Below are 72089 nucleotides of genomic sequence, written 5' to 3' on the forward strand. Positions count from 1 at the left end.
TTGTTTCCCATGAACGAACAATTTTACTTAAAAGAGGAAAGAGAAAATAAAGGAGAATTTCTCAGGGCCACCTAAACCAAACATCAACTAAAAAAAAACAAACAAACAAACAAAAAAAACAAAAACAAAAAAAAAAACCCCTGAGTTTTGACAACACTGCAAGATTTCTTCTGTTAAGGTACAAGATACAAAAATTTCCAGGAAAATAACAAAATCAGATAAACCATGAATTTTCATAATTAGAGTTGTCATTATTATTACACTGTTGACACAAAAATGCCTCACCCACATTCCCAATTAAATTTGCCATGTAACTGGTGGAAAGCAAATGTGATAAATTAAAACTAAAATGTTGCAGATGATGTGTAACAAACAATTTTTTTTTCATTTTGTTTTGTTTTATGGGCTTTTCACTTTAAAGGAATCTAACGGCTTTTATCTCCTTTTAGAAAAGCATGCATGGAGAGACTGCGGCAGTGACTTATACTGTGACATAATGTGTTTTTGACACAAAAAGTACTTGTCACAAATGCAGGATACAAAAGCAACTCTTCTAACTGTTTTAAAGGGAGCAAGGAAAACCCAGCTTTTATCAGTCAATAATACATCCGACATAAATAATGATTGAAAACTGACAGCTACGAGATGTGATTGAGGTGCTTCAAATCCCTGAAAATGAAAAGGTAAGAAACATCAATTTTGGATTTCACTGTAATTGTGCTGTAATGTAATTGAACTACTCATTGCAACAAGTGTTGTAATAATTGTATTAGTAAGTGGTGAGTCATATCCTGAATATCATCTTTAATTGAATACTTGTTTTCATAGTATAGCTACAGTTGTGCCTCAAAATTGAATTCAATTTGGCCATATGGAAAATAGATTTAATCTTTCATCTTCCACCTGTCTTTTATGAATAATTTTATTTTTAAAAATACACAGAAAGAAAAGAAAAATCAGGAAGTTAAGTAATGAGGTAGAGTTTTAACTGGTCATGGTCCTCAAAAACAGTGAAGACTAATTGGGAAGATGAGACTTCCCTGAAACCCTGCAAAATTGCAGTACACTTTCATAAAACTGCAGAGAAATGTCAGTTCTAAATGGCTTCAGGGAAATCATGCCATCACAAAATATTTTCCTCAAAAGACTCATATACTGCTTAGGGACTTCAAACCTTCCCATTTGTACATATTGACTGCTTTATTCTGGTGTAAACTCTGGGCTTTCATACTCCAGGCTCATTTTTACAGGACAGGATAGAGGTAAGGATCAATAGAGATGGCTTCCTCTTTTCACATGACCACTCTGCCCACTCAGCTCCCCAAAATGTCAAGACTTTCTCAGTACCATTATCATAAGTCTCTCATTTTATCCTAAGATTTTATCTTCATTTTAGAAAGAGACTAAATATATCCAAGTCTTTCCAGTTCATGCTATATGGTGGTACCATGAGGCATGATCTCAAATGCCCATGCTTTGTTGTACACTCATATGAACACCTTTGCTTACAAAAGCACATCGCCCTCACTAACAAAGACCAGCTAGATGCTCTCACCAAGTCCATTTATCCTCCTTTCTGAGTTCACAATTTTATTTTATCTCCAGCCTTTCTTGGAGTCAGGAGCTGCCGTGTGACTGAGTTCTAGCCAAAAGAATGTGGAGAAGTAATGAATACAACTTCCAGATTTGGCCCCTAACAAGCTGTCGTGACCAGTCCGCCACTCTTCTTCTATGTCTGCTAGCTGAACGAATGGTCTCCAAGATCACAGAGGAAGACAGAGACAGCGTGCTAGGTTAGGACCTAGTTGTCCCCATAAATGAACAAGTGAAACACTGCCCAAATGCCATGTGCATGAGAAATAAATATTATTATGTTAAATAATTGACATATGGGGGCTTATCTAATTTAGGAGCTAAAATAATCTCAACTAATGCACACCCTTACTCCTAAACTTGGTTGGGTGGTAACCGGGGTAGAGAGAAATAATTTGGATTACTGCTATTTAGAAAACATTCACCACTTCCTCCTGCTGTGGGAAGGATATACTTGTTGCAGTACTGATGTTGCCCTCTGGCCAATGGCATATTAGCAAATGTGATGTGAGTAGAAGCCTTAAATATGCTTGTGTCATGTGGGACTTGGGTACATCACCCTGCTGGACTGCAGTCTGAGAAGACCATGACCTGGATAGCTGCTGCCCTTCAGCCCAAGTCCCACAGCCTGAACCCAACCCAAAGCCTGAGGCAAAGGACATTTGACCCACAGCTGGAGATGGAGTCATCCAGCTGAGCCCTTGGTAGATCAGACAAACCATAGCTGGTTACCCTAAAGATCTCTTGGCAAGAAAAGTATATGCTTATAAGCCACTGAGTAAGCATTAGCTGATGATACACAGGCAGACTTAGTGTACTGTGGTTAAGGATGTGGACTATTGGGCCAAATTCTTTATGTCAAGGGTTGCCTGGGTGACTCAGTCTGTTAGGCATCCGACTCCTGATTTTGCCTCAGGTCATCATCTCAGGTTCATGAGACCGAGCCCCGCATCGGGATCCATGCTGTGTATGCAGCCTGCTTAAGATTCTATCTCCCTCTCCTTGTCCCTCTACCCCACTCCACACTTAATGCTCTCTCTCTCTGTCAAAAAAAAAGTTTTCAAATTCTTTATGTCAAATCTATATAATTCATTAGCTACGTTTCCTTGTGAAAGTTACTTAAACCATGCCTTGGTTTTCTCATTCATGAAATGGAATAATAGTACCCATCTCATAATATACTTAGTAATAATAATAATTGTACTTATCTCATACAGTTAATGCTTAGAAAGTGTTACAGTGCCTGGCACATAGTAGTCATTGCCATAGTGTACATGAGATAAACAGAATAAACCTCATTAACCCATAAATGTATCAGCAAAATAACCCTATTCAAGAACATGACAATTTCTATATTGGTTGCTGCTACCAGAGGATGCTTGAATTCTCCAGAGAGATTCTTCTCTGTAATCAGGAGTCTGTGTTACATAATGTTAAGAGTTCCATCTGTCAAGACTTCCTTCTGATGAGTCAAACAGCCTGGATTTAAATTCTCTTTCCACAATCTAAGATCTTGTTCCCAGTCCAATTCCTTTATCAGTAACTGGAGACCATCACAGTAGTTAGCTCTGTAGAGTTAGCAGTGTTACAGTAGGTGTTCTATGTAACATTGTAACATTGTAACACAATAAACAATGCATTATAATTGCCTAACAAATGTTAGTTACTTTCAATTTAGGCAAACAATTTTAGGAACTGCAAGGTCACTTTCAGCTTGTTAGGAAGTAGATTGTAACTTCAAAGTATTGTTTGCCAAAATTCACCAAAAGGTAACCTCTAATCTATTTGAGGCCGAGTCGATTTTTTTTTTAAAGAATACCTAAAACCAATAAAAATAACATTTCTCTCCTCTACTAACACAAATCTCTTCAGCTTTTATCTTCATTTTGTTCAGATATAATAATATAGTATTAATTGTGCAAATCATAAAAATGATTCCTATTATTATGTCTCTGTTATCTTCTCTTTATTTTTATGTAAATAATGTTGTCTCTACCTTCTATTTACTAACAATATTTCTGGTATTAATCAAAAAGAGCCCTCAGATCACATTCAATTCAACAGCAATTTAATTTAAAGGGTAGGAGATGTGGATTATGTGCAATGCTAAGCCACAATGTGTGTATCTTTTACATGAAAATAACCTTAATTTCTCTACTTGACGAGAAAAGAAATAAAAAGAATGATTTCTATAAATCAGGAAAAATTCACAACTTGCTGGAGGTGTAACAGCTGTTGATTTAAGGTTTGCATCTTTGATAAGACGATGCTGCTGAGAAGATAACATCTTCTTGACAAAGCTGTGAACATAAAAATTACATGGCTTTACTCAACATTTAAATATTTTCTCTGTATCACTTACAGAAAAAAATTTTTCTTTTATTCACTTATACTAAAATGTGTTTGAAGTATACCGTATCTCATCAGCAAGCTTTATAATAAAATTCAGTGTTTTCTGGTTCTGTAGGTATACAGTAGACTTGTCATACCACAAATAAAAATAAATTATCCTCACTTTAGAGAAATGGTCTACTATTATTATATACAAGTAGTTCCTGACATTGGTAATACAAACACAGAATTGCGCATACGCTCAGGATATTATTCATTTCTTGTATTATCAGCTAGAAGTAGGTGATTGAAAAATTAGGTGACAAAACAAAGCAAGTATTGCATTGACTGGGAAAAAATATCTGCAAAGTGGAATCTTGAAAATGCATAGAAGAGAATAACTTTTCCAAGCACTAAGAAACTATAGCAGTGTTTTTATTTATCTAAAGGCTGCGGCGTTATTGTACATGTCCTTGCACTGTTGACTCACAAACGATGCAATTTTGTGCTGAGGTTTTGTGTTTCTTATACATCAGTGAAATGCACGGAGATCATCGAGGAAGAACCAAGAATGACACTAGGACTGACCTTGTCTCCTCACTCCTTAACAAAACTCAGTGTGCTTTCTTTATTGCATGAATGTATGAAGTGCACTTACCTTAGAAAGTCAGATTTGCTTATTATTAAATATATTGTTCTTTAAACGTTCTTTCACCTAATGGTGTCTTTCACTGTCATTGTAATATATAGGTATTCCAGCACTCCAGCCATCAGAGTCACTTTATTTGTTGAATATTCAGATAAAATGATTGGATTGTCCCTGCCACATACCTGGGGAAATCCAACCCTCTCTCTGGCCCTGAGAACTGGAGCAGTTGCCTCCAGTTCTTCTGGATTATCTGTCACTCTTCAGTTTTACCCTGAATTCTTATTCTTGCCTATTTCTTGATCCCGACCCATGGTTTCTCCTCCTGGAGCTACCATTTTCTCCCTGTACACTTTCATCCCCAGTTGGACACTATTCCCAGTTCATTGTCCAAAGTACCATTACCCAAGATTGTGTATCCAACAGGGTGTTATTGGAGGTTTCAGGGAAACAGAAAGCAGCTTTCATTGAATGTTGAATATCACTGCCCATTCATTAACTCATTCATTCAACTAATATTCATTAAGTACCTACTACATACGGGCAGTGTTCAAGATAATGGAGCTGCAGCCGTAAATAAAATATTTTTTAAAATCTGCTTTTATAGAGTTTGCATTCTAGTTATCGGAAAGAGTTAATAATAAACAATAAAATGTATCTTACAGAGTGGTGTGATCAAGAAGAATAAAGCAGGGAAGGCAGAGGGACTGTTGAGAAGGGTACAACTTTATGTAGAGTGGTCAGGGAAAGATTTACTCTGTGTTATTTAGGTCAAGATGTGAAGGAAATAAGGGAGGAAGCCACAGAGAGAAGTTTGGAAAGAGAGCTTAGGTAAAGGGAATAGCCAATGCAAAGGCCTTGTGGTAGAAGTTTCCTTAGTATGTTAAAATAACAGCTAAGATGATACTGGGGTTTAATTCTGAAACTTTTTACTATCCAAACTCTTCTCATTCCAGAGTCCCATATTAACTATATTTCTTTATTTTCTATATTCTTAAAGCTCTGGTGTCTGGGACCTCACATCTGGGGAGAGACTGCCCCTCCAGAACCAGTCAGTTCCTAGAGATAGCAAATTACTGTCCAGGAGGATCATCTCTCACATGCAAATTAGCCAGCTCAGAAACCAAACTCAGAACTATCTCTGCTGTCTGGCTTTTACACACCAAGAGTCAATATTCCTCTGCCCTAATCATCCTAGGACCAGGTACTAGAGAACTAGAGACTGCCCCAAAGCCCAGAGTCCACCAAGTTATTCACACTAACCCTTGACACTAACCTGCTTAGCTGCTTATCCTGCCTCACTCATTCCTTCCTTGAAAACCCACAATAAAGACTTTTGTCCATGCTTCTCCCTCCCCTGCTTCTTCCTTCTTATTGGCTTTGGTGTTTGCCCATATGGCTTTGCTCAGCATGGCATCTCATCTCCTTTTGGGAACTGTAACAAACTATCCTTTCAAGAGATGGTAATCATCTCTTGATCTGTTGGCCTCACCATACCTGAATAAAAACAAAATCCCAGGTACATGTTAAGAGAAGTCAGTACCAGGTAGCCAGCGACAGCTTACAGATTCTTTTTATTCCTCAGTAAAAGAACAGAGGCTCTTTCTTTCCAGTAATGGCTCCTACTCAGGCCAGGTCTTGAGGTCTACCTTGGCACAACTAACAAACACATCAATTAGCTTACCTACACAAAATAAAGATCTTCTATGGCACTAAAATTCAACTCCACTTCTGATTACATGACCATAAATTCCTGCCATCACTCCATAGCCTCATTCCAATTTCCATACCATTTAATTCTTTAATATAAGGGGTGCATCCCAGGTCACATGTAATCCACCACCTTCATTTTGAGCAGTGTGTTAACTAAGGAAGTGACCAAACCTAAACTAAACATATCTTAAAAAAAAAAAAAAATTTAAATTTATTTGAGAGAGAGAAAGAGAGAAGGGGAGGAAATCTGAAGAGACTCCTCACTGAACACAGAACCCAACATAGGGTTAGAACTCACAACCACAAGATCATGACCTGAGCCTAACCAAGAGTCAGATCCTCAAGGGACTGAGCCCCCAGGTGCCTCTAAGCTAAACATATCCTACACACAAGGTCTTATGGCCTACGAAGGCTTACAGTTTTTTCAGAAGTATCCATCTACAGACCTTAACAAGTTGGTTTCCCTAGAGACTCTACGTTCTGCCTTTTCCGGACTTTAAGAAAACCACCCATCTGGTTTGATAACACAAAAGCCTCTAAGGCAGGAATGGTATGATGGGCCACCCTTGATGGCCCAACCCTCTAGCTGGGAATGTGCGTTGGGTTTCCCAGACTGTTGTATACAACAGAACTCTCCTCATACTTGATATTCTTCCAAAAGGGAGGTTTTCTTTTGGGGGGGGGATGGGGAGGAAGTAAGAGAGAGATAGAGAGAGAGGCGGGTCGAGGGGGTGGAGTCAGAGAGAGAGGGAGAGAGAATCTTGAGCAAGTTCCAGGCCCAGTGCAGAGCACAACTCTGGGCTCAGTCTCAGGACCCTGAGATTATGACCTGAGCTGAAACCAAGAGTTGGACACTAAACCCATGGAGCCAACCAAGAGCCCCAGGGAGGCTTTCCTTGAGCAAGTAAATTTTGTAAATACTGAATAATATATTCCACCTCTATGACCTTGGAAGTTGACTATGCACATTAGGCAGTTACAAGTGTCTGGTTTGAGTGGGGGAAAAAAGTAGATAAATATTAAAGCCATTAAAAACCTTATCTCACAGATTGTGGGCATCTCAATAACATAATGAAACAGGAAACATTTTGTTTTATTTTGCCTTGTGTTTTCATGTTTTTATTCTTAATTGTTATGTTTGTCCTTAGTTGTCAAATAGATATATACATATATTTTTATGGACTTTTAATTTTTTTCTCAAAAAACAGTTATAACTTTTAATCTGCTAAAATGCTGCCTTGTATGTGAATTAATTCTTTGGGAACAACAGAGTTCTGACTTCTAAGTGTTGATAAATGTCCAAATTCCAAAAGTGACAATATCATTTCTGTTACTCACTTTCCTTTCACAATTTATGTTAATTCTTAGTCCTAAAATAACCCCAGTGTGTTATTTTTCAATTACATTTCTATAGAGAGATGAAAACAGAATCATGATTCATAGTAACAGTATGTTTGCCTTAAAAAGAATTTTGTGCTACTGGAGGGGAAAGACTACATATCTGTTTAACACATTACCATATTTTCTGGTTTATAAGCTTTGACAGTTTATAAAGCACAGCCAACTTTTATAAGCATATGTTGGGTATTGGGGGGGGTGGATTTTATAGCAAAAAGAGTAGAAGGAAAATGTATCTCCCTGCCCAGACAAGGTCAGTGGGTCTTTCCGCTAGGGTGCTCTGAGAGCTTTTGCAATCAGACACTCTAGGGAAAAGCTTAGGGCTCTGAGTGGGGAGCTCCGGAATTTGTTTGAATGTCGGTATACTACAGTGTCACAGGATTTCACCATCTAGTGGCAGTTACTGAAAATTATAGCCAGTTACCCTGAATGACACACATTTGGGGTGTGTTGTTAAACAATTTACTTCTATACACAATTTTTATGTGACAGTGTGAATTTCCATATTCTGAATTGGATATGATGTGATTGATAAATTGCAAAACATGTTTTGCAAAACAGAGATTATCTGTTATAGCAGGATCATGTCTGGGTACCAACGCATTCATAGAAGAAGAAAAAATCGAAGCAACTGTTATAACAGCTGCTTTCTTTATCATAATAGGGGTAATAAGGATGATATGAATGTATGGGAGCACTGTGCTAATGGTAGGGTTAATGATGATGAGAACACAAAGACCATTATTAATGACTAAAACCTAGATGGGCTCTAAGGCAATATTTATTAAACCTTCTAGAGGAAATAGGATTTTATTATTGCAGTTTTCAGACTCTTTAGGACCTAAGGTGGTGGCAGGCCAGAGGATCCTCTTGCTAGCACAGCTACAAACTGACAGAATATCATTTCTTATGTGTAGAAATACCCATTTTTTCCAGATCCCACAAAATAAACACTGACTTATACCATCTGAGATGTCCATTCCGTTCTATAACACCATTTTAGCCTCTCACCTCTCTGCTCTTTTAATGGTTCTCGCTGTCTTTGGGGACTAATTGTTCCTCTAGTGCCCATTCTGGAGCTTTTCCATTTCCCTCTTTCTCAACTCAGATGGCTGTTAAATCTGATCTCTCTTTTTTTATTTATGAGTTTATTTTAGACAATGTATCATTGTAACTAGTTAAGCTAATTTTAATTAAAATTTTAAGCAGGCTTTCAAAAGGCATAAAGCAAATGATTTAGTGAAGTCCAGATATATTATATCTACTGAGTTCCCTTCATCCACTTGGTAATTTGATCAAAGGGATGAAATTGAATATGTCCGCTATAATGGGTTCTGTATAAGCCTATGCTGTTTATCTCCCAGGCTTCTACTACTCTCTTCATACATATGTAATATTTTTTTTCTTAATATCCACTGTTATTCTACTAAGAATTTAAGATAGTAATAGCCAGAAGGCTTCCTTTTTTCTCTTTCTTTCCTTCTGAAGTATTTTTAACTTGCTTATTGTTCCTATTGTTTTTGAAATGCTTTGGTTGCCTCGATCCCAAGAAATATTTCCCAATGGAAACATAAACACAGTGGGTAATTTTCCTGGCAAGTAAGGGTGCTTTATTTAAACCAACTGTGCTTAATTGCTGTGTTCCATGTGTTCATTTTTAGCCTATTGAGTTCAAATAGCTTATTGATGTTACCATTAATCTTGGGCACCAAGCTCATCCTTTTAGCTAATTATTCCCTGATAAAATCATAAGAAAAATCTGTAGTTTCTGAATCATGTGCCAATTCAATCAGAGGTTATGTTTGTCATCCATTTTAGAGTACTTTTAAATAGCTTATACACATTCCATGACATACTCAATTATGCCAGCCTCAGCATAGTTAAATGATAATTCTATTTGTCACTTGGGTACATTCTTTACAACAGTAAGTCAAACAATTACTAGTTGGTTCCTGGAAATTCACAAATCAGCAATGAGGTTTACAGTCTATTTATTTTACATGATAAGTTAAAGATCATAACTTGAATTTCTACTAATTAGAAGTAGTTTCTATTTTATTAATACAATGTTTATTAACATAACTGTCAATTCAAATACACTGCAGTTAAAAGTCGGTTAGACCTATTTTAAAGGGTTTCCACAAAATAAAGAACTGTTTTCTACAATTTTGTATGTACAGGAGTTTAAAGAAAATCAAGATCTGAACAGCAAGGAATAACCCTAATCCCTTTAGAAACCCTTTGCCATGAACAGGGCAAAGTGTGCATGCTAATATAACCAAAAGGTCTCATTCCCAAAGTGCAAGGAAATGTCACCTTTGCTTATTATGTCAAATCAAGTCTACCTCTGGACCCCCAATTGCTATGGCCAGAAATGTAGGTCATTTTAAATGGCTCCCTTTCCTCCCTTAGGAGGATTGCAGAATCCCAAGCTCCCCTGAGTCTATGGAATCCCATGGAAATTAAGGAGAGGTTTTGGTCATGGTTGAGAAGCTGATCACACCCACCCACATGCAAAGGTGGACCATTCTGCAGGTCGCATCCATGTCATCACCGCCCACTTCAGCTGTGGTCCCCCGTATGACAACCCTTAGGGCATAGACCTCCCTGACACCCATCCAGATGTCATTTATGAGCTATGGCCCCTTCTAGGCTCTGCTTTCTGGTGAGACCTCGTGTCCACCACCCCAAAAGGGCAGTCAGCCTTTGACCCCTTCTTCTCTGAGGAAGTTAAGCTTTCATTTCTCTGCCCCAAACAAAACAATACAAAACAGCAGATACAGAACACAATACAGAATATAATACAGAAAAAACAACAATAACAACAATGACAACAACGACACAGCCTTTCTTTCTCTGGTCCTTTCTTTGTGGCACATCACGAAGTACTGGACAATCAGACAGCCAACCACAAAAAGAACCTATTCATGTTCCTGATCTCTCTAGGGAGACAATAACTTATCTTCCACCCACCCAGGAGGAATGGCATGCTTCCTATCAACAGAAGAAACAATAGAGTTGTGTTTTCAAATATCACCACACTAAGTGCTTAATCACTCACCCTTCATACAAGGAAACCAACACAACACTTCCTTCAGACCAGGACAAAAATCTTTGGAATGAAATTCAATGCCTATATTTGAAGCTAATGTGTCCTTCATCCCATCACCCATTTCTGTTTCCCAGCTTTCTTCTATCTCTCCACTGGCTCTTCCCTAACTCCCAAGACAGTTGGAGACAAATTAACATTATGCAGAAAGCAGTTGGCATCAGGCTTTTACTAAACAACAGGTTATTATAAATAATAGGAATAAGTATTATTTAAGCAATTCACTTGGTTAGAGGGTATGATGCTTATGAGGCTAAAGTCACACATTCATTCCTACCTGAGCCAATTAAGTTCATAGAGAGAAAATTCTTTCGGCAACAAGACTGCATCCCTAACTGCAGCCAGCAGAGTAATTCAGCCTGATCACTACAAAAGGTTTCAGAGAACATTTCCTGACAGTTGGTCAATTGCATCATTTTAGTATATGACAGACTGCATACTATTATATTATTATTCGCTGGGAAGAGGTGTATTTCTCTGCAGAACTTCTTGCAGAATAGGACTTACCAATGCTTAAAGAAATAGGAGAGTTGACTTAAGCTCAGTGCAAATTATTCATTCCAAAGTAAACCTAAAATTACTTAGACTCAGTGTTAATAAATAAAATAGTTAGAATAAACATTAAAATTAAATGATGAAATGCTGAGTTTGCTAATAAGGATTTTAAAAAGAAGAGGGAGGAGAATGATTAAAATGTAACCATGATATGTAGTTGCATTAGTGGAGAGATATGACTAATAATCACACCATTGAGATTCTTTATAACCCATTTTAATATTTTAAGGTGGCTTATAGGATACGTATGCTGCAAAATACTCATTAGTATGAAGCTGTATGCTAGCAGTTAATTTTGTTGTTACTGAAGTGTAGCTTATTGATTGCTATCTTTGTCTGAGCAGCTCATAATGGCAATTCAGGGGAACCATCAATGTGATGAAAACCTAAGGGAATGCCACTGTTCCCTTAGAACACAGATCTTATTACCACATCTAACCAGTAATCTTTGCACAACCCTCCATTGGGGAACCATGTGACCCTGATGCTTCAATACCAAGTTCCAAGCAAAAATAATATTTTGCATTCACCAAGTCCAATTAGTGACGTGGAGCAAATTGGTATGGAATATGAGATGATACTGAGATTTTGAAAGATACTGAGCAGTTGTCCTTCCTATGGTACTATGCCTATTATCCTGGGCTCTAGACCCTATGGTGCTTTCTTGGGTAGATACAACCTACAAAAGCTCCAGGCTTTTTAATGTCTTTCTCCCCTCATAAGTCCTGGTCCACCACAGGAACACTTCTTATTTGCAGCCACAGTTATGAACAGTATATGGTTTTATATATTGATGCAAGGGTTTGGTGCAAGGAAGAAGAGATTAGGACATGTTTTTAGCCTGCACTCTTAAAACTGGAAGTTTTGAGTTATTTTGTCCCAACAGGGAAAAAAATATTTTTAAAGAGATAAACACGTGAAATGACAAAAGCAAAATGGGGAAGGGGGCAGAAAATAAAATAGAAATCAAGAATGAAGCTAGTATAAACAAGGCATTCTATGCCATTCTGTCAACTTGCCGGACACAGGTCAGAAATCTAAGCTTTCATTTGTGCAACACAAAGAAACATGGTGAGATCCGTGACTCAAGGTGTACAGTACTCAGGAGAAGCTGAAGTATCCCAGTATTGGATCAGAAATAAATATATCCCATTAGTAAACAAGATCCCCAACACTACATTTGTAGAAAATACAGTGTTGAGTTTCAGAGTAGACCAGCGACATCATGTGAAAGCTTAATGTGGCAAAAAAAAAAAAAAAAAGAGAGAGAGAGAGAGAAAGAAATCTGTTCATACTGGGATGCACCAAAGAAATGGTCTGGCTTAATGTTTTAAAAGATATGTTTTTAAACCTTTTCCTACAAGGGAGGAATCATCCTCTAGGGAGCATTGGAATTTTGCTTTTTTTTTTTTGTTTTGTAACTGCTGTTTGTGGGGCACTACAGGCATTTAATGGGGAAGAGCCAGGGGTGCCAGACATGTTTAACGCCCAGGAGAATCCCACCCAATGAAGATTTGTTTCACACCTTCATATCTTTCACATGACGAGCTAGACATTATACTACTGAATATATGTTTGCACAGGGGGTGGCATTTCAAGTCCGGAAGTATGTTTTCTGTGTTATTTGATCATCTGCTGATTCCTAATTTTCTCCATTTTCACAGACTGTAATTTGCTAGGGCATTGATATTCCTACCTTGGTTAAGGTTCTTTCCTTTTTTCCTTATCATTTACATATAGCCAGGTTATTATTACTTATCATTCCACTAGTTTTAATTAGGGTCCTTCTGCTCTCTGCCCTTTAATTTTCTTTCCTATGTGCAGAATGACTTCTGGCTCCTTTATCTTAAACCCAAGTATTCATCATAAGTAACTGCAAGCATCTGACTACTTCATTATGTTTTCCAGTGCAATCATGACTTAGCACTCATATTATCTATTATTTTATTATAAATTAAACTCTTTTATTTTATAGTTTTAAATTATTCTTCTTCTTAAATTATATTCTTTTAAAAGTGAAAATATTTTCTTTTATGATATTTTATTTTCTCTGAATTTTATTTCATGATTTTAAAAAAGAGGATATACAAAGTATTTATTACCAAAGGGAGCTTTGAGTATAATAGAGATGAAAGTCACTTGTAAGGATGGGAAGTCCTTGCAAAAAAAAAAAATAGACTACCATCTCAATTCTTGATTGGATATCCACTGATGTAACATATGAAGTTGCCCAGGTGGACAGGGGGAAGGAACTGGAGTAAAAATAAAGTAAAATAGTGTGAAACTGGGGAGAATAGTTAGTGGGCTAGCCTGTACATTTCCATTTAAAGTGGCAAGGATTTAAGAAATCTTGAGTTTGGGGTGGGAGGAAACACCACAGAAGATAACTAAAGGGATGTCTGACAAGTATGAGATCCCAGGCAATGGGAGGCTGTAGGTAGTACCACTGGGATCCAAGGCTGATGGGACTTGGAAGAAGTCTTGCAGGAGCCCATTTCCCATGTCAAGGATGATGCAGTGGGGACTCTCCCAGGGGGCCCCTGAAGAACAAACATGTACATCTTATAGAAGCCAGGTTTGGGTTCCTGTTATACAGAAGTCATCAAATATAAAAGGACCATAGTAGTATTATTGAGTAGTGCTATTTAATATCATCTCTCATTTTTCTTGCCAGATCTAAACACCTTAAAGGATACACAATAGCTCCAAAACAGAGGGGAAAGCAAAGGATAGGCTCCTCCCATTCCCTAGCAAGCCTCCCTCCCTGGTCAAGAGTGAGTTAGAAGACTGGTAGTGGTTTGAGCTAGCTGTGAGATAGAACCTTTAAACTGAGCTTTGTAAACCAACAAAGGAATAGAAAACAATAGAACTTGTCTAATTGTAGGTAAGGGATGAAAAAGCCCATTCAACTGAATATGTTTGAATTCAACTATTGGAGAAAATGTAAGATATTTTACATCTATATTGCACTGAGTTCATATGGCTGAATATAGTAATTAAAAAGGCAGAGTTATTAAACTAATACACCTATAATTCGAGGCTAAAAACTTTTCATCCTTTGAGAAAAAAAGAAGTTGAACAACTTTTTATCTACAGACTATGACCTAGATTAATAAAGACAAGGATCAGAGCCCAACATTTAAAGTTGTCCTTGAACAGTATTGGGGAAGGATGCTCCTCTCTGCCAGCTTTATTTGCTTTGAGCATTTAAGTCAACTGTGAATAAGTTTCACCAGCCAGAGTATCCCAGTTTCCACAAAATTCAGAGTTGTTAAACTTGGGTTGCAAAACCAGGAAAAATAACCCTCCAGATGTCCTCTGAATGCTGAATTTCCATGACATCATCACCAAATTCAGGAGACTACATTGTATAATCTGGCCTCTTTTCTGATTTTACAGCTAAACTCAGATCCTCCCACCTGGACTAATTATATTGGAAATTGTTATGCCACCAAAGATTATAAGAATATTTCAAGGGTACCTGAGTGGCTCAGTCAGTGAAGCATCTGACTCTTGATTCCAACTCAGGTTATGATCTCAGGGCGGTGAGCTTGAGGCCCGCATCAGGCTCCATACTTAGTGGGGAGTCTGCCTGAGATCCTCTCTCCCTCTCCCTCTGCCCCTCCTTTCTGTGATCATGTTCTTTTTCTCTCTCTCTCTCCCTCTAAAATAAATAAATAAATAAATCTTTAAATTAAAAAAAAAAGACTTCAATTTTATGAGATCCCACACTGTTTCTTCCAATTTGTTTCTCAGGTAACTACACTAACTAGGTGAGGGTTTGGGACAGTCCAGAAACCCCTGTCATCCAAGACCCATCGAAGGTGAGTTGCCCTTCACTGTATGGACAGAACTTGTCATAGGTTATCAGCAGCTTCTTGAAGGAAAGCAGCTTTCCAATTGGCACCTGAGGCAGAATTTGGTGGGGACTTTTTGGTCAAAAAGTAACAAATCCTCTTCTGTGGTCTTCTCTCCCACCAAAAACTCAAGTATCCATCACTTCACATAGACATCACACTTAGCAGGAAGATGACATGACCAAAGCAACCTTCAAGACGAGTAACTTGATGACAACTCTCAGGACTGAAAAAAGGAAAATCTGGAGGCTGCAGAGACCTTTAAGTGGCTTGCAAAAAGATGCCACCCAAGTCATGCAAACCTTCTACTCACAAGCCTCTGGCCACATTTTGCACTCTCCCCACCACACACCCTTTTCCTAGCCACCCTAAATTCATCTGCAGACATGTGGTGCCCTTTGAAACACCCATGCCTTTTTACATGCCATTTATTATCTAAGCCTGGAAGGCCCACTCATACTTCTCCTTTCCTTAGCGAATCTCAACCTATTCTAGGGTTGGTTAGTTATTTCTTCATTGCTGCAAATGGCACTTTCCCATACCCCTTTGAGGGTAGTTATATTTTAATTAAATGTTTAAAGTTATTCTTGCTCACAAGTTATTTATGAGAAGGGTCTGTGCACTCTTTTATCTTTATTCCCCCAATATCAACATAACATCTCAACAGGTTGCCAGTGAATAAATGCACAAAATCAACACCAAGATGAATAAAAGGACCAGAGACCATCGGTAAAGACCTGAGACTGAATGCCCTGAATTTGTAGTTCCCAAAAACAGTTTTGTGATTTCCTCTAGCAATGCTCAGTGTCCAAGTATCAGAACGTCACAAATATCTTTTGATTTTGTTTATACAGGTTTTATTCCTAATTGTTAGCAATAAGCCTATCATGTGGACCTCAGTGCTGGGCATGTGACCCAAGCTGGGTTGATCAGAGTAGCTTGCTCACAGTCACAGTGGTTGGTTCAACAATGGGCAAAGCACAACCCAAGCTGATCCCATTGGGATCCTTCTCTGAAAATGACTTTCACTGTAGCTGATTGGAATGATTCTTACCCTTTGGTGGCCAGGTTAAAAAATGTAAGTCATTGCAATGTGAGCTTCAAGAGAACATGGACATTTAATGTCTTTTTTATAGCTGGACATGAATAGGTACAAAACAAATACTCAAAAAATGTATGTTGGATGAATGAGTCCAGAGCACCCAACAGCCATATTTTCAGACATAGTTGGAGTTTGGGCTACTGGAAAGTAAGAGTCCTAATAGAAAAATCAGATTAGGAGCTTTATTACATTAGCATGGTTTTTACCAAAATGTGCTTGCTCCCTTCCCTCAAAGAACTTCCATTTATTATTATTATCTATTATTATCGTCACATTTGAATAAGCAGAAACTAGGAAGGAGTAATCTTAGAACAAAAGATCTTATCTATATTTAATTCATTTGACTTTATGAAGAATTAACTTCATTACCATTGATTCTCTTATTTCTTTGCCATCTGGGAAACTTAGGTCAGACTTACCATGGAACTAGGGCACTAGGGAGAGTGTAGGTTGAACAGGGGTTCTCAAAAAAGATGTATGTCCAAGTCCTAGCCCCTAGTACAAGTGACTGTGACCTTATTTGGGAAAACGGTCTTTGCAGATATAATTACATTACAGATCTCAGGATGAGGTCATCCTAGACCATAAATCCAACGATGAGAGTCCATATAAAAAAAATGCAGAGGGGGATTTGAGAACCACAGCAGCTATAGATCAGAGTTCTGCAGTCATAGACCAAGAAACACCAAGGATTGCCAGCAGCTACCTGAAGTTAGGAGAGAAAGATAGAATGGGTTCTCCCTCAAGGAGCAGAAATCTCTGGCAGACTTCTGGCTTCCAGAACTGTGAGAGAATAAATCTTGGTTATCTTGAACCACCCAGTTAGTGGTAATGTTATAGCAGCCCTAGGAAGCTAATACAGGGAGTTATTCTATTGGAGACTGGCAAACAAGGCATTATGAGAATGTAAGAAAAAGGAGGAATCTGTAATCTGAGACAGGCCATTGTGTTTAGTATTTTATGTTAGAAGAAGAGTATCAAGTGATAGCACTCCCAACTTTGCATTTCCTTTGTCTCAGAACTGATAAGTATACATAGCTATAAAAGCCCAATTTTAATCAAACTTGTTTGACCAAATTTATTATACCCAATTCAGAAACCACAGTGTAAAATTTTCCATTATTTGCTTTTATATAAAATCTCACTGACATAAAATCAGGATCATGCAGAAAGTAACTTCACATTTTTTTCCTATACCTATATTGCCTATAGCTTACCTTGGAATCTTTATTTGAATAGATATGTAATATCATTTCATTACTTATCAATGAAGGAAATTAAAAATCAGGGTTACTGATGTAGGTAGGCTACTTTTTTTTGCCATTGCTAAATCATGAACTGAACTACATCATAACTCATAATCATATACACATTCTTTGTTGTAGACAAAGGAAATTAAAATTTAAACCTGATTTTAAATTTTATTTTAATAATATACAGAAACAAATGAGGAATGAGTATATCTGATCCTGGGTCTATGCAAGACCCAATATTTTGTTCTAACCTTTTCCCATCAAACATAGTAAAAAAAGTTGAGTTGCTGTTGTTCTGCAATCTGACATTTAGGCTGATGTTTTTAAAATTTTTATGTTTCTCATGTTTCTGATTCATTATATTGTGCAACGAAAGCATCTCTCTTTCACTTAGCATTCTGTTGAATCTGCAGAGATCTTGCTACTTTAAATGTATATGCACTGAGCTTCTAGCATAAAAATCAGCCATTAAGTTGGAATGATGGAACAGCAATTTCTGGTTTTCATAGTGATTAACAAGGCTTACTTTCTCCTACAGAGATCATCTAACTGACATGTTGTATGTACATTGATGACCAAATAAGAGATTGACAGATGCAAGTAACTCTCGTGCCCTGTCAGACATCCATTGGATTTTTCCAAATGCAGTAAATGATCTTTGGCTTTTCAAGTAGCTGTTGAAGAATGCTGCCATCCATTAATTACTAAAGGCACTAGGGAAAGTCCTTAACCAAGATGTGGATGGATAGTTATTTAGGAAACCAAAGGCTAGAAAGAGAGCTATTTAGTATTAATGAGATTATAGAGTAATTTGATTCATTATGGCTACTAGCTAAAATTGAACGGGAACAATCAAAGTTCATTACCAAGCCTGATTTCCTGAGCAGGGAAATAGTAGAAATACTGCATATATGACTACTTCTCTACACCTTCATTTGAACTTTTTTTTTTTTAATTATTTCTTATCAGTAAAAATTATCCCTCTTCCTATTTTCTTCACTTAGGGTAACAGTACACACCAACAGACATTCCAAAAGAAATCATTTATGGTATGTGTAATAAAATCAGAAAACTGTGATTGCTCACCTGAACAATTCCCTTAATATACTCTTACTTTAAAAAAAAAAAAAAGAGAAAAACTGACATTACCTTAAAATCTTTTCAATGACGAAAAGAAAAAAAAAATGAAACAAACAAAAAAATCAAGTTAGGTTGCTGTTTACTTTCCATGGCCAATACCATTAAAATGAAATGCCAAGAATTCAATTTATGTAAATTTTTTCAGTTAAATTATTTATAATAGGAAATTCTCTCACCTTTCTGAAGTGAAATAAATGCAAATTTAATTCATTAGATGACTAGACTGGTATAAAACCTTAGAGGAAATGCAAATGGTAATTGAAAATATAGAAATGATACTTGTTTTGGTGACACAACAAATCAATCAGCATAAATGGTCAAGCTTAGAAAAATATCACTAAAATATATTTTCTGTTGCCCATTAGAAGGCATGTTTTTCTATTTAAGACACGTTTCAGAGGGGAATGAGAGAAGTAGGCACTGTGGGTTCAAGTGGATCTGAATGTCATAAACCTTGCAGCACAACCATGTCCTCACCTCTCAGGACAGACCCCTAATGAAGTCTCGGATGAAGAAAGACCTGGCTTTTATCCTACCGTCTCTCCCTGACAATTCTCTGATTTTTCCTAAGTTGTGGGACCTCTCTGAGCATCAGTCCCCTCACCTGTATTAAATGGAGTTTAAATAGTAGATACATAAATAGCTAGTCACGCCCCTACCATGAAGTTCTTATAAGAATCAAGTGAAATAATGAAAGAATGCTTGATACATGATAAAACACCTCAGAGCCGGAATGCGTTCGCAGCTACACCTGAGTCCTAAGCTGCCAGCCCCGAAGTCTCATAGAATCAAGCAGTCTTCATTCTGCAATTTCACTATTCCCACTGGAACAGGATTCATTGCATTTCTGGGAAGTATGAGGCCAACTGACATTTGTTGAGTGCCTACCACCTACTCCCTTTCATAACCTAATTTCATCCCCACAACAATCCAGAGAGTTCAGCTTTGCTATCCGCATTTTACAAATGAGGCAGGAGACCCCATGGAGGAACTCGCCTCATTTCATTTGGAAATAACACCAGAGATGAGATGCAAACTCAGCTGTCTTTTGCAGCAATGCCCAAACTATTTTCCCTACCTGAATCTGTAACCCCTCCGAATTTCTCCTTCTGGCTACAGTGCAATTCGAGGGGGAGAGTCACACGTCAACCATAAGCACAACCATGATCCTCCTCTGTGTTCAAACGTAGCTGCTTAGCTTCCAGATTGTCCATGTCCAACCATCCTTGAGGCCCCCAGGGAACTCAGGTGTTGCCGCTGCCATCCAAATGGATTCCAGGGCACTGCGGGGCCACCTGTCCTTTTTAAACTCCTGGTGAAGACACAAAACAAAGCTGCCTCATGAGCTGACATTAATCTAAATCTTCATGGGCCCTGAGAATTTAGCTGCGGGATCCCAGACACTGCGATCACCATGACAATCTGAGGAGGACAGCTGAAGACAGGCGAAGAGTTGTCGACTAGGGCAGCAGAAAGGGACACAATGAATTTAGGGACCAAAGCTGGCTCCAATGCTTCCCTTCAGTAGCTCGTGACCTTGGCAGTTATCAGACCTCTGTGAGCCTCATTTTTCACATATAAAGATGAAAACAGCACCTCAAAGTGTTGAGAGATAAGTGAGGTCACATAGGAGAGGCTCCTAACACAAAGAAGGCTCTCAATGAGAGTTTGGTGGGATTAAGAAGTGAAAATATACCCCTCTTCCTGCCACAATGCCTACAAAGATTTTAGAGATTCAGGACAATCCCTGCCACGAATTAGCAAGACAGGAGAATGTGCATGAAGAAAGAAAAAGAGAGTTTGGTCCTTTGACCAGGGATAGGATGAAAGAAATTATGTGAGGGGAGGAAAAGTATAATGAAGCACAATTTCAATCACAATTTAAAATTTGTCTTGTAAGGTCTTTTTTTTTTTTAATTTCAACAAAATGACAGCTCATTCAAGAAAAATAGGTAAATGTTATTTGCCATCAATTTTTTTTTTTTGTTTCTTGGTATTGTTTTATATTGTAGTCATGGGATTGTTTTGTTTAAAATGTTTTCTAACAACCCAGTTCAAATGTAAAACACTGAACATGTTATTATAAAGTCACAGAAACCGTATCATTAGCTTTGCTTGTTACTCAGCAATTGAGTGAGGCAGCACTTTAAAACATCTGAAACATCTAGAAAACCAAATTCATGACCTCAGAAAAAGCAATAGTTGTTTGGCAAATTAAAATCCTTTTCCCCACTCCAGTCAGTAACTTAATCTTTGAATGTAAATTCGGTATGCACTGTGAGTAACCTGAAGGAGGAATCACACATCATTTTGCCTTAGTGCCAGCAAAATATCTCCAGTTGACAGTTATTAATTTCTAGTCAAATTATCCGGGAATAGGGTCAAAGAGAACTAATGGTTTTATTTTACATTCCAGGAAGTGTTGTGTTTCAGTATTCAGAATGCAGTGCTCTGTAGATAGAGCTGCCGCAGAAAGCAGGAGACCTGAGTGACCTCTCCAAAGAAAGTATTAGTGAGATTATTAAGTGTATTAACCCTTCCCCATGTCTCAGACACTTTCCCACAAACCATATTAAAAGTATCAAAGCTGTTTATTTATTCTTGGTCTGCAGTGAGCGAAATGTACAAAGTTTTAACTTACTTAAAAATATGTCTAGTTATGTACGAGTGACCAAGGATTAAGAGCGCGGTTACTGTTTTCGTTCACTTTTCAATTTGTCATTGATTTTGAAATTTTAGTATAGTAAGTATGCATATAAAAGTAAAGGAGATCTGGAGGGCCTGGGTGGCTCGGTCAGTTGAGCATCTGACTCTTGATTTCCATCCAGTTCATGGCCTCAGCATCCTGGGATCCAGTCCAGCATCTGACTCTGCACTCAGCAGGGAGCCTGCTTGAGATTCTGTCTCTTCCTTTCCCTCTGCACCTCCCCCTGCTCGCTCGCTCACTCTCTCCCACTCTGCCTCTAAATAATTAAATAAATAAAATATTTTTAAAAAAGTAAAGGAGATCTAAAGACTATTACTTACATATTTTTTTTTCTCCTCAGTTCCTAGCTAGGTGATCTCTGTAATGTGGGCAGTATCATGACAAAACTATTTTATTCAACTCAAATATAATCCTTTCAACTGGCTTGCAGAGGCTTAAACGAATTCCGTGTTAGAGTGTCACATGCAAATAATTCCAAACAATGCTATTTTGGGCTTTACAAAATTGTGGTGCCCATCCAGGTACACCTTTCAGGCAACTACAAAACTCATATTGAAATTTGAAAGTTGCAGGTGTACTATAACCAGTAGCACGGTAAACAGAAAGAACAGGAGACTTAGATTCAGAAGATCTACTATCTGTGTCCCAGCCCTGGTAATATGGTCTTGTGCAAGTCACTCTCTTTGAATTTCAGTTCCCTTTCTTCAAAAACTCATTGAAAAGAATGCCTCAAAAATTACTAAGAAATAGCAACAAAGGTTACTGCAATGTTTAAGAGAAATGTCTGGGAAGGTATCTTCGCTACCTGTATGCACTCTAAAGATACAGTACTTTTTAAAGTTTGATTGAGATATAATTCACATACCATATAATTGTACACATTTCAAGTGTACAATACAATGCTTTTTTTTACTAAATTCACAAGATTGCACAATCATCTAATTTTAAAGCCTCTTTGCCTTCCCAAAAGTAACCCTATACCCATTAACAGTCATCCCCAATGTTCCCTGCTCCTTCTGTCACCATCTCCAGGCAACCACAAGTCTATCTGCTACCTCTATAGGTTTCCTGTTCTGTTCATTTCATATAAAAGGACTCCTATAAATACATAATCTTTTGTGACTGGCTTTTTTCACTTGGCCGTCTTTACAAGATCCATCCATAGTGTACATATTATCAGTACTTCCTTCCTTTTTATTGCCAAATAACTTCCCATTGTATAGATAGACCACATTTTATTATGCATTCATCAGATGACAAACATTTGAGTTGTTTACATTTTTTTTTAGCTTTTATGAATAATGCTGCTATGAACATTCATGTACAAGTTTTTGTGTGGATGTGTGTTTTCATTTCTAATGGGTATATATCAAGGAGTGCAACTACTGGATTCTATAACTTTTTAACATTTTGAAGACTCTGCCAAACTGTTTTCTAAAGCAGCTGTGCTGTTTTACATTCGCCAGCAATGTATAAGAATATAAATTTCTCCACCTCATCACTAACACTTGTTATTGTTGGCTTTTTTATTATAACCATCCTAGTGGGTGTGTAGTGGTATGACATCATGGTTTTGATTTGCATTTCCTTAGTGATTAATGAGTCGAATACCTTTCATGAGCTGATTGACTATTTGTACAGCTTCCTGGGAGAAATGTCTTAACCCTTTGTCCATTATATAATGGGGTTATTGTTTATTATTGAGTTGTAAGAGATCTTTATATATTCTAGGTACGAGTGTCTTATCAGATATATGGTTTGTCATTTTCTGTCACTGTGTGGATTGTGTTTTTACTTTCTTATTGTTATTATTTATACCACAATGTTTTAATTTTGATGAAGTTCAATCTTTCTTTTCTTTTGTTGCTTTTGTATCCACATTTGGCATTGTAGAAAAAAGGCTTTGCCTAACCTAATAAACCTAAGGTTTATTCCTAAGTCTTCTCAGAGTTATATAGTTTTAGTTCTTACATTTAGGTCTATGCTCCATTTTGAGTTAATTTTTGTTAATGATCCCAGATAGAGGTTCAACTTTATTGTTTTGTCAATTAAATATGCAAAGCAATACATGTTCATTAAAGAAAAATCAGAAAGATTTTTCAAGAAAATAAGGAATATACAAGAAAAAGGAATAAAATAAAAAATATCCACAATCCTATTTATCCCTAAATAACTACTTTTAGCATTCTGGTTTATATGCTTCTAAAACCTCTTCTCTGTATGTGTATTTTATTTATTTTTTAATGGGATCACATAATGGACATGGTTCTGTAGGCAACTTTTTTCCTTTGATAATTATAAACATATTTACATTTCTGTTTTTTGGTCTTTTGTGAACTTCAATTTCTTTAGCTGTATAAAAGCAAGTAATTGTTAGGATCAAGTAAAATAATGATGTAAAAGCATTTTGTAAGACTTTATTAATAGAGTAAATTCATTTTTTTATTATTGTGCTAAATCAGTCCTTTTTACTGAAATGTTTTCTTCCAATACTCTATAAGAACGTTCATCCTGCTATATTAACATATTAATAATTCTTTAATGCCTATGTCCACTAAATTCTTCAAGATTAAAGGTCTATATCTTTGGTCCCCAAAGCCGGCCACAATTCCTGGCCCATATTAGTGCTCAACAATTGTCAGAATTAATGTTTACTGTCAACACCTCTGAATCTTTTAGAAGTAAGTGTTGTTCTTGATCATGAAGTTAATATTATCAAATGTTTGATGAATATAGGTTTATAATTGTTATATCTCCCTGATGGATTGACCCTTTTATCATCATAAAATATCCCTATTTATCTCTAAAAACATTCTTTTGTTTTAAAGTCTGCTTTGTCTAATATTAGCATAATCATTTCAGCTCTCTCATTGTTGCTGTTTGCATGATATATATTTTTTCATCTGTTACATATAAAGTCCCCTCAACTGGAACTGTAGAGCTCTTCATTCTAATGGTCTCCCTTTCTCCCTAGGCAGAGTTCCAGCACCACTGCAATGGAGCTGGGAGTGCTTGCCTCTGGTCTTCTCAACTTGCCACTTTGGGTGAGAAACCAGATGAGACAGCTGAGGAGGGGAAGATTATGCTCCCAGGATTCAAGGCCTGTGACACCTGAGACAGAGTTTCTACCCTATGAGTGGGGGTGGAATGGGTTAAGGTCAGTGACTGGAATTGTAGCTATTGGGAAGGGAGGGGTGAGAAATACTGGCAGCCTGCCCTTTTAGGAGGATTATAGCCCAGGATGGGAGCTGAGGGTAAAGAGAGCACCCATTTCCTTCCCTATACTTGATCAAATTGGAATATACCAGGTAGATTTTCATAACATGGGGGAGATAATGGACTAGGTTGTGGCTGAAATACCATAGATTCTGGTGTTCTTGCCAAAAGATTTAGTAGATTTTCCTGAATGATTCTCCATTTTCTGTATACCCTAAGGAAAATTTCCAGAGACTTTAAATATTTTTTTTAAATAATTTCACCACTTAAATTGCTTAGGGTCTACTGATCTCCTTACTCTGCCATTCCCATTATGATAATTTTTTAAGTGTTACTGAAATTTCTATAGTGGAAGCTTTCCAGGAAAAAAGCATTATAGGCTCAGAAACATCCCCGTAGAAGCTTTCAGATTTCTTGTTCTATAAGAAAGGAGTTGAAGAGAAAAAAAGGAGCCTAGAGGCAAAGGCCTAAGGATGTTGATGCCTTGAGGCAGGTACCAAAAGAGATGTGAAGTCTTTAAGAATAACAATAAAATGGGCCTAGAGGGCATTATGCTGCATGAAATACGTCAGACAGAGAAAGGTAAATACTGCATGATTTCATTCATGTGTGGAATCTAAAAACAAAACAAAACAAAACAAATGAACAAACAAAAAAGAATAGAAACAGACTCATAGATACAGGAAACAAGCTATTGGTCACCAGAGGCAGTGGAGGGAGAGGGTTGAGCAAAACATGTGATAGGAACTGAGAGGTACAAAATTTCAATTATATATAGTCATACATATATACATACTTATATATATTGTAATAACTTTGTATGATGACAGATTTGGTAACTGGTTGATTGTGGGGATCATATTGTAGTGTATAAAAATATTGAGTCACTATGATGTACACCTGAAACTAAGAGGTTATTGTATGTCAATTATTCTTTGAATTAAAAAATGAATAACAGTAAAAGTTTGAGATTGTGCTAATAATGTTTTCAGAACAGATATGATTGGAAGTTGCCTGGGAGTAGGGCTGTTCTCAGATCTGTTTCAGGAGTGGACCTGCAAGGTTCACTGGGTAGTGAATAGCAGCTAACAAGATTGTGTTTGCCTTTTTTTTTTTTTTTTAACAGAAAACAAATTAACATAAAATCCAATCCAGTTTAGTATTATGATATAACCTATAGACCTTGGTGCCTGTCCTCTGCCTCATTTCTGGGGAAAGGGTGTGTTTCTAGAGGGAGGAGAAGTTGGGAGATGAGTTGGAGAGAAACCGAGGAGAGTAAGAGGAGGGTGCTGGGCTGGTAGACAAAACTATCTCTGGAAGCATCAAGGACAGAGAGGCTTTCAACTTCATGATATTCACCTGACATTCACAATTCCTTTGAAGTGAGGGTTCAAATGCCATAGAATTGAGAGCTAGCAGGGAGATGGCATCAATGGACAAGTATTAATTATCTGGACAGCCAGCTGTTAAGTTTTCATAATTTCATTAATTTGGGAATGAAACAGTACTCTCTTTGAAGCTTTTCCTCTATTCATGTTAGAGTAGGATTCAGGAATTGTATTCATTTTCTATGGTTGCCATAACAAAATACCACAGACTGGGAGGCTAAAACAACAAAAATGTATTTTCTCAAAGTCCAAGATGGAGGTGTTGGCAGGTTTAGTGTCTCCTAAGACCTCTTTCCTTGGCTTGCTGATGGCCAGTTTGCTATGTCTTCACATGGTCTTTTTTGCATATGCAAGTCAACATGGTGTCTCTTCCTCTTATAGGGGTACTAGTCATAGTGGATTAGTGCCCCATCCTTATGACCTCATTTAACTTTAAATGCCCCTCTAAAGGCCTTATCTCAAAATATAGTCACATCAGGTGTTAGAGATTCAACATATGAATTTGGGAGAACACAGTTTAGTTCATAAGTATCATGTATATGAATGTCAGAAAAAAATTGTGAATGACTTCTAATTGGTTAAAAAGAAGAAGAAAAAAAGAAATTAGGGTTCTGCTTAGCTCAGTCATTAGGGTTATCTCCCCCTTTGACTAGCCTATTTAGAAAACTGATAGTAATGAAAAAGCTCCTCGTCCATAATTATGCAAATGGTTCCTCTTCATTCAAATGCAAATAGATCTGTCCCACAGAGAACATAAATTAAATTCCCATTTTAACCAGTTGTAACATCTTATTGGTTTCCTCATTAACTAACGAGCTAAACAAAATCTTTAACACTTCATTTTATATTTGTATGAAATTTGTATGATTTTACCCTTTTAAAAATATGAACCTCTAAAATACAGAAGATTATGTGGGCAGTATTACTGCTGCTGCTCTGATTTCTCTGCCCTTCATTGGTTTTCCTCTCTTTCCTAACTTTTCTTTCCTATTCACTAAATTTAATCTCGGGGTTAGACATAGAAAATAGCAGGCAGGTGCAACTCTGATGATGGACAAGGAAACAATGGAGGCCCCATCAGAATTCTGTCATGTTTCAATAAGGAGCCATGTTATTGAGAAGAATGTTACCAAAGCTTTTTTTTTTATTATTTCTTTTCAGCGTAACAGTATTTATTGCTTTTGCACCACACCCAGTGCTCCATGCAATACATGCCCTCCATAATACCCACCACCTGGCTCCCCCAACCTCCCACCCCCTGCCCCTTCAAAACCCTCAGGTTGTTTGAATTTCAAAGTCCATAGTCTCTCATGGTTCACCTCCCCTTCCAATTTCCCTTAACTCCCTTCTCCTCTCCATCTCCCCATGTCCTCCATGTTATTTGTTATGCTCCACAAATAAGTGAAACCATATGATAAATGACTCTCTCTGCTTGACTTATAATCTCTTCCATTCCTGTCCATGCTGATACAAAAGTTGGGTATTCATCCTTTCTGATGGAGGCATAATACTCCATAGTGTATATGGACCACATCTTCTTCACCCATTTGTCCGTTGAAGGGCATCTTGGTTCTTTCCACAGTTTGGTGACCATGGCCATAGCTGCTATAAACATTGGGGTACAGATGGCCCTTCTTTTCACTACATCTGTATCTTTGGGGTAAATACCCAGTAGTGCAACTGCAGGGTCATAGGGAAGCTCTATTTTTTATTTCTTGAGGAATCTCCACACTGTTCTCCAAAGTGGCTACACCAACTTGCATTCCCACCAACAGTGTAAGAGGGTTCCTCTTTCTCCACATCCTCTCCAACACATGTTGTTTCCTGTCTCGCTAATTTTGGCCATTCTAACTGGTGTAAGGTAGTATCTCAATGTTGTTACCAAAGCTTTTATGTCATAGATTAATGATTCACAGATTAATGTCTGAATGCCATCGCTTAACTAAGATAGGTATGTTATTCTATGAGAAAAATGAATATATATTTAAATCTATCTTTAAGAACTTAGAACCTTTCTGGTTCTAGATATTCCGAAGTTCATGTTTCAATACTAAGATTAAAATTTTAGATACTTGAGATTTTTAAATTAACTGGGAAGAGTCCATAAAATATGTCCTTTGCAGTTATTATAAATTTCTCAACCAGTCTTAAATAATGACTACTATTTTTATTCGTTTTACATCTCAAAAATGTCTGTGCCTTGGTCTTGGAACATTTTTCCTTGATTTCCTTAACCAACAATTCAGTGATCATAAAGCATTCAAGCAACATGAAGGATTTAATCAACACTTGCATAAATGCATCGGAAAACACTGTATAAGCAGAGATAACTTTAAGCAAATATGTACTGTTCTTCTAAGCCATAATTTGTTTGAAAGTAGGTTAGTTCCAGAATGTGGTGTAAAGTAGTTTTAACCTTAAATGAAAGCAACTTGCCTCCATCTCTTACCAAGGTGAACCTGTACCCAATATATCATAACAAATATGTTTGCCATGGTTTTGATGTAGCAGGAATCTTTATAAAGGGAAATCAGATAGACAAAGTAAATAATCTAATACCTTAGATTACCCAAAGTCATCTTTATTCTTCTCCAACAGTAAAAACAAATTAATTTGCTTTCTGGCCCTTGGCATTTATGAATTCTAATTTAATCACGTAAATTTAGACTTCCTATGACAGAATTTGAAACCACATTGTGAACATGACTTTCACATAAGGCTTGTTCCTTTTTCCTGAATTAGAAAGTAAAATTAAAAAAAGAAAACTCTAAGCTTGTATTAGACCCAAGGCAAAATCAGCATAACCCTGCTATCTCCTGTTAAGTTCATTCAGGACTCTGGGGAGCCATGTCACCATCTGGACTGAAGTGCAAATGGTCAGAGGGAGGCCTGGGAGAGTGTCCTTAAAAAGACCCCAGCTGGCTGAGCAGCCACCTGTTGCCAAGATGAGTGAGGACACAATATATAGTGTTCATCATAATCCATCTGTTTCTAGTCTCCGAATATCTGTTGCTGCCATGGCAAGGTACAGCTGACACCAGGAGAGGACTGACTCAGAGAGGCCAACACTACAAGTCCAGCTAAGCAAAAGATGTCTAGAAGTTACCATGATGACAGAGACAGAAGGCCGATTTGGTTAAGGAAGACAGAAGTAGGAGGCTTGGAGAAGCAGAAACACAGGAATTATCTGGAGCCCAGGAGCTCAGAGAAGCCAAAAGAACAGCATTAGGGAGTGGGTTGTTTTAATGGCCTGCTGAACACAGGTGTCTCTGGATCCAGAGACGTTGATGTAACTTCAGAACAGACAGATACATGTAGATTAAGTCAACTCCTGACTAAGGCAAAGATACAGAATCTAGGATTAATTTACAGTCTCAGTGGTAAATAATAATAATAAATAACAATAGTCAATACTTACATAGCACTTAGTAGTACTTTGTGTATATTCAATCCTCACCATAACCCTGTGAGGTAGGTACTATGGTTATCCTCAACTTGGAGATGAGAAATAGTAAGTGCAGAAGATTTAGTAAGTGCCCCAAGTGACGTTAAGTGGTAAAGCTGGATATGAAACCCAGTTGTCTGTACTCTTCACCAGTACCATATGCTGCTTTCATTTCCTAGTACCTTCCAAGAAACTCCAAAAGCTGAGCTTTTCTCTTATTTTCTTACTTTATACCCCACCTGCCCTATTCAACCCTTTCACTCTGATTTCCCCTTTTTATCATATCATGAAAATCAGACTGGATATTCATGGTGGATGCCGGGCAAAGGTCTTCAAATACATAGAGCATGCTCTCCTCTTCTTCTTCCAAACCCATTTGCTTGGGTTAAAATAAGGAAGGACTTCTGGTTCTGGGCCAGAGAAGTTTCGCTTTTGAGTGCCTGAACCATGTAAAGGACATGAGGGTGTGTGTGTGTGTGTGCCCGCGCACGCGCTTACGCATTTGCACATACTCATACAGATGTAAAGGGCAGTGGGTAGCATATAGAAGGTGGAGACTGAAGAACAGCGAAAGGTTGAAGGTGGGAACTACAGGAGCTGTGTTTAGGAGGAACTGGCTGAAACTTGTGACTTACACAGGCTGAGTAAAGCCCAAGTGATAAAATGTGGAACATTTGGGGAAAGGGCAACAGAAGGGACCGAGACACTCAACACAGCACCAGCTAAGGACAGCGGGTGACTCACAACCAGCAGACTTCAAAGAGACAAAAGCAGATTAATGGTCTTGTTCTTCAGGTCTCATGAGAACTCTCCCAGAGAATCCTAGAAATAAAAGGGAGGCTTTGAATGGGAGCAGGAAAAAGGTGAGGCCCCTGAGTTGTACAGGTAAGTTACCACCAAGGAGCAAAATGCAAGTTTTTTTTGCTAATGGGACCTCATTGTTTGCAGAGACCAGCAAGGCCTAGGGACATCTTAGGCTTGCTGGATACTCAAGATAGGGAAGAATAAGAGCCCTTCTCCATCGTGTTGAGCACAACCACCAACATATTCTACTTAATAAAGGTCAACACAAAAGTTGTGTTAGAATAATTTATAATCCATCAAGGCCTTTGTTGTTGAGGTTTTATTTTTGTAGTCATTATTATAAATATTGAATTTTAATCATATATTAAAATGGTTATTCTCTTTGTTATGGTATTCTCACAATGTGCAAATTTTTGTGCATTTTTCCCACTAGTACTGGCACTTGGTACTCAAGCTTGCCCCTCCAGATGTGATTCAATTCAAGTCCTAAGAAATTTAACTGTGACCTTTTAACTATTCACTGAACTTGTGTTTTCTTAGGTTGCCTGAAGTCAGATTCCAAGGACCAGGTGACATAAGTTGTTTAAAAAAAAAAAAACCCAAAAAACCTCAAAACAACAGAATAAGCATTTTTGATCTAAGCTAATGTGACTGGACCATATGTAATAGCCCTGCTGTCCTCCTCCTATTTTTTATTTTGTACATATCTTTTCAGTCATCAGCTATAGCGGGCAATCTTACGGGGGAAACAGCCTTTAAAATATTCTCAAAAGGATGAAGTATGAACAGATGTCCAAGCGAAAGATAAAATAACATTGCAAATAAAATGTAGAGATTTATTGGCACACTTTAGCAAACTGTAATAGAAAATGTTGAGGACCTTTGAGTACTACACTAAAAGAGAAAAGGTAAAAAGTCTTATTTTCATCCCATTGTGTTCAATAAATCATGTAGTTCCAGTTGTTTTTGAGAAGTTTGTTCACTTACTAGGAGTTGTTATTAGTTGTTAGGTCCAATTTATCATATGCAAAACCCTTTCTCCTGTATGTGTTGTTATAGATAAACATATTACATGTAAGTAAGCATTTAGGTATTAATTTATAGCATATAACACTTTAACTTAAAATAAAGCCCTTACTTACAAAACAGCATAATGATGTTTATTTCTTTTTTTTTAAAAATCTTCATTTTGGAATAGAATAACTACACCAATGTGTCAATCAAATTCCATTGGAAAAGTAATAATATTGAAACATAGTTCATGTTCTTCTCTTTTAAAAAGTAGAGGATGCAGTTGGTGTTAGATCAACTCTTTGTATACATATTGGCAGAGGGATAATAAGAAATAGAATATTATTTACCTACTAATAGGAATTAAATTATTAAGTACACCTTGAGCACCTATTATGAACTAGGCATTATGAGGTTACTATTAGTAGGCAGTGCTTACTCTATGCTTAGTGAAGAAAAAGACATGTAAACAACTATCTAAAGTGCAAAACAGAATTAAATAAGAATCAGGCACTTTGGTACAAGATATTACCTCATACTATTAGAATGGCCACCATAAATATATAAAGTGTTGGCAAGGATGGGGGGAAACTATAACCCTCGTATGCTGTTAGTGGGATTATAAAATGATGCAGCTACTATGGAAAAAGCAGTATGGAGTATCCTCAAAAAAGTAAAAATAGGGGGCACCTGAGTGGCTCAGTCAGTTAAAGGGCCCACTCTTGGTTTCAGCTCAGGTCACGATAACAGGGTTGTGGGGTGGAGCCCCATGTCAGGCTCCACAGTGAGCACAAAGTCTGCTTGTCTCTCTCCCTCCCTCTTACCCCACCCCCCATCCCCTTCTGCCCCTTTGGCTCTTTCCCTGCTCACTCTCTAAATAAATAAATAAAATAAAATATTTTTTTAAAAAATTAAAAATAGAACTGTCGTATGATCCAGCAATCCCACTCCTGGGTATTTATCAGGATGAGTGCAAAACAAAATATCAAATAGATATTTGCACACCCACATTCATCGTAGCATTATTCACAACAGCCAAGATATGTATGCAACCTAAATGTCATCAATGCGTCAAAGGATAAAGAAAATGTAAAATGCAATGTATATTATTCATCCTTAAAAAGAAGGAAATCCTATCATATGCAAAAGTTGAGTGAATTTAGAGGACATTATGCTAAGTAAAATAAGCCAACCACATAAAGATGTACACTTCATGATTCTACTTGTATGAGTTATCTAAAGTAATCAAATTCACAGAAACAGAAGGTATAATGGTGGTCACCAAGAAGTAGGAAGAGGGGGAAAAGAGGAGTTGTTCAATGAGTATAGAAATTCAATCATGCAAAATGAAAATGTTCTAGAGATCTTTGTACAACAATGAGCACAGTTAACAATACTATAACATTCTTAAAATTGTTAAGAGGGTAAATGTACGTTATATGTTTTTTACCACAATAAAAGGAGTCCTCAAAAAAAATAGTGTTTTGGCAATATAAAGAAAGGAATAAATTAATTCTGATTCAGGGGAACATAGCTTCAGAGTGGTGGCAGCATTTGACCTGAGTTTAGAAGAGTGAGTAAAATTTTGACGTACAAGAAGGTATAGGAAAGCATTAACAAAGATCCAGATAAGTAAAATTTCATGGATTGCTTGAGGAACCAGCAATCTGGGTAGTTAGAATACACGCCATGTAGGACCAGCTCAGGGCACTTATCAAACAGCTTCCTTTAAAGGACAATAACATCTTCTCTGTTATCTATAACAATTTACAGCTATTTTACCAGGATAGAATGTTATTTTATAACCTCATTGTAAAAGTCTTATACATCATAGCTTATTTAACACCCCTCCTAGAAAGTGTAGAAAGAAATAGATTGTGATTCCACTAAATCTTGATATTTTTGCCTTTAAATTTTGAAGAGTTGTTTATCACGACTTAACATGGGACAAAGCAATTCAATTCAAGAAACACAGACATTAAAAACACTATTAAGAGAAAAAGTATATACGAAGCTCATTACTAAATTTATAATTCTGATATATATAAGAATATATTTTGTTGTTGTCCAAGTCTCTTATTCTAAGACAGTTATAAACCTTAATGGCCAAAACTTATTTCTGTCTAATTTGACAAAGATATTAATAATTAAAATAGAAAGAAGGAAGTAAAAGTAATGAATTTAGACTGGGCCTGTTTGAGATGCTTATGGGACATTCAGATGGAAATGTTGAATAATCAATAATAACAGGAGGTTGGAACTTAGAAAAGAGTTTGACTAGAATGAAACTCCCATGTATACAGTAAACTAATTTTGACAAGGGCACCAAAACCAAACAATTGGGAGAGGATAGTCATTTTGATAAATGATGCTAGGAAATCTGGATAGCCACATGCAAACTAATGAAACAGGAATCTTATCTTATATCACTCACAAAAATTAACTTGAAATGGATCACAGAATTAAATATACAATCTGAAACCATAAAAATCCAAAAGAAAAAAAAATGTAAGAGAAAAAAATCCTTAACATTGCTCTTGCCAATAATTTGTTGGAAAAGACACCAAAAGCATGGACAACAGACCCTAAAATAGACAAGTGGGACTAGATCAAATTAAAGAGCATCTTCTCAACAAAGGAAACAGTCAATAAATTGAAAAGGTAACCTACAGAAAAGGAAAAAATATTTAGACACCAAAAATCTGGTAAGGAATTAATATTTAAATTATATAAAGAACCTATACAACTCAACAGCAAAAAAGCAAATAACACAATTTAAAAATGCGCAAAGGAACTGAATAGACATTTTTTAAAAGACAACATGCAAATGACCAGTAGGTATTTGAAAAGATGATCAACATCACTAATTGTCAGAGAAATGCCAATCAAAATCATAATGAGATCATCTCACACCTATTAGGATGGCTATTATCAAAAAAACAAAAGATAAATATTCACAAGGATGTGAAGAAAAGGGAACACTCTTGCACTGTTGGTAGGAATGTAAACTGGTATAGCCATTATGAAAAACAGAATGGAGTTTCCTCAAAAAATTCAAAATTTAACTATGAGATGAACTAGCAATCCCATTCCTGGGTATATATGAAAGAACTGAAAACAGTATCTCTAAGAGATACCTGCATTCCCATGTTCATTTCAGCATTATTCACAATAGCCAAGATATGAACAACCTATAAAGAAAATGTGGTTTACATATTATATATTATAGAAAATATTATTCCATTATATGGGTATATATATTATATATATATATATCCTTATAAATAAGGAAATCCTGCCACTTGTGATGCTATGGATGAAAATGGAGGACATTATGCTAAGTGAAATAAGCCAAACAGAGAAAGACAAATATTGAATGGTGTCAATTATATGTGAAATCTAAAAAATAAATAAATAAAGCCAATATCACAGAAACAGAGAACAGATGTTGGTGGATGGGGAGTGGGGGAGATGAGTGATGTAGGTCAAAGGGTACAAATTTTCAGTTTTAAGTTCTGAAGATCTAATGTACAGCATGGTGACAATAGTTAAAAATACAGTATTGTAAACTTGAAAGTTGCTGAGAAAAGTTCTTAAGCGTTCTTATCCACACCCACAAGAAAGAGTTAACTACGTGAAGTGAAGAATGTGTTAATTATCTTGATCTTGATAATCATTCCACAAATGTATATGTATGTCCAATAACCACATTGCACACTTTAAATATATACAATTATATTCATCAAAAAAAGTAATAAAATACATTTTTAATTAATCAAAAATCTTACTAAACTAATTTAGGATTGACACATGAGCAAGAAGAAAAGAATGCATCTGGCCTATGTGATGCGGGGAGTTGCAAATGAGATAGGTCATAAACCCAGGCACCTCAAAGTGTTAAAAGCTCAGTTAAAGGGTGGACTAGAAAAAATCCAGCCACGAGCTCAGGGAGATAATGATGAAACTTATCTGATTCCTCCTGAGTTCTGAGTGACTGAACAATCAAGAAATTTATCTTAAAATATCAAAACAACAGGCCTATCCATGTAGGTGTCTGGTGGCCAGAACACCAAAGCCAAGAAATTAACATAAAATGAATTCAGACTTTTTTCTATATTCCTGGGGCTCCTGGCAGAAACAAATGCTTTTCAGGGATCTCCCACAATCTGCCCCACAAAACTATTCTCTTTCTCTCTCCCTCGCTCTTTCCCTCTCTCCTAAGCAAACATTAAATAGTAATAAAAATGTACCATGTACTAAGCCACAAGGCAAATCTCAACAAAAAGTAAAGATTGGATATCATAAAGACTACCTTCTCAATAAATGCAATAAAATTAGAAGTGAATAACAATAATGTAATTCCAAAAGACTCACATTTGAAATATTCAAAATATACTTCTATACAATTCATTGATCCAAAAGAATTCATAAAGGAAATTTTAAAATATTTAGAAAATAATGAATTATTACTTAACAATAATGAATTTAGCTATAGTAGTAGTTACAGGAAATACTACAGCCTAAAATGTATACAATAAAAAAGGAGAAAGATTAAATTAAGGAGAGTAGCAAATAAAGAGTTCTATTTTGGACTTGATACATTTGAGATAAGTATGAAACATCTCCATTACACTTGATCTTAGCCAAAAGGCTGAGAAGCGATTGAAACATCTCCATTAAACTAATGACCTTACTATAGGTGTCTAGAATTCAAAGAAGGGTTCAAGTTTCAGGAGAGGAATGTGACAATTATCTCCATATAGATACTATTTACTGTCAAGACAATGCATGAAATTACCCAGAGGAAGAGCCTATATAAAAAAGATGGGTAAGAACAGAGCCTTGGAGTCCCCCAAAATTTAGAAGAAAGGAAGATGAGAATCTATCAAAGGAGACTGGAAAGAAGCAGGCTATGAAGGAGGAGAAAACCAGTAAGTATCCTGAAAAGGAAGGTAAGAAATAAAAGTTTCAAGAAGGAAGAATTAGTCAACTAATTCTATAACTATAGAATATAACTAGTCATATTCTCCTAGGAGATGAAGTGAGATGGGTGCAGAATTAATCACTGATTGAATTTTGCAATATGGAAGACATTTCAAAGGATTGGAGGAAGGGGAGAGCCTGAATCAACCACTTAGGTAAGAGGGTAGGCTTTGCTTAACAGCAGGGTTCCAGCTCCACCTGTGTCTGGAGAAAGACAAGGGCAGGTGAAGATATAGGTAAAGTTCTCATTGAAAAAGAGTTAAATATAAGATATAAACAGAAACTATATTGATGGTAGTGGATTCTGTGAGATATTCAGAAGGGAAGGGGGATATTCAGAACTACATATTAAGCTGTCTTTGCCTGAAAGGGGACTGGAGAAAGGAGTAGTCTAAGCCAGAGACATCAATGGCTTCAAGTAGTGAACAGTCAGCGTTCCAACAGGAAATGGATGGCACACTCATATTAAGATAATGCTAGGAGAGTTTATTTAAGAAGAAATTCCATTTCATGATCTGAGTGGGGATGGGGAGCCTCAAGGGATAGTGCAGAAATCAGGAATTAGAAGCAGTAAGACTAAAATCGACTTTCCCCTTAGACCTAAAGGAAGATGGGAAGGATAGAGCACCAAAATTCAAGAAGGGAGTTGAGGAGAGCAGATTGCGTTGAAAAGACCCACATCCCATAGGAGAGACAAGAAAGTATTATTTGACTTCTTAAACTGTATTAATTATTCTTTAAAAAAAAAGATTTTTATTTACTTATTTGACAGAGAGAGAGCAGGCTGAACAGGGGGAGGGGCAAAGGGAGAGGGAGAAGCAGGCTCCCCACAAAGCAAGGAGCTTGACACAGGGCTCAATCCCAGAACCCTGAGATCATGACCTGAACTGAAGGCAGACACTTAACCAACTGAGCCACCCAGGCGCCCCTGTACTAATCATTCCTATAAAGAAAACTAAAAGAAGTTTTGTTGAGAACTTCCATGTTCCAGGGACTGTACCAAGTTTACATGATTTAAATTCTCAATAACTGTATGATCTAGATACTCCCTGGGGAAACCAAGGAAATAAATACCATGACCTACTTCCCTTCCTTCTTCAGAACTCCTGTCAAGGCTCCCCACTGGTCAGAGCCAACAGTTAATCAGAGGACAAGGCATCAAACTGACAGAAAAGAGAATAGTCTTAGCAGTAAAAAAACAAGCAGAGCATCCAAGGCCTAGGCCTACCATGGAGAGGGAGGCAAATTAAAATCCAAATCTGATTTCAGCCATCTCACCAAGCAACCATCATGATTAATTGGCTTCCCATTTAGGTTGCTTGTGGAGAGAGGCAAACTGTTGAGGCCAATGCAAATATCTGTTCCACTTAGCATTTTATATTCTCAACTCAGAATTAATAAAATAGCATTCTGGAGTTATTAAAAATAGAAACTTTATAAACTATTAACCAACAGCTCACATGGTTTTAGGATTCGAACAACACAAATGATTGGAGGTAGCTGTGATAGAAACAAAGGCAAAAACCAGAGGAAATTTTAATTAGTCATCAATACTGTACAAAACAGAAGATGTGGCGATGAACACCAGGGCACGGTTGCTGCATAGCAACAATTGACTGAACAGCTACTTCTCCCTTTAATGGTGCATGCTGATCCCGGTTTATTCCCATCCCAGCATGCTTCACTCCACTAAACTAATGACCTCACTTCTACAATACTTGAGGTGATCCCTCATGCAATCCACCTGAAAATCATCTCAGAGTGTCTGGAGCTTAAAGGGGTCCCAAGAGTCATCCTTGGGTTTCCAAATCTTCTACAGCTAGAGATACTACATGGGACTAACTAGGAGCTTAATAAAAGGAGGCTAAGCTGGAGAAGAATCTAATTTCGAAACCTTAGCCAAAAGTACTGATCTCTCCTCGTTGTGCTTTTTTACTTTGTCTTCTTTATGTTTTTCCGCTCACCTAAAAAATCCTTTTCTAAAAACACTTGCAAGTACAAGCTCCTGAATTTGGATTTTACAACGCTTTTTGTTGTTGTTTACGGCTATAGCATTTTCTTTTCCTCCTTTAATTGTTTCCATTTCATTGACTAAGATCACTTAACCTGGTTTTATGAGGCCTTTGTGATCTGGAGCCTGATTACTGCCACAGCTGCATCTCTTTACATGCTTCCCTAGTTCCACTTCCACACTGACCTTCCCTGCAATTCATTAGAGAGAGAGAGAGAGAGAGAGAGAGAATCTCCTGGAATATTAAATCAATGCACTTAATGGCATATCATTCGGCAAAATTTTACCCCTAGCAGTTTGGACATACTAGAAAGGGAAGTCTTCCCTTGTCACTGTCCTTCTCCAGACTCCCTATTAATATATTCAGTGTCATTCCCAGCCATTCCCAAATGCTTCCCTGATGCCCACACTCACAAAGTTGGGTTAAATGCCCTGCCTTTGAGGCCCTAAACAGCCTGTACAAAGCCTTATCTCTATTACAGGTTTGCTTATTTGTTTATTTTTCTGTCTTCTCCACTAGACAGGTAGATTCCTGCAAGCAGGACAAGCCACACAGGGGTTGAATGAATCAGTACCTAAAGCTGAATCTAGGGGCCAGTTTGGAAAACCTACATCCTCACCATTGTACTAGACATACAGCAGGGCTCCAGGTTACTGGACCCCTAAAAGTGATTTCTCCACTTCATTCCCTTTTCATTCCCCACACTTACCAATCCCAAACCACAAAGCAAACTTTCTAAAAATCATTTTAACTTTTTTCCAATAGTCAGTACCTCCCGCCCAGGCACAGGGAATGTGTTTTCCGATTTCATAATCAATGATATAAACCATTATCACAAATGATACTTCTGTGGGAAATGTAACTCAAAGTGAGACGCCAATTTTCTCGGCAACAAGTGTGTGTTCTAGTACGTATCTCTGTGACAGCTTATTAAACGGAGCCCTCTTATGACAGAGTTCAAGCTCTTTAAATATATTAAGGTTTCAACCCCTACTTTATAGTGTTCCCCCTTCACTTTCTGTTCTACCCCCACTTTCCCTTTTCACAACGCATGCACAAATCCACAAGCAATCTCTACTACACACACCCACTTGGCTTTCCATTACAAGACATGTCAGCCTAATGGATTGGGGGTGTCAGTGTTCCTATTCTATTCAAGGAACAATGCCAATAGGAAAAAAATCTCCATCCATCAATTTGCTAGAAATCAGAGGGTTTCTCAGGTCACGCTGTTATTCACCTAAGAATACCTTAGAACTCAGTAGAACTATTCAGGAGCACCCTATATTCGGCTAAGAGACACACATCCCTCCCTATCAGAAATAATTAAACATGTACAGATAAACACTGAAGGGATTTTTAAGGAGTTCAGGCTTCATTTCACCACAACCAACCACATTTAGCCCAAAGAAGAAGAAATCTCAAACAGGCTAGCCCTTTAGAATTTAAATTCCTACAAGGATCTAAACACCAAAATCACATGAGCTCCCTAATCAGAATGCACTGGTGCACAGAGACCAGAAGAATCTTCACATAATCCAAGAATTAAATGGCAAGCCCCCAAATCACTGAATGAATAATGAACAAAGTAATTTAATCAAATTACCTGCCTCTTGAAGGCTTATTTCAGTTCCTGGAGTGGCCTGCTAGTATGCTATGTCTTTATTTTCCTAAAGGCTATTTTTATCCTGTTACCTGTTTAAACCACCATAGTGGCTCCTTACTATTTGCAGGAGTTTGTGGGCACAAACATCTCCCAGCATCCAAGGCCTTCCACAATCTAACCCCCATCTATAGCATATTCTCATCCTCCCTGTAGTCTTTAATTTGTCCCTCCAACATGTTGCCACAACTTGACACGTGTTTCCACACAGTCTTGCCAACGTAACAGGCCCCATATAAATTTATTGTATGTGAATTATAATCAATTTTAAAATGAAAAAAATGTAAATCACCATTAATCAGAGATGTGAATAAACTAAAAGAGTAGAGTGGAACAGAATAATAGAGGGAAACCTAGGAAACATAATGGTGAGGGAAAGTCATTCTGAGAGGCAGTAGATAGTCTCCTAGCTAAAATAAGCAAGATCCAGATACACAAAGAAAGAGGAACTTGTTCCTGGAAGAAGGAACAGAATCAAGACCTTGAAGCAGGAAGAATCTTGGTGTGTTCAAGGAATTCAATGTAAGAATGAGAAAAGGACACAAGAAGTTAGAGAGGAAGAAATGGGCAGATCACACTGAGGTGATGGTAAGTGGAGGTCATGGTAAACATTTGGATTTTATCTTAAGTGAAAAAATAAGCCATTGAAGTTTTTTTAAAAAAGATCTTATTTATTTATTTGACACAGAGCGAGATCACAAGCAGGCAGAGAGGCAGGCGGGGGTGGGGGGGAGCCGGCTCCCCGCCGAGCAGAGAGCCCAATGCAGGACTCGATCCCAGGACCCTGATATTATGACCTGAGTCAAAGGCAGAGGCTTAACCCACTGAGCCACCCAGGCGCCCCTCCACTGAAAAGTTTTAAGCAAGGGAGTGACCCCTGTTCATTCATCCAACAAGGTTAATTATCATCTACCATGTGCTAAGCACTGTTGTGGAACAGAAGATGCAGCCATGAACAATCATACAATCTTTTACCCTCATGGAACTACACTCTAGTGGAGGAGACAGTCACCCAATCAGTAAATTAATGCAGCATAGTATATGTAGATGGTGATGGCTGCTGTGGAGACAAGAAAACGAAGCAAAGGGATAGAGTGTGTCAAGGTGGGTTACCATTTTAAATAGGGTGGTGTGATGGTTAATGTAATGTGTCAACCTGACTGGGACATGAGATGTCCAGACATTTGGTCACACATTATTTTGGGTGTGTGTGTCTAGATGAGATTAAGCTTTGAATCTGTAGCCAGAGCAAAGCAGATTGCCTTTCCTAATGTAGATGGCCTCCATCAATTGAAAACCTGAGTAGAAAAAAAAAGTTAATCTGCCTGAAATCTGCTTTACTTGAGCTGGGACATTGGTCTTCTCCTGCCCTTGGGCTAGAACATTCACCCTGTCCTGGTTCTTAAGCCTTCCCACTGGGACTGGAACTATTCCTTCATCTCCAGCTTGCAGATCTTGGGACTTAACCTCCATAATTGTGTGAGCCATTCCTTATAATAAATATCTCTCTGTGTCTCTCATGAATATATATATATATATATATTCTTATTAAATCTGTTTCTGTGGAGAGTCCTAACACAGGGAGAATAGGAAGACCTCGTTGTGATGTGATACATGAACAAAGACTTGAAAGAAGCGAAGGAAGCAGGACATAAGTGTTCATGAGGGAATCTAAGAAAGAGCTGCCAGTGAGGTAGGAAGAAAACTGGAAATTGTGATAGCCCAGAAGCCTACTAAAGATAGTGTTTCAAGTAGTAAAGAACAATCGGTTGTGCCAAATGCTGGCTATTGCTCAGTTAAGAGGAGGGCTAAGGATTGACTGTTGGTTGAATTTTACAATGTGGAAATCAATGGCAAACTTTAATAAAATAGTTTGAGTAAAGTAACGATGGGTATTGGCTTGATTAGAAGGGGTTTGGAGAAAATGGAGAAGTGGAGAAAATGAGTATAAATTACTACTTAGAGGAATTTCCTTGTAAATGGAAGTAGAAAAATGGGGCAAGAGGTTTGGGTAGATATGCTCGTAGAGATGATCCAATGGAGAGGGGAAAGTAGTGATGCTGGAGAGAACAGAGACAATATCTGGAGTCATTTTTTTAGTAAGTGAATCAAGATTGCATCTCATCCACGAGTGGAGGATGGCTTTGGATGGGAGAATGAAGAGTTTATCCAAAATAATAGGAGGCAAAGGAGGTCAAAACAGCACACATACAGGTAGGTGGACAGACATGATTGTGAGAGTCTGTGCATATAATCAAAGTTAAGCTTGAAAGTTAATTCAGTTCAGTTCTGTAGGCAATAGGCCAAGTGTGAAAGTGGGGAGTCCAGAAAGAAAGCTGGTGCAATTATATAAATAAGAGATTTTGGTGTTTTGGACTAAGGTGGTGGAAATGACAATGAAGTTCTATATTATGATTAAACAAACATATGTTATTTCTGTGTATCATCAACAATAATCTTTCTAACAAGAATTTATTTATACATTTATTTTGCAAATAAACTGAAAGCACTACATTATGCCTTAGAACAATTACAGGCACACAGTACATTTTTAAGTTCCTATCACAAATACGACTCGAAAATAACTTTCCTGTAAGTTTTTATGTTCCATTAGGTATTAACAAGTTCTTTAATCTTATTTCAACATGATATTCTGTAATCAGAAAAGAAACATGTGAATAGATGATGATATTTCTGCTCTTGTCTCCCTCAAACTTCCACCAATTTCCACAATCATAGGTATGTGACAGAAATCGTCCCTGTGGTTCTCCAGAGATGTTACTGCATGTTATTGAAATTAAAAGCTAGCTGATGGGAGGGGGAGCATGCATCCTGTTCATAAGCTCTGAAAGGATTATTATCCGAAGCAGAAAATTCCCGTAGAATTGAGACTGAGAAAATATATCTCCTATTTCTATTTTCTACATATTCTTGATCATTTTTAACTCCACCATAATGTGCATTTATTCTTTCTGTCTCTTTTAAAGCTTCAACAACAAATGTATTTGTAACCATTTTGCTCTTTTATTTAGTCACCTGATGTGAAAACGTCTAATATGCACAAAATATAAGATTCAACCCCACACTTCCCAGTGAGATTTGAAACATGCCTAGACTCTCTGGTAGAAAATGGGTAATTCCCAGGGAGGGAAAATGTTACGCTGTAAATAGCTCCCTCTTGTATTAATCCACAGCCTTTACTATTTGCTCTATTTTCTTTCATAAGATTAACATTTAAAAGCCTTTTTGTCACAGACTGAAATTGAATTGTGAAATGTGCTCCTGAATAAATAATTTTTTCCTGAATGTTAATTACATAGGCAATTATACTGAAGTATAATTTTACATAAATACAGTGTTAGAAGTTCTACAGATATGAACAACTGCACAAATGCCTCCTCAATGGGGGAAAAAAAAAGTTTCTGAGGTTGAAAGTAGCTAACATGCTGGATAAATATAGAACATTTGATGTATTGAATATTAATCTTTATGTTTATAGAATTCTGTATTACAAAGCTTTCAGGCAACTACACAGCTAAATATTCATAAAGACAAAATATACATACTTTTAAATTTTCCTTACATATTCAGAATAACAAAATAAGTATATGAATATTTGTTTGTTTGTTTGTTTTTACTTTTTAAGTATTTCTTTAAATTCCAATTAGTTAACATACAGTGCAATATTAGTTGCAGGTGTACAATGTAGTGGTTCCACCTTCTATACAACATCTGGTACTCAACACAACGCACTCCTCAATCCCCATCACCCATTTCCCTCTTACCCATCCCCCATCCCTGCCTTCCTTCTGGTAACCATCACTTTGTTCTCTATAGTTAAGAGTCTGTTTCTTGGTTTGCCTCTCTCTTGTTTTTTCCCTTTGACCATTTTTTTTTTCTTAAATTTCACATCTGAGTGAAATCATGTGGTATTCGTCTTTCTCACTGACTTATTTCACTTAGCATAATACTCTCTAGCTCCACCCAAATAAGTATACTGATATTTAAGGGTCTAAGCCAAAAGCTATAATGACACAAGTCTAGTTATAAGTAATTTGAAAATAGAATGTATACGATTTTGATACTCACATTATTTCTTCCAGGTGAAGTATTTCATAGGCAATTATCAGCTCCATATTTGATAATATGATCAGACAATGATGATGGCAATGACTAGTTTTCACAAAGCAATCTCAATCATTGGAGCCACTAGACTCTTAGTCAAGAATTCCTACTCTAATAAGAGTCACAACCAACCTGGAGCCAGACTGCTCCATGGAGATAATAACTAATGAAGCAAGTAATCTTTATTGACGACTTCCTGTACATAGGCACATGGCTAAGGATTCCCTGTATTGTCCCTTTTAACCTCACTGCAACTCTATGACATTGTGACAACCACACAGGGAAACAAGCTTAGGAATTTTTTTGATTTGCCCAAGTTCATACAATGTTAAAGGTAAATCTGATCCAAATACAGGTCTTTCTCTCTCTCTTTTTTTTAAAGAATTGTTTATTTATTTGAGAGAGAGAGAGAACAGGGGTGAGGGGATGGCAAAGAGGGAAAAAGGAGAGAGAGAATCTCAAGCAGACTCTCTTCTGATCATGGAGCCCAATGCAGGGCTCAGTCTTATAACCCAGAGATCAAGACCTGAGCCAAAATCAAGAGTCAGACCCTCAACCAAATGAGCCACTCAGTTACCTCAATCCACATCTTTCTTAACTCAAGTCCACACTATTAAGTAGACTCTGTTTTGTAACACAGAAATAAAAGCTTTAGTTACTCCAGAGTTGAAAATCTGCCAGTATTTAAAATCACAACCTTAACTGCCATGCCTTTTTTTTTTTCTTTTACAAATATGTGTCCTGGTTTGACATTGGGACTGGGTTAAGTGCAGTATCCAAATTACCTGTCTGAATTAGAAGAAGGAAACAAATAATTTACCATTAATTTTTAAAGAACTTGGCTAAGATTTTAAATTTCAGCCTACAAATCCTTCTTACTCAAAGTGTGATCTATAGGCCAGAAGTATCAACAACACCTGGGACCTTGTTGGAAATGCAGAAATTTAGTCCCCTTGCTGGCCTGCCAAACAAGTCCCCAGCTTAAGAAACATTGCTACAAATAATAATAGGTCATCCAGGTTTACACAGATCCAGCACTAATATCCTTTAAAATTACATAAAAGCACAGTCACATTTTAAGTATCCTTTGCAAGTAGATACTATAAACTTCTAGTACTTGATGACAATGATAGGAAAAGGAGGCCAGCAGATGCACTGGATAAGCTTCAGGAAGTACTTTCGTTGGGTTTTCAAATTTCCCCCAGTTTTCCAATCTATAGAGCTAACCCAGAAAATCTTCTATTTAGAGACTTTTAAGCAGACAGCATTTACTACTGCTTGATTTCAGTGGGAGGATTCTGTTTTCAAAAAGTATTTCCATCACTGATTTTTGTAAAAATAATGAATAGATATGATTTTCACAGTACATTATGGCTTCCTTGTATTTCTCTTCTATAGCACATTGTTGTGCATCACAAAATATCCCATTAACATCTCCAGTAGTTTCATGACATGTTGAAGAGAACACATTGCTATTCTAAATTTACAAAATAGTCAGTGACTTTTCCACATGGTCACAGACTCAGTAAACATTATTATTATTGCTAGTTTCACTTCACATTTTTAAACTTAAACTTCCCAAGAATTCATACCAATACTCTTTTGTCCTTTCTCAAAATCTGCTTAGCATTAAGACAGCAATGAAACATTTTGGGAATATATATAATCTGCTGCTATTGAAACTTTTTCAAAATGCTACCTATTAAAGACACAGGTTAAAACTGCCTTTACCTGTGCATGGAGTCCATTTTCTGCCTACTTTTGGATTGGGGTAAGACTTTCCTGACTGTACCAGTCAGGGCTTAGTGGCAGAACACAGAAGCCATTCTAGCTAACTAAAGAAAGCAGTATGGAAATTTTTACAGGATATTAAATGACTTCATCTTTAGGAGTGCTATAGAAACTGAATGGAGGCTGGAACTCATGGAGTGACTCCCAAAGTCATCACAGAACTTGGTTACTAAGGGAGCTGCTGCTTCTGACAAAAATCAGGAAACTGTACGATGAAGAAGCTGCCTGTGGCATCAGGAAGCCTCTACAATAGCAACTAGCTCCAGAACCACACCACTTCTGCACAATCCACACAAACCAGTCTTCAGTAGAGCCTGCTGAGCATTCTACAGAGCCATTGTCAGATGGATCAAGAAAAAGTGCATCTATGTACGATGGGATATTACTCCATCTTAAAAAGAAATCCTATCATTGCGAAAACATGGATGAACCTGGTGAACATTATGCTAAGTCAAATAAGCCAGGCAGAGAAAGACAAATAGTGCATGGTATCACTTATATGTGGAAGCTGAAAAAAAAAAAAAAAAGTCAAATTCATAGAAACGGAAAGTAGGAAAGAGGTTGCGAGGGGCTGGGGGAACTAGAGAGAGTTTGGTAAAGAGTGAAAACTCTCAGTTCAAAAATGAATATGGCTTAAGGATATAGTGTGTAACATGGTGACTATATTTGATAACATTGTATTGTATAATTGAAATTTGATGACAGAGTAGAACCTAAATGCTCTAACCAAGAAAAAAAGGTAAATATGTAGTGCTGTGTTAATTAACTTGATGCGGGGAATCTTTTCACAATGTATATATCAAATAATTACATTGCATAATTTAAATATCTAACAATTTTATTTGCCAATTATACCTTAGTCAAGCAGGGTGGGGAGAAGCTATCTATGATTTATGGAGTACATGTTAAGACCAGTGTATTCCATGAAAGCCCATCACCTTTTATTTTTTACATAAAATTATTTACTTGGTCAGACTCACTGTTTGTGCGGTAACGTGACAGAAAGTACTTGCAGAAAGATGACAACAGGGAAGACGAAATAAAATCTAGGACAAATGGATACTTCAGTGAGAACAAGTTGAGAACCTTTCTAAAACAGAGTTTGATGCAACTGACCTGCCACTAGATGGGCCCATTCTTAGAAGTCTATCTGCATATCTCTTCCCCAAACCTACTTATCAGCAATCCTTCAATCATGATCTTTCCAAATCCCTGAATATCTAGCCAAACCATTAACCACCGTACATGAATTGGTATAGATCCATGATTACGACCATCTCTCCTTTCAGACAAACAACATGGAAAATCAATTGTATCACCCAAATTTCTACCCTCTAGAAGGATTTTCTTTCTTCTTGTCCTTCAGGTCCACCCCTCGTGGGGTTATATTGCTGCAGCAGGGCACTGGTGCAAAATTATATTATAAGACAGAAGCATCTGTAAACCAGAACTGAACTTCTTCCTCCATTAGCTAGTTAGAGAAAAGGCTACATGAGGCCATGGTGGGTCGATGGAAGGCTGTTACTTTAATAGGTGTAAGTACATGGGCAATGTGAGCTACCTGGTCTTAGAACTTATTAGTGCCTCCAACACATGAGTAGATCTGATCTCATGCATGCAATTTTCACCTGATGCGGGAGTGCTGCTGGACAAACTGAACATTAGTGCCTGGTGGGGCAGAAGACACGTCATTAATCGAGGTGAAGTTCACATGGTCAGACTTTTCAATGTCTAACAGAGTCCATTAGCAAGCCAAGAGCAGTTTCTCAACAGTAAAGTATTTATTTCCAAATATTACCAGCTTGCTTTGTTTATTATGCTCTGATAGGGGTCTGCTAGAAGCTACATAGGGCATCCCAAACTGCCACAGACATTTCAAGCACCATTGGACTTGCTGGCTCGTAAGGTCTGCATGGTAGAGCTTTGTTCTGAGGCTTGGACCAGCTGCAGTGAGCTCTCTTACCCTTGGCCTCATTCAAACCTAGTAACTTTATGGGCTCTCTCAGTAAATGGATTCCAAATGTGGGATATGTTGTCCCTGAGATCCAAAGTGACCCACAATGCAAAGCACCTCCTTCTTAGAAGCACTTTGGAAGGGATAGGCCTTCACACCCCAGATCACAGTCTTCCAGAAATTTCACTGAAGTAACTGGCCCTGAATTCTCTTTGGATTATTTTCCTACTCTCAAATCATATATTTCCTACCAGGACTTCTAGAATAACTGTACTATCTATTTACCAGGTCCTGCCATTATGAGGTCATAAAGAAACAAGTCAATACATGTTCTCTTGTTTGTTTTGTTTTTGAGATGGTGAAATAATCAAGATCTTACATAATAAAGGTAGCTACAGTGAAGATAAGTTTTATAATCTCCATTTTAGTTAAGAAAACAAATGAGTTGGAATATAAGTTCATTCCTTCAACTTATAGGTCTATCAGTCTCCAAATGCTTTTCTCTTGAACTTTATGACATGAGCATCTGGCTGGGGATGAGATTTTCAGCTTGTCACACATTTGTAGGAATGTGAGTCTGGGTGAGATAGGTGGGATAGGTAGGTACTAAGGGCCCAGGTAATGCCCAACAGTCTTTGTTTGCATTTAGGCTGTCTCCCTTATCCAAGTAGTCTACAATGCTCTCACAGGCTCTTAAGTTTACTATTACTATTCCAGCTCTACTAGGTACAGAGTTGGGGGAGTGGGAAAGAGTGGGGCATAAATAGCTTGGTCGAAGGTAGATCTTGAGAACTGAGATACAGAAACACTATATTCTTCCTTGATTCCAATTGTTTTAAAGATCCATTTTCACAATGGCTTTAACTATTTTTTAAAATTTATTTTATTTATTTATTTGAGAGAGAGAGATGGAGAGATTACTAGCAGGGGGAGGGGTAGAGGCTGAGCAGGGAACTCAATGCCAGACTCAGTTCCCAAGCTGAAGGCAGACAACCAACTGAGCCACCCAAGGACCCACAATGGCTTTAACTATTTAAACAAACTGAAACTTGTCTGGTTTGATTCCAAATGTCGGTGCAATATAGTGAATTTACTTACAACTACAATGAATTCTGTTTTGCTCAAGAAATTAAATTAGAAACTACTACACCCTGTCACCAAAATCATCCTAGTAATTAATTCAGTCAGTCTCCACATTTGATTGAGCAATTCCTCTGAATCATATACTCAACAATATATGTCATTGGGTAAATTCTGCATACCCTCACTTCACGGGAAAGTAGTATCAGGAGTCATGACTATAAACTACTTTAAACAAATATCACAACACCTATTCTTTGAGACAGAGTTTTGTATTCTCCTATTCCTTATTTCTTGTCATGTGTGTATAATACAGCCCTAAACTGTTGATTAGCTTAAATTCGAGAACTGTTAATACACATTCTTAGCTTATTTAATCTGGTAATATATTCCACAGCAGTCAGAGTTTAATCACAATTGAACCCCAGTTCTGCCTCTCAGAAACTAGGTGATCTTGGACAAATTACTTCAGCTTTCTGAGCTCTATTAATTTGTAAAATGGAATAACAACATCCAACAACATAATTTCAAGGGTCAAATGAAATAATAAAAATTAAAAACACTTGCAAACTGTTATAAACTAATCTTGTGTGACTTCATAGTGGCCTTAAAGTATCAAGAATGTCTTGTGTTGAACACCTAAATTCTGTTTCTTGGCTTATAGGCTACTTTGTAAAAGATTATATAAATGTTTGTAATTTAAGTTCCATCTAGACTGTGAGCTCTTTTTTTTAAGATTGATTGATTGATTGATTTGAGAGAGAAAAAGAGAGCATCCCCGGCAGTGGGGGGGGGGGTGTGGGCAGAGGGAGAGGGAGCCAGATGCTGGGTGGGGCTCCAACTCACTGACCCTGAGATCGTGACCTGAACTGAAATCGAGAGTCAGATGCTCAACTGCCTGAATCCCCCAGCCTGCTCCTAGACTGAGCTTTTTAAAAGCTGGTCCTATACTGTATTCTTCTCTGTATCACCATGCCAAATTCAGTTCCTATTATGTAAGTGGTGGGACTGGTAATAGAAGCTGTCCATTCTATTTCTATCAGCCAGGAGATTCAGAGTTTAGCGGAATCTAATTGGAACTGGTGCCACCGCTCCAGAGTAGTAGAGAGCCCTTTACAACTGCAGCAGTAAATTTTTTTTTTTTAATCCAAATCCAAACAAGAGTCAAATCTTTTTGGTAAAAAATCATATTCATCGATTTTGTTATTTAGTAATGGGCAAAGTCCTATCATGCCCAAATGCTAATAGAAGAAATATACTTTACTCATTTGAGAGAATACCATGTTGTCTCTGAAAAAAAAAAAAACAACATATTCTTACCTTGTTTCTTAGGGAAAATCACTTTGGAAATCAAGTACAGCATCTGCTGGAGGGCAGACTAAACTAAAATTAGAGAATTTTACTTTTCCCCCAGGCATAGGGAAAAAAGGCCATCTCCTCCATCTCCAGACTGGACACAGTCAAGCCTGAGGCCCTCAAGACACAGGAAGCAATGAGAAGGCCAGTGGTGGACATGGGAACTCCATTCTATGAAGGAAGGAGTAGAGAAACAGATGAGAAACTTAGAAAAGTTGACTGTAAAATATCAAGGAAAGAGAAGTCAGTGAAGAGAAAAAGAGGACTTTTGAAGGCTAGATTAAATGAAGCTTCTTTAGTACAAGAGGGAAAGAAAGTAAGACAGTCTTCCCCTCTGTTCTTTCCTTACAGTTTTGGTGTTTTGAGACCTAGAAGACCCTTCATTAGAGAACTTGAGAAATTGCTACAATAATCAGATACACACTTGTGCTGAGGAAGATGGCAGAGTGGGAGGTGCCAGGGAGAGAATGATAATTTCTCCATACCTTGCTTGGGCTTCTGAAGAAAAGGTGCTGGAAGAATAATGCCCCTGGCAATGAATTACAAAGCAGAGCTATGCCTGTTTATCAAGCAAAGAGGAGATACGGGGGAACAGCATCAGAGAAGATTGCAGGCAGTGGAGACCTTCTTCTTCTAAGGATAGAAAGAAAGAACTTTTGGTTCCTCATCGCATGGATAAAAGAAAGAATAAAGAATCCACGATGACTGAATGGGCTGTTCAGCTTTCAGTTTTCCTTCCTTGCCTACATCTGTGTCATCCTGTTTGTGGTTATTTTATGTGCCCGTGGGTGGTTCCTAAACATTTGGATATTAGAGAATAGTAAAATATCAAGAACCGTTTTGAAGGCTGATACGAACTTGCCATTTTTTTTCCAGGTAAGTAGATTTTAGAAGTACTATCTACTATAACATCATTTTACAAAAGGAAAGCTATTTTTAACCCTCTAAAATCCTCTAATCTCAGACTTTTATAATTGAAGAATTTTACCTTTTTTGAAACTAAAATTCTTTACATTATTATTATTTCTCTCATTTTTCTTAGGCAGGTTTCAACTTAGTCATGAACTAGGGTTTGTGATCCTAGACTTAAGTCTGGATCAGAGCCTAGACAATTCTCCGCATGAAGAAACCCTTCATCTTTCAGATGCACAAAAGCACTATTATAACATTGTTATGGTGCATAATGAGGTTTACTCATAGGAATTTGCCTATATTTGCCCATTTTGACGTACAAAAAAATGTCATATGGTTCAAATGAATATCATGATCTTTTTGTCTGCACTTGACCATTTTATAATGTCAAATAAATGTTAGAACTATAAAAATGTATTCACAGAAATTCTGTGGAACTACATCTTTTCTGAAGAAAGTGTGTAATAATTCTTCACAAATGAATTAGTGTTTTGGGGTTTTTTTTTGTTTCTTTTGCAAGGGGTGGATTTTTAAAGTGCTACTTAAAATACTCTGCATAGTTGCTGGCAGTCTTTATAAGGCAAAGGGGACTACAGAAATGTTAATTTTTTAAATATCTAATTTTATTAATAAACCTTACTAATTAATAAATTAAATTAATTTAAAAATAATTACTAAATCTTTACTTACGTCCATTATAACAAAACAGGCTTTCCCTATAACTAAAGATTATCAGTTGCATACCACAGTGTTTAGCATATAATAAAGTTTTAAAACCACCAAAGGTCATTTAGTATATTAAGAATGATTTGGTTAAAAAGAGAGAAGCTTATAAGCCAAGTTAAGTAGTCAGTGTTTGTTATAAGGAGTTGGAGGACCAGGGCATCTGGTTGGCTCAGTCAGTAGAACATGATCTGTAGAGCATGTGACTCTTGATCTTGGAGTTATAAGTTCAAGCTCCATGTTGGGTGTAGAGATTACTTAAAAATAAGATCAAGGGGCACCTGGGTGGCTCAGTGGGTTAAAGCCTTCGGCTTGGGTCGTGATCCCAGGGTCCTGGGATCGAGCCCCACATCGGGCTCTCTGCTCAGCAGGGAGCCTGCTTCCTCCTCTCCCTCTCTCTGCCTGCCTCTCTGCCTACTTGTGATCTCTATCTGTCAAATAAATAAATAAAATCTTTAAAAAAAAATAGGATCAAGCAAACAAACAAATGAGTAAATGGAGTCAGAGGACCTTCATAGAACCTGTAACAAGAAGAGGGTTAGGCCGCATGGGAATAGAGATGTCCAGCAGCTACTTTCTCCACTTTTTGTCAGCTATATGATCTCTCCCCAATACTGTCCTTATTTTTTCTTTCTGTGCACACTCCTAATCCTTGCTCCCTGTGACTTTGGCTTACAATGTGGTTCCAAGACTGTATGGGAGAAATGACTGTCTCCTCCTCAGATTCCTGCCTGGCCTATAAAACGGCAAGTATTCCCTGTTTAGACAGTGTGGGGCAAGGAGTACACCTTCTCCTTATCCCCTTCTCTCATTCTTTTCCCTGGGAGTAACTTATCTGATTGGTGGGACTGAGAAGACCTTTGCATATGTAGAGCCCAGGATCTTCTTGATTATCTGGAGCCTGATCTACCCAAAAGTTTTGGGTGCTCTCTCCTCTAAGGGTATGTGATTTCTGTGCAGAGTGCTCATCCAGTCAGGCCTTGCCCCAGAGGGTGGGAGGTAGAGAATTCTAGATGCTTTCTGCTACCTGGAAGGAAATTCCAACTAAAAAGAGTAAGGCTAGGAAGCCAGCCCATTTTGGTCTTACATCCAGATCTGTTTTCCAACTCAGATTTACTAAGAACAAAGCTAATATTTTGGTACCTTCTTAAATCCTGTGTCTCTTCTTTACCCTGGTTACTTGACCCATTCATTCCTTAACAACAAACAGCTCTGGAGCCTCCAACCATCTACCTCAGTCTCCATAACTCTGTTCAAACAAAATACAGCAAGATAATTCGACTGTTCAATTTAAATCAACTGTCTATCCCAATTGTGGACAGTTATTTCAGTAAGGGCCAATGGGGTAAGTTTAGTTAAGGCTCCTTCTACCACTTCAGCAAAAACCATGGGAAAATTTCCCCAACAATGGGTAGTAACTTGGGTAGACCCACCAAGAGTCAAGAGAGAGTCTAATTCATAGAGTCTCTATGAACTCTAACATTCCAGGACTCTCAAATAGCATTCACTCTTAAAGCTGTTATTATTTAATGAATCCCACATAATGAACACAGTAATAAGACAGCTTTCGATATGACAGATAAAAGTTCTTGCCATCCAAACTCTACATTAAAGGATTTCGGGTATTCCCCACTTTTATTGCAATGTGGTCCTGAACATTATGTCATTAAGTGGATTGCCATTAAGCAAGCTATAAAAACAATAGTACAAGTAGGGGCCATGTGCCATCGAGCACATTACGGTCATGAACAACACATTGGAGGTCAAAGGGACTGGCTTTGCTGTTCGCATCCCCAAAGTTGAAGTTACCTGCACAGTAGCAAGCAGAATAGCTAGAAATTTCCAGGTCCCTCCCCACAGAGGCCTTCTCTAATAAACATTTCAAAGCAATAATTATAGAAACCATGCTCTGGTCAATTAAAATTATGTTTCAAATATTATAATGGGTATGATGTTCTCTACACAATGATTATGCTAGGATCAATGTATTATTAGCATATAAATATATAATTTTAAGTCATGCTGAATGCAAATAATTAATTTTATAGCCTCAAAATTTGACCTAAAACTAATATGCAAACTATACTAAACATCAAATACTTGATTTAAATGAGTTTTGCTTGAAACCTACTAATTCAGAAAGATGTAAGTGAAATGGTTTGGTTAGCCCAGGGCTCTCAAAGAGACTGCATGTAAGTCAAAACTGAGGTTTTTTTCTCTCAAAAAATATCAATAAAGCTAGCAGAGAAATGCATTGTACCGCCCTTGGATATGAACTCAAAGCACTAAACCAGGTGCTCAGTGAAGGTTTGCTGTTGCTGCTAATGATAGGGCTTCTCTGACTAGAAAGCATTTTAAAAGTCAGGGATGACCCTACATGCCTCTCCCTCACCCCTTGCTGCTGCCAGATTTTATCTACAAGGCCCTGCATACCAGGCACTCAGAACCAGTAGCACCGCCAGGAAAGCTGGGGCATTTATTCTCACTTGTCCTCTGCCTACTTGACATTTGTTACCAAAGATCAGATGCCACAAGCAATTACCAGTTCATTAGCATGCTGGGTTATTTAGTATAGGGCAACTGCCATAAAAGAGACCTAAATAAAGGAAGTTTGACCATAAAAGTATATTTCTTCTTCTGTTCTATTCAAACCGTAAACTTACATATGACTCCAACAACTGAAGCTAAAAGACTAGAACTTGCAGTACAATTCTGAGAAAAGTATCATACTTTTTGATCTCTCAGATTTAAAGTTCAGAAATTCCTTTTGAAAAAGAAGTATATTTCTTGCTCACATAACAACAATCAAGGCCATAGCAGTCAGTAACTCCGCTTCCCTACAGACAGGGTCACTGAAGGATCCACTCCTTCCGTTTTGTGGCTCTGCCAAGTTACTGGGTCTCTTTGTCTACAGCTGGCTATCAGAAGGAGAAATACAATGGAGAAGTCCGCACAGAAAGTTTGCATGGAATAGGCTGGAAAGTGGCACATAGTACTTCTACTCCATTCATTGGCTAAACTCAATCTCATGGCCACACTGAGCTGCAAAGGAAGCTAGGAAAAAGAGTCTGACTCTACAGCCAGGACAAACCAGTTTTAATAAATAGCTGGTAGTCTCTGACACACCCTATCTTTTCAAAAGAAGCTTTAAAATAGGAATAATGAACTCAGAAGCCTAAAATGGACAAAGAAAGTACGTAAATGAGGAACAGGGGCCAGGCTGGAACTGTCCAAAACTGGAAAGCATCCCATATCCCCATATTAAAATCGAATAGTTTGTGGCTCTGAAAAAATGGGGGTGGAGTATTGTCAGATTTGGTTTTTCAAGAAAAGCCAGAAATCTGGTAGTTCTTTTTAAGGTGAATTCTTCCATTATTAAAATGTTGACACCTATTCAATGTTTGAAAAAATAATATGCAAGTCACACAAATGTTTCTGCATGTCCTATTTGTCCCCAAAATATGTAAATTGAAAACTGCTTGAAAATTTTAACCAGGGTCTAAAAGCAAACCATTTAAAAAAAAAAGAAATACCATAATACCGTGATGCATGCTTGCCTAGGCTAAAGTTGATTAAAAAACAAATAAATTTCATGGTGGAGGAATGGGTATTGGGTGGTACTAACGAGTTACCATGTGCTACAAGCCAGTGGTTGTGCTAACAACCCAATGTAAAGCGACCAATAACAGAGACTGCCTACACTTCTATAAGTCCTGTAAATAACAAGAAGAATCATGAGTGGACACAACTATATTTCTTAGTTTCTTAATTCCTTGGAAATTAAACTATAATTTGTTTAATCATTTAACAAATGCTTCCTATATGTACCAGATATTGTTAGCTGCTGCAGAGAAAATAAGAACAATTCAGAGGACCCTTGAGGAATATTTTAATAAGGAAATAGTACAGAACCAAGGTATAAGTGAAAGTCAGCAAAAGAGCCATAAGTGAGTCATGGCTGTATGGGTCAGACAGGGAAGAGATTCTGTCTGACTAAGGATGATCAGAAATGGCTTCATGGAGAAAGTGGCTTGAGAAGATGTGTGAAGGTAAGATGTGGATAGGTAGAGATGGTTTGCAGGGGTCCCATGAAAAGCAGGGAGCATTAGCAAAGACATGACTGGGAAAAGAAAAGGTATGTGGGACAGTGTTGGGTTGGCTAGAATATGAAATACCTGAAGGCAAATAAAGAAAGACTAGTAACATCCTTGATTAGTAACATGATTAGTAACATTCTTGAAGCTCATCCGTGGAGATATTTCCCTCTCAAGAGGATCAATCTCCCATAACAAAACTGACGCCAGTGGTTTATAGAAAACAAGTAAAATGTTACTGATCTAAATTTTAGTGACTTCGAACGAGTGTTATTTACCCTTGTTACTTGTTTTCCAGTCTAATTAAGTACAGGATTCTGATTTACTCATGATATATCCTGCAACAACTCCAAGTGTTTCATGAACCTCTTGTACCAGAAATCTGCAATAAGTCAGAACCTGAGCTTTCTGGTTACAAGCTGCTTTTATTTTATCAGTCACCTCCTGTTCAGATTTCCAATAGGTTACATTTGCATGGTTCCATCTGTCTAATTTATCTCTTCTCAAGGCCATATTGTTTCAGTGACATTTGGGAAACTTCCAAATTGTGGCTTCCATATATCTTCAGTTGGTGGGAATTACCTCTGTAGGCAATTTCTCATAGTAAGTAGTCTCAAAGATATTTCTATTCATTTTAAAGAAATATTTGGTATTTCTTACCCTGGACTTATAATTTATGTTTGTTTATGCAGGTCAGATAAATCTGTTCTTAAGTCAATTTAACAGTACTGGTCAAATACATTATCATATCTTCCATTGGGGTTAGAAATACGCTGATGTATGACAAGTAGCAGGAAGCAGTAACTTTTTAACTGATGTTGAAGCATAATAGAGTCTCCAGATGTGTAATATTTCCCTTTAGCCATTCTGAAACCACTCCACTCAGCAAGATAACTACCTCTACCTCTTTGATATTCTTCAATTTCCATCTCTCATCAAATCTTGTCAAACCCACAGGCAACACCAATATTGGTCCCCTCTGTTATTGAGATGTTTCTATTTAGAATAATTATAAGCATAGATTCCCTCATATTATTAGTTTTAGGGAATAAAATGTATGGTTTATTGGACAAGAAATTTTTAAATCGGTTTTTATAGTTCCAAACCAGTATATTTATTGTCATTATTTTTTTGCCATTTTAAATTTGGGCTTGATATTGTCGATGCTGTTGCTATTAGTTGTTATTACAAATATTATTATTTATGATAGCAGTGTGTATTATCTGATGATTTAATATCTGAGCCTGCATTTCCTAATATATAATAAAGCTTTCTACTTGCAGCACCATCCTGCCAAATTAAGTCAAAATAAATACTCCTCCTATGTATTTTTTTAACTTAGAAATATAAGCTATTTAATCAAAAAAAGCTTCTGGATCAAGTCAGTGAGGCAAATTTATCAAAGCAAGGGCACAAAGATTTCAATTAATGGTGCTTGACATCATACAAATTACTCATTTTCTGAAATGCATGTATAAAACGATCTTCAAAAACCTATTTGATACTTTTCATTTACATATTTGGCACTTATAGCCCCCAGACTTAGCTCTCAATAGCGTCATTGTTTTTTTTTCCTTCACAAAAGAAGGCAATGGGCCCTTTCCCCCTGCAATGGCTGGAATATGTATCTTGAAGCTTCCTCTAACAAAACAGAGTATGGAGTGAAGTTAAAACACAGTTCTAAGTATTCCCTTGTTTTGTTTGTCTTCCTTTCGTAGGCCTAGAAGTCATGATTGCTGGTTAATATAAATATATAGACTCTAGTGATAGTTAATCATTTTATATATTTGGGCACAGTTGAATAGCTATCCGAAGTCTTGGGCAGCTATGTAGTATAAAACTTTTCATTTTTTAAAAAAGAAAAAAATGTTTCTTTGTCTAAATCCACACCTCATCGTGGCATGCTATAATCCTAGTTTTGTAGAAAATAGGTTGGTTGGCATTTAGTCATTATTCTGCATGTGTAGAATTTATAGTGTACATTTATTTATGATAATATTTACAGAAATTTCCTAATTTTGTCCTCATTGGTCTTTCAGTTGCTAGACTGTAGGTTGAAGCATTTGTACTGTAGCTATTTATTTCATCTTCTGCATGCCTGTGTTTAGCACACATTCCTATATAAATGCCACTGAGGGAGCTGAATTGATGAGACCTCCTGGTATTAGGGTTCCAGGCACAATGTATATTTGCCAAACTGTATTTATAAAACCAAGTCTCAAAAGTACCTCATTCTCATATTTTTTGAGCCAACATACAATATAGTAGAATTGTTGCAAGTGGAAACCTTCCATGTTTGGTACTTTTGAAAGAACTATAAATATAAGCAATCCAATTTAGCAATGATAAATGCTGCCTTCCAAATTCCAATCATATCTGTCCTTAGTTATAGTAATTTCCAATAAAAAAAAAAACCTTTGGTGATGCTCAGACACATATCATTTTTAAGACCTAGAAATAAAGACCTGGACTAAGGCCAGTCACTTGAATTGTGGGGATATCCATTCCAAGAATATCTTTTATTGTTATCACCACTGACTTGTCACCATGATGTATGGGACTGCCCAAGCTTCCTTACCACTGGAAAAAAAAAAAACTTTTTATTTTCCATTATTTATCTTGTTCTTCTTATATGCTTTCTGCCTCTCTGGAAGGTATTATTCAACTTGTTCTTTTAAATAAATCCACAAGAACCCTAGTATCAAAATACCAAAATGACCATTTTGGTTTTGCTACTATCATTTCCTCTGAATGAGAAGTAACTCTTTTGAAAGTGAAGTTTTCAAAGTTCCTTTATATACTATGAAATAAATGGGATAGGACAGGAAACTTTCAAACAAGTTAATGACCACTTTTCATTTAATGACTCAAATCTCAATTGCTCTATCTTTTTCACTCTAAGATGACATTGGCTGTACATGCATCATCAATTTAATAACAGCTCTTTAGGAAAAGCATACCACTACATTAATGCACACAATTAGTTTTAACTAACTGAGGACCACATATGTTTACTCATATAAATACATATCACTCACATTTTGAGTATGTTGGTGTGGTAGACACAGAGACGAACTGCCCGGAAAGATCTGCTGCCAAGGTGTGGGGAGGGTGACCATCAGAGAGCATCCAAACTATCAAACTCTTTAGGGATCTGCCTCAACTTCTAGAGTCACTCAGCCTGAGATCACACCTTTCTCAGGGTGAGAGTATAAAGGACCAGCAATTTTGGCCAGACCAGGATTCTCTGGCAAGCAATACTCTTTTGGTTTCCCAGATGAAATCTGAAATTGACCCATGGATATAAATGGCAAGGAGAGGCCCAAAAAAGAGACAGGCCACTCCAGCTGATAGATGGCAGGTTTAATGTACAAAGGAACTTACCTGAAGCTTATCTCCAACTATTCAGATGAATATATCTCTGTACACATGTACTAGAATCTTAAGAGTTATATAGAGTCTTTCACTGGGTTCAGTCAAATATCTAGTCCAGATGGTCTCAACAATACATCGCTCTCTCAAGGCTGTTCTTAAAATGGCCCCAGCTACGGGTATGATGGGTGGAACATACATTCTAATGACAGAAAAGTGTATGAGGAGCCTCCAATTGCCTGGGGATCAACCTGTGGTCACATCCTCTCGATAACCTCCTCCCAACACCCCTCCCATCATGAGTAGCTCCTATAATCAATCTTACTTGCCCCCTCTTCCTCAATGTGACCTGAGCAGTCAGCATGTCACTGGCATGGGAGCACCTTGTTTGGTGACTCTTTGGCTACACTGAAAGCAGATAACACAGCAATAATAACACAGATTAAGATAATGATAGTCAACATAAGTAAAACCTTTGTCCACCAAGAGCCCCTTAATCTGAACCACTGATTTATTAAATCCCCTTGGCTAGGGGGTCATTCAAGGCACTCACTTGTATCCTCATCTGATTTAATAAAGATGATGTATTTGCAGACTCATCAAGTATGAATACAAAACATTCTGTTTGGATAATGGCACAGGTGCCTCCTCATGAGCCAATAATAATGTCCAAGGCCAACCTATTTTAGAAGACAGCTTTTTCTCATCAGACACATTTCAGTGTTCAGTAAAGACGTGCTTTGCTGGCTATCCATTAAGGCTTGTTGGATAAATTTAATGAGGGCATCTATGTGTGCTGTCATATCCTTTGGGCTGATGGATGGGTCAAAGATAGTGGCCAAATGATTGTACCAGTAGAAAATAAAATGTGCCCATTTGGTGTTGAAGAGAGGGAGTTTCGCAATTTTTGTTTCTGTGGAGCAGATTCTCCCCTGTGTTCAGGGAAACCCCAGGCTGCTGTAGCTCAACAACCCAGGTAGAAGACATCACCAAAGATTTGTGCTATACAACCACTGGGATACCCAATAAATACCTGGGCAGCATGACCAGTCAGTGGAAATCAACCACTATCCTATAATGTGACAGAATGAAGTCCAGAGTTCCAATGATATCTATCCCATAGTCATGGTACAATCAGGTTGGTTCTGTTTAGGTAATTTTTCTGTTCCCAACATAGGAGTGCCTGGGCTCTCAAATGTCCATAACCTGGGATGAACCACATGAACCTTTTGCAAATCTGAGCATGGTCACCATGGCTCTAATGGTGGTATTTTTAGGACCCTCTGGTGAGCAGTTTGATGGGCTGCCTATATAGTTGGATTGACAAAAAAGAAATTCATACCCAATATTATCAATAAAGTGTGCCATAGTCCAGGTTTCTAGATCAGTATTGGTAATACCAGAGGAATTAAGAGTACTGGTTCTACCTTGTTCTTCCTCAATGCATTGTTTTAGGGCCTTCCAATCCCCTCCCTGGTGTGGTGATACCTAATGATAGCAAAGGAAATGTGGTAATCTTACAGTGGAGAAACCTAGTGGACACAACTTTAATGAAATGTCAAAGTTAACATAACCAATAATGAGACAAATTAACATTATGTGCCTTTTGATCTTAAGCACTGAGAAGGATACAAGATCATTTATGTAGTATTCTTGCAAAAAAATAAATGTAATTTTTTAAAATATTTTATTTATTTATTTGACAGAGAGGGATCACAAGTAGACAGAGAGGCAGGCAGAGAGACAGAGAGAGGGACCAGGCTCCCCGCTGAGCAGAGAGCCTGATGCGGGACTTGATCCCAGGACCCTGAGATGATGACCCCAGCCGAAGGCAGAGGCTTAACCCACTGAGCCACCCAGGCACCCCTAAATGTAATATTTTAATCACAAGGAAATATCACACAAACTCAAACTGAAAGACATTCTTCAAAAAAAACCTGCTCTGTACTCTTAAAAAATGTCAGTTATGAAAAAAAACAGCTAAAAGTTCTAGACCAAAGAAAATTAAAGAGACAGGACATTAACTTGTGTAAGTTCCTTATATATTTTAGATATTAACCTTTCATCAGATATATGATTTACAAATATTTTCTCCCATTTCATAGGTTGCCTTTTGTTTTGTTCATTATTCACTTTGTTATGCAGAAGTTTTTAATCCCACCTATCTGTGTTTGCTTTTGTTGTCTGTGATTTTGATCTCATACCCATGACATATCATTGCTAAGACAAATGTCCAGGAGCTCTTCTAGCATGTTTTAGAGTTTCAGATCCTACATTTATGTCTTCAATCCATTTTGAGTTGAGTTTTGTAAGTAGCATAAGATAAGGGTCCAATTTCATTTTTCTGCATGTGGATATCCAGTTTTCTTAATGTGATTTATTTAAGAGATTATCTTTTCCCCACATTGTATTCTTGGATCCTTGTCAAAGATCAGTTAGCCTTATGTGTATGAGTATATTGGGGGCTCTGTTATTCCATTCTGTTGATCTATATATCTCTTTTTATGCCAGTACCATACTCTTTTGATTACTGTAGTTTTGTAACATATTTGAAATCAGGAAGTATGATAACCCAATTTAAAAATGGCCAAAGACACAGCAACTTCTTTCAAGACACGTCTCCAAGGGCAAGAGAAACAGAAGTGAAAATGAACTTTTGGCATTTCATCAAGATATAAAGCTTCTGCACAGCAAAGTAAACAGTCAACAAAACAAAGAGGCAATCCACGGAATGGGAGAAGATATTTGCAAATGACACTATAGTCAAAGGGCTGATATCCACGATCTATAAAGAACTTCTCAAACTCAACACCCAAAAAAAACAAATAATCAAGTTAAAAAATGGGCAGACGATATGAACAGACACTTCCCCAAAGAATACATACAAATGGCTAACAGACACATGAAAAAATGTTCAACATCATTAGCCATCAGGGAAATTTAAATCAGAGCCACACTGAGATGCCACCTCACACCACTTAGAATGACAACAATTGACAAAGCAAGAAACAACATATGTTGGAGAAGTTGTGGAGAAAGGGGAACTCTCTTACACTGTTAGTGGGAATGCAAGTTGGTAAAGTCACTTTGGAAAGCAGTGTGGAGTTTCCTCAAAAAATTAAAAATAGAGCTACCTTATGACCTGGCAATTGCATTACTGGGTATTTACTCCCAAAGATACATATGTGGTGAAAAGAAGGGCCATATGCACCCCAATGTTCATAGCAGCAACGTTCACAATCGCTAAACTATGGAAGGAGCCAAATTGCCCTTCAACAGACGAATGGATAAAGAAGGTGTGGTCCATATACACAATGGAATATTACTCAGCCATCAGAAAGGATGAATACCCAACTTTTTCATCAACATGGATGGATCTGGAGGAGATTATGCTAAGTGAAATAAGTCAAGCAAAGAAAGTCAATTATCATATGGTTTCACTTACTTGTGGAACATAAGGAATAGCATGGAGAACATTAAGAGAAGAAAGGGAAAAGTGAAGGGGGCGGGGAATCAGAGTGGGAGATGAACCATGAGAGACTATGGATTCCGAGAAACAGAGGGTTTTAGAAGGGAAGGGCATGAGGGGATGGTTAGGCCTGGTGTTGGGTATTAAGGAGGACACGACTGGGGCACCTGGGTGGCTCGGTGGGTTAAGCCTCTGCCTTCGGCTCAGGTCGTGATCTCAGGGTCCTGGGATCGAGCCCCACATTGGGCTTTCTGCTCGGCAGGGTGCCTGCTTCCCCCTCTCTCTCTGCCTGCCTTTCTGCCTACTTATGATCTCTCTCTGTCAAATAAATAAATAAAATCTTAAAAAAAAAAAAAAGGAGGACACGATTGCACAGAGCACTGGGTGTTACATGCAAACAATGAATCATGGAACACTACATCAAAAACTGATGAGTAACATAACATAATAAAATAAAAATAATAAAAAATAAAAATAAATAAAATAAAAATGGCCAGAGAAACTGAATGGACATTTCTCCAAAAAAGTCATACAACTAGCCAACAGGTATATTAAAAGGTGTTCAATATCACTAATCATTAGGGAAATATAAATCAAAACCACAATAAGACATCACCCCACACTTGTTAGAAGAGCTATTACAAAAAAAAAAAAAAATCAGAATGTTGGCAAGAATATAGAGAAGAGGGAACCCTTATACAATGTACAATGTACAATTTATTTATTATTGTTACACTGGACAGGTAAATTGATACAGTAATCATGGAAAACAGTATGAATGCTCCTCAAAAAACTGTAAGTAGAACTTCCATGTGATCCAGCAATTCCACATTTGGGTATATATCCAAAGGAATTGAAATCAGGGTCTCAAAGGGATAGCTGCCCTCCCATGTTCATTGCAGCTCTAGTTATAATAGCCAAGACATGGAAGCAACCCAGAGGTCCACTGATGAATGAGTGGATTTAAAAAATGAGGAATATACATGCAATGGAATATTATTTGGTTTTAAAGATGAAGGAAATCCTTCCATTTACAACAACATTGATAAACTTGAGAGGTTATTATAATAGGTGAAATAAGCCAGACACAGAAAACAAATACATGATACCATTTATATGTTGAATAAATTGTCAGTTCACAGAAAGAAAGAGAAATGGTGGTTGCCAGGGGCTGAGAGAAGAGGAAAACAAAAGTATTAGTCAAAGAGTAAAAAGTTTTCATTATATAAAGTGAATAAATCCTAAGTATCTACTATATAAAACAGTGCCTATAGATAGCAAGGCAATACTGAGTGCTTAAAAATTTCCTAAGATGGCAGATCTTGTAAGTATTCTCATCACAATAAGAATAATACTGATAATAATAATAAAAGGGTAGAAGAAAACTTTTGGAGGTGATAGGTTTGTGGCATAGATTGTGGTGCTGACTTTAAGGGTATATACTTATCTCCAAACATATCCAATTGTATAAAATAATAATAAAAATTATGTACAGCTTTTAACATGTGCAAAAATAATAATATGAAAACTAAAAAAAGAAGAGAGAGAAACATGACAGTTAATTACACTGTATCATCTTGGAATTGAACATGGATTGAAGAGAAAAAATGCCATCAAAGCACATTTTTGGGACAACCGGAAGAACCTGAATAAGGCTTGGATAATAATATCATATTAAATTCTCTGGTTTGGTCATTTTACTTTGTTGGTGTGCAACAAACCACCCTAAAACTTAATAGCTTAAGACCACAAATATTTATTCCTTCTCATGGTTCTGTGAGTTGACTGTGTAACTCTTATAGTCTGAGCAGTTTCTGCTGGAGCTGTATGGTCTAGATAGCCTCACTCGTTAATGACACTTGGCTTGATGTCAGCAGAAATGACAGCTGCATGTCTCTGATCCTCCAGCAGCCTAGCCCAGGCTTGTTCACATGGTGGCAGAAAGGTTCCCAGCATCAAGAGAGGGCAAGCCCCAAAGCATAAGCACTTTTCAAGCTTCTGCTTACATTAACGTTTAATGTCCTGTGTCCAAGGCAAGTCACATGGCTAAACCCAGATTTGAAAGTGAAGAAATAGACTCTCCCCCTTGATAGAAGCCGCAACAAAGTCACATTACAAAAGGACTTGCATACAGATATAAGAGGAATACTTCATCATTTTGCAATCCATAATACTATAATTAAGAATGTCCTCACTCTCAGAAAATACACACAGAAGTTTATTTATGGATAAAGGTGCATAATGTCTTCAACTTACAAATAGCTTGGGAAAAAATATATGTGCATGCATATGGAGAGAGAGAGGAACTAATGCTGAATCTGCATGATGGGTATAAAGGATATTCTCGTAAGTCCCTTTAGTTTACAATTATTTCATAATAAAAATAATTTAAATCTCATTGAAGTATTTGATCACCAGTTTGCTCCCAGGGTTATAGAATCACTATAGCAAAATAACATATAGTAACAGTATGGGTGGGATGAGAAGTAGGTCCTTTTATTTATTTTTTTAAGTAAGCTCTATACCCAGCATGACCCAACACAGGGCCCAATGTGGTGCTTGAATTCATGACCCTGAGATCAAGACCTGAACTGAGATAAAAAGTCAGATGCTTGGGGCACCTGTGTGGCTCACTGGGTTAAAGCCTCTGCCTTTGGCTCAGGTCATGATCCCAGGGTCCTGGGATGGAGCCCCAAATCGAGCTCTCTGCTCAGCAGGGAGCCTGCTTCCCCCTTTCTCTCTGCCTGCCTCTCTGCCTACTTGTGATCTCTGTCTGTCAAATAAATAAATAAAATCTTTAAAAAAAAAAAAAAGAGTCAAATGCTCAATCCACTGAGCTATGCAGATGCCCCAAGTAGTAGGTCCTTAAGGGAGAGTGCTGGAGACAAAAGAGCAAGGATATCCTATGTTCTAGATTTTAAGTACTTTCCTATTGAGTTAAACTCATATTTGCATCTTTTTCCTTATAAGAATTCTATATCACAGGAAGTTGTGCCATCTCTCTTGTGTGCCATTTAAAACCTTTAGTTAGACAGCTGGTGAGCACCTGAATGATAATCCTTGAGGCCCATTAACAGGTCACACCAACCTCTTCTTGCTTTGTTTCGGTGTCAGGTCTATCTGGCTACAAAATCATACCATTTCCACCTCACCTTATTCTTCCCAATTGTGGCACCAGAAGAATGATTACAAATGATATTAAGGTCTTTAAACAAGTATTTCTGATTGTTAATACCTGAATATATTATTTAATTATTTATTGAATATTATAGAAAATAGAAAAAATAGTTAAAATAGCTTATTTTGGAATGAACTATTTATAGCTAGTTAGGAGCTTAAATTTAAAAATTAAAATTTTAAATGCAATACAATAATAGAAGATAATATTCTGATATAACCTCAGTGTGTTTCTGAAGTTGGCTACTAATCTCATTTCACTAAGGCAGTAGAATCTTCTGGAGAATTTATTGTTACACATAAAAGAGATCTGCAGCTAAATGTTTGAAAAATGTTGAGTAAAACTAACATTTCACAGGTTCTGGTAAGAAGCTAATGTATATTGTTAATCTTTCAGAAGCAGCTATCCTCTGCAGCATCCAGTAAACGTACTTAATAATGGAATGATTGTTTTCTGAAGTGTCTTATGCAACTGGTGTTATTAGGACACTGAAGAAAAGTTTGGCCATGGGCGGTTATGGTATTATCTTGTACTCCATGTCACCCGCTCTTTTCATCTTCTGGACTTGTAATCTCCCTTGACCTACTCCGACCTCTCGCTCTTGTTTGTGTCCCTCTCACAGATACCAGTCAGTGTCATATTGTCACACCCTTGAATCTAAACTGGAATACAATAATTGTACAACTCTCACAGCAGTCAGTGTAATGCTGTGCTCTAGAGTCAGGAAGACATGAGGAATGGCTCTTTCCCTTCCCAAGTGTCTCACCTTAGATGGGTTATAGGACTTAAATCTCAGTTCCCCCATATTTAAGATGAGAAAATGAAAATACGTGCTGTAAAGGGTTGCTGGAAAATTCAATGAGATGAGACTTAAAAAAGCTTAGTATTGTATCTGGCGTGTTGTAAGTATGTTCAATAAATGTTAGCTTTCATGAAGTTTTCTCAGTCTTCAGTCTGCAATCACAGGAAGGTCAATACATCACTTCAACCAAACCAGATATTTCTGGTCCATTTGCTACTTAATAGATGAATGAAATGCCAAGATGCAGGCAACGAGGCTACCTACGTCTAACAGAGATATTCCCTCCTCTATAAGTACATTCCGTGGATGATACTGACATGCCTTAGCCTTGCCCAATGGTAGAGATATGATATCTCCTTCCCAACCCCTTATGCCACTGAATTTCCAGAATCCTCTTGTGGTTTAAGAATATTAATGGCTGTTTCTGGGATGCATCCTCACAGGATACCTGAATGGTGACTATGAGAAAACTTGAGATTCATGCAGGATATCACTTCCAACTATTTGATGACTCTGAATATGGACAGCTTAAGGTCTTGCATATTCAACAACTATAAAATTGGTAAATAAAAAAAAAATTGGTAAATAAGTCATCAGGCATGAGCAGGGTGATAGTATGACTCAGAAAATGATAAGACAATCATTAGGAGCGATCTTGAGAGACATAAGCCATACAACTCTTAGTCACTATGGATACCCTCTTCTGGTAAGCTATCCCAAGGCAGTGGATTTGTGCTGCATCTCTGGTTCCACTTAGCTCTGAAACATCAGAGAAGTGTCCCTGTCATTAGTGCTTCTCTCAGACCACCCACGTGGAAAATTTCTGGCATCAAAACAAATAGGAAAGAACTCCCAGAATTGAGGCCTGGGCATCAGACTGTCACACCAGTTTCTACACTTTGTCTCTTTTTGTCTCACCAAACTCCCCTAACCTGAGATTCTTTTGGGCTTACCAACCCAATTGGAGACTTTATGCAAATTAAGAAAATACTCTTTCCTCATCAGAATTTCCTGCCATCTATCCAAAAATTATCCAGTATTTTAAATCAAAGTTAGAAAGAGCACCTTTTGCATTTGCACAAAGCAGAACTGGCAAATTTTAAGTGGGACCCTGGGTCTTGCCTCCTCTTCTTTAAGCACTTGGGCCAAAATATTAGTCCTACTCTTTTCTTTTCTTTTTTTTTTTTAATATTGTATTTATTTATTTATTTATTTAACAGATAGAGAAAAAGAGAGGGATCACAAGCAGGGGGAGCGGCAGAGGGAGAGGGAGAAGCAGACTCCCCACTGAGCAAGGAACCCGATGTGGGGCTTGATCCAGGGACACTGGGATCATGACCCCAGCCAAAGGCAGACACTTAACCGACTGAGCTACCTAGGCTCCCCTAGTCCTCCTTTTTTCTTCTTGAACATTTAGATAAGGGATGCCTTCCCTAAATTCTGACCTTCCCTTTGAAGAAAATCTATCTTTGGTGGGTTTTGAGGTAAAAAAGGGTCTGGGGGCAAAGCAAGCACAAGTTAATTTATATCAAAGAATTCAGATAATAGGCACTCTGAAAAGTGACTGTAAATGTAGCTAAAACATTCTGCCACTGTTATGATGGAAGAGGTTCTATTGACCTCCCTACCTAGCTTTAGGGAAAAATAACAACTTCTTAGTTGATTGTTATCTGGAGGATTCTCTCTCATTATTCAGAAGCTTCTGGGATGGATTTAGCTTCCTCTGCATCTATATAGCATTCTGTCTCCCATTATCAAAAGTTATTCTCCTGCCTTTCCCAAGTTTAACTATTTAGCTATTTATTCAAGGGAAAGAAACAGAAATTATAGCAACAGCAATGTTTATAAGATGATTTATATTTCAGAGCATTTACCTATAAAATATCTACTACAACCTGTACCCCTGGGGATAAAAATACATTATATGTTTATGTAAAAAATTAAAATATTAATAGAAAAATGTCTACTACATACAAACAGGATCAGTGAATCTCAGAGTGGTCTCCAAACCAGCAGCATCAGTATCATCTGAAAATTTGTTACAAGTGCAAATTCTTGGGTCCTACCCCAAACCTACTGAATCAGAAATTTTGAGGGTGAGGCCACATATCCCATGTTGGAAGAATCACTCTAGGTAATCCTGATGCTTACTGAAGTTCGAGAATCACTACTTTAGATACCAGACAATTGAGAGCCATATCAGAGGTTAAAAAGAGTTATTTGACTCTACCAGAAAATGAAATTTAACAGTAGCCAGCTGTTCTCATGTCAGTTAATCATGGAGATAGATTCAGCTTCCTGCAAGTCCTTTCTCTAACCTCTTTACATGTGCCCTGGTTGGCTCTTGAAGACTATCTTCAGTTTTCACATAAATTCAAGAATGTTGTCCCAAAAACTTGTTCACAGGGCATGCATCCATTTCCTACTGTTCCTGTCACTGAAGCTGAATCCTGATTCTCATATTCTTGTTATTTACTTCAGGATTCATGACTTCAAGAAATCTAGCCTTTGTAAGTCTCAATATTGAAACCCCCTCTGGGGAAATAACGCCTTAAACACCTTCTGCCCGCTTGAACTGGACTGGAGTCTACTGTTCTACTCAGACCAAATCTTCCAGTTGTCCTCCTGCCCTCATCCCATATATTTCTCTAGTTGGTGCTATTTCTTTCTATCATACCCAGCAGAAATTGCCAAGTTGCCACATAGTTTAAAGCTGGTACATCATTGTGATTTGTCTGCTTTTTCTTATGTCCTAAAATTCATCCACCCCAAAATCGAAAGATTCCACTAAAGTAGTGGTTTTCAATCATCATTGTTATAGACTGAATCAAGTGTCCCCAAATCCATATATTGAAACTCTAAATCTCAATGTTACTGTTATTAAGAGCTAGACTTTTAAGGAAGTAATTAAGTTTAAGTGAGGACATAAAGATGGAGGCCTAATCCAATAGAACTAGTTTCCTTATAAAAAGAGGAAGAGACACAAGACACCTCTTTGTGTGAGCAAACAGAGGAAAGACCATGAGAGGATATAGTGAGAAGACGGCCATCTATAAGCCAGAAAAGAGGCCTCATCAGAAACCAACTGGGATGACACCTTGGTCTTGGACTTCTGGCTTCCAAAACTGTGAGAATATAAATTTCTATTGGTTAAGACACCCAGTCTGTGGTTTCTTGTTATGGCAGTCCAAGCAGACTAATAAAATCATCTGGCAGAGTGTTAAAAGGAAAAAAAAAAAAAAAAAAGTACCCCCAAGAGAAGAATTCAATTTGTCTGAGGTGTGGTGCTTGCATTAATAGATTTTGGAAACGTCTCAGAATTTTCTGTGTGCAGCCAAGGTTGAGAACCACTGGGACTGTCCCTGGTTTATAAAAGTGAAACCTTGGGCTTTTTTTTTTTTTTTAAAGCCCGTCCCATTGGCATCATTTGAGAGGATATCTTTACATTTAGATAAATCTGCTATCCTATTTCAAGGAATCTCCAAATAGATAAGGAAGACATGGTTATAGATTGCCAGCTTGAGCAACAGAATGTAAAGTGAGCTAGAAATTAAAATAACTTTAGAACAAATCAGTCCAAGATTTTTAATATAATAACATTAAAGATTTCTTATTTTTCTGTTAAAGTAACTTTCAAAGAGAAAAGCTAAATTAGTAAAGAAACCCTTAACAAAACTATAAACAAGACAGGGTCCTAACCTTACAACACAGCATTTAAGAAGCATTGTCTAAACTTGGACTAAATTAAAAAAGAGTTGTCAGTAATCTACATAATTCACCTTCTCAGGAGAATAGCTAGAAGTAAGCATGGTTGGAAATAAGTAGAAATTTTTCTGGGAAAAAAATATATATGTTTCACTAATATCTCCACATTGGAAGGCAGGTATATTAGACAGGGTTCAGTTGCAGAAAATAAAATCCACTCCAGTTAGTTGAAGCAGAACAGGATTTGATAAAGGAAATCATGAGCTTACAAAAGTGTTGGAAGGCCAGAAGAAACAGGACTGAATCTGAACAGTCCCCTAAGCTACACTGCCTCTGCTACAATCATGAAAGCTGCTTCTGCAGGAACCTGCTGAGTCAGAGAGCCACATTCTAAATTAGAAAGTTTGAGCAGACGACCTCAGAATCATGCAACCTCCACCATACTTTAAATAAGCAAAATGGCTGCCCCACATCTTGCCTTTCTATCCATGGGACTCGACTGCTAATCACCATTTCACAAAAATGCTTCTGACTGATGTAATCTAAATCATGTCCAGAACTCTAGCTGCAAAGAAACCTGGGAAATGCAGAGTTTCATTTTTGAGCCTTTGATTCCAAAAGATTGGAATATTTGTTTATAAAGCTACTTTCTGGGATGCCTGGGTGTCTCAGTTATTAAGTGTCTGCCTTTGGCTCAGGTCATGATCCCGGAGTCCTAGGATGGAGCCCCACATCAGGCTCCCTGCTCCACAGGAAGCCGGCTTCTCCCTCTCCCCCTGCTTGTGCTCCCTCTCTTGCTGTGTCTCTGTCATATAAATAAATAAAATCTTTTAAAGAAAGATTTTATTTATTTATTTATTTGACAGAGATCACAAGTAGGCAGAGAGGCAGGCAGAGAAAGAGGAGGAAGCAGGGTCCCCGCTGAGCAGAGGGCCCTATGTGGGACTCGATCCCAGGACCCTGGGATCATGATCTGAGCCGAAGGCAGAGGCTTTAACCCACTGAGCCACCCAGGTGCCCCTAAATAAATAAAATCTTTAAAAAATATATATAAAGCTACTTTCTATCTATTTAACATCTGTATAGAACCTACTTTTCATACTTGTATTTTCTTTTTTTTATTATAAATTTTATTTTATTTTTTTCATGGTTCCAAAATTTATTGTTTATGCACCACACCCAGTGCTCCATGCAACATTTGTATTTTCAAACAACAAAACAACCTCCACAACATGCCTATTTTCTTCAGTTTTTCAGCAGTAGACTAGTCATTCATTATAGGATATATGTAACAGGATTATTAGTGTTCCAGACATATTCCCCTCTCTATTTCCCCTTAGTAATTAGAATCAGTTATGTTAACCAACACAAGATTAGCCTCCTTTTCCCAAAGTGACCAGTTGATAGTCTCATCTTCCAATTATGTTCTTGGATCCCCTGGAAAATTCAATCCTCTCTTAGAATACTAAGAGCTCTAAACCAGCAGAGCTTAAAATTTCAGCAAGAAGCAGCAAAATTTTATAAGTAGGTCATGTGGAATTACATTGGTGTGATAGTAAGTGATGTCATTCCCAAGTCTCTCACTTTGTTTTCAGGCCCTAC

The 72089-nt window shown here is 37.4% G+C and overlaps 1 long non-coding RNA gene across 1 annotated transcript; it reads left to right on the forward strand.

The window, feature by feature from the left end:
* The first annotated feature begins 29421 nt into the window (after positions 1 to 29421).
* Positions 29422 to 50717, forward strand: LOC116866101. Its single transcript, XR_004382329.1, has 3 exons — positions 29422 to 29479; positions 30249 to 30338; positions 50584 to 50717. It is a non-coding gene; the product is annotated as an uncharacterized LOC116866101 (long non-coding RNA).
* The last annotated feature ends 21372 nt before the right edge of the window (positions 50718 to 72089 follow it).

This window comes from Lontra canadensis, unplaced genomic scaffold (genome assembly GCF_010015895.1).
Source record: "Lontra canadensis isolate GAN:19392208 unplaced genomic scaffold, GSC_riverotter_1.0 scaffold9, whole genome shotgun sequence".
Taxonomy (NCBI): domain Eukaryota; kingdom Metazoa; phylum Chordata; class Mammalia; order Carnivora; family Mustelidae; genus Lontra; species Lontra canadensis.